We start from the raw sequence: 67105 nt of genomic DNA on the forward strand, positions 1-67105 counted from the left end.
CTCACTCATCTGGCATTAAACTTCTGTTTTTAATATCCTGGCATTACCAACCTGGTTTACCCACCTGGCCTTAATTCCTTGGCTTTACTTACCTGGACTTATTAAACTCTTGGCCTGAACCTCTTGGGTTCACCCACCCAATGTTATCTATGTGGCTTTATTCACCAGGCCTTATCACACTGGCTGTAACCTTCTGGCCTTACTCATTTGTCCTTACCCAATTAGCTTATCCAGCTGGTCTTACTCACCTAGCCTTAACCTTTTGGCCTTACTCACCTGATGTTGACTACCTAGCTTTATTCAGCTGGCCTTAATCTCCTGACCTCAGTCTTAACTTCATGTTTTTCTCCACCTGGTCACATTCACCTGATTTTACTCATCTGGAATTAACCTCCTGGCCTTAACTTTTGGTATGTTACCCCCTAACCGCCACCATAACTCTCCTGGCCATATCCCCCCTGCAAGCTGTATCACCACCTCTCCCCGTCGTGCCCTCCCTGGTGGGTTCAGTGCATGAGTAACCAGAACGACGGGCATGTTGCTGCCTCTGTCTGAGACGATGCTCTGCATTGCTCCTGAGACTAAGCCAGGCCCAGGATTGGATTCCCACCTCATCCGTCCTCTAGCGTTCCTGTGAAATTCGGTCTTCCTGTGCTCCTGCCATGAGCCTGGGCTGCAGTTGCCCCATCAGGGTCCTGGTCCTGATCCTCCTAATTCTGTTCCACCTCATGCCTCCCAGCACTGCAGACGGCTCTGGGCCACTTGTTTCACCTTCTCCTCCTCCTTCTCCTCCTGCTACTGTGGATAGTCCATTTCCAGATTTCACTGTATCCGTCAGAGTTCTCCAGAGAAGCAGAGCCAGTGGGAGATATGTAATGCATGTCAAAGAGATTCATTTCAAGTAATTGGCCTACATGACTGTGAAAGCTGGCAAGTCTGAAATCTGTAGGACAGGCTGGAAACAGGTAGGAATTGATGCTGAAGTCTTGAAGCAGAATTCCTTTATCAGGAAACATCAGTTTTTGCTCTTAGAGTCTTCAGCTGGTTAGATGAGGCTCACTCACTATCAAGAGTAATCTCCTTTACTTACTTAAAGTCAGCTAACTATAGGTATTAACCTCATCTACAAAAGAGCTCCGTAGCCACTCCAAGACTAATGTTTAGTTGAATAATTAGGTAATAGAGCCTCATCAAATTGACACATAAAACTGACCACCATATACTTTGAGATTCAAAAAGCTCCTTGTTCCCCAGAAAAATGCACCAAACCTAATATTTCGCATCCACAGACACCCCAGGGACAAGAGCCCATGATGTAGAGTTTTAGACAGTAAATTTCCCCATGGGTCATTTTAGTTGTGGTAGTCATTTGGGTTGCTTCTGATTTTTTTTTTACTAGTATAAAATGCTGGTATAAATATTTACATACACATTTGTGTGTGGGCATGTTTGTTTGTTGCTTTGGGGCAGATACTTAGGTTTGGAATTGCCGGGTCATACAGCCAACATCAGTGACTGTACAATTTCACATTCCTATCCAGCAACATATGAGAGTTCTAGTTGCTCCACATTTTCACCAATGCTTGGTATTGTCAGTTTTTTAGATTTTCTTCCTTTCTGTGCCTCAATTGTTCCCTTTCTCTTACTCATATAACTTCTGTGGCCCTGCAGTATTGATAGGATTCTGTGCAGATTGCTTTGCCTATCATTGAAGTTCCTGCCTGGCCCACTCCCACATCCCCCATTCCAGGGTGATCTCCTTGTCCCATGCTACCTTCTCCGACCTGCTCAGAGTGCTCTCCCATCCTTCCTGATAGGTCTATTCCTTCCTATCCCTTGGCCCCATGTCCCCAAGGACACCAGCCTTGGAGACCACAGCTGGAAGTGTGCTCATCTTTCTCTGATCTCAGTGGTATCTCTCTGTCAGCACTTAATGATACTTAAAAATAATACATGCTCGCTGAAAAACAATCCGAACTGTACCTAAGAATACAAATAGAAGTATGGACACGGCCGGGCGCGGTGGCTCAAGCCTGTAATCCCAGCACTTTGGGAGGCTGAGGCGGGCGGATCACAAGGTCAGGAAATCGAAACCATCCTGGCTAACACGGTGAAACCCCGTTTCTACTAAAAACACAAAAAACTAGCCGGGCGAGGTGGCGGGCGCCTGTAGTCCCAGCTACTCAGAAGGCTGAGGCAGGAGAATGGCGTAAACCCAGGAGGCGGAGCTTGCAGTGAGCCGAGATCGCACCACTGCACTCCAGCCTGGGCTACAGAGCAAGACTCCGTCTCAAGAAAAAAAACAAAACAAACAAACAAACAAAAAAGAAGTATGGACACTTATTTTAATGTGAATTCAGTATTTTGGTGAACTTTTTTCTAACATAAGTGCGTGTACGTGTAATGTGCTTGTGACATGCAATAACCACTTCCCTAATGTATGGTGACTTCAGTTTTCCAGTCGTTGGGGTCCTTCCTGTCCTAGTTTTTAATGGCTATATGATGTTATTTACTACCTTTTGTTATTTGACATGTGTCTGTAGATCTCTAATTTCTCTTGGTTGATTATTAATATAAATCTGTCTTTTTCCCGGAAAGCTCTAAGGCACCCAGGCCGGGGGTTGTGAGTTGTGTAGTGTGGGTTGCCCAGTCTGCTAGAGGGCAGAGCTTGGGTGCATTCTGCGGTTCTCCACTAACTCTAGGAGGGCCCTGCACATGTGGGCACTTGATTTTATTTTCTCCATGCGCTATTGATTTAACCCAGAATCGTTTCCTATGTCGTTCTCATCTAACTTATGAAAGAGCATCCTCCTTTGTTATGTTTTTATTTTCCTTCTGCTTCACCTTCAGAATAGGATTCTAAGGAAAAAGAGAGGAAAATTTAGCAATGATGTATCATAGAAAACTTAGTGTTGTTTACATAATTCTTGACATGTGGTAACTGCTCCTTGTGAACTGCACCCTCCCAAACACACATATACACACACAGCCTGGGCAACATAGTGAGACATCATCACTACACAAAATTTTTCAAAAAAGTAGCCAGGCAAAGTGGCGTGCACCTGAATTTGATTGAGAATTACCTATGAAGTCCATTTCTCCTAAGTCTCCTAATGGCTGTATGATGCTATTTGCTACCTTTTGTTTTTGGACATCTTTTTCCGAGCAGCTGAAATTGCCTTTGCAAAAACTATCATAGCAAGGGAAATCTGACACTCCCAGCTACTCAGGAGGCTGAGGTTGAGTTTTAACCAGGAGTTTGAGCCTGCGGTGAGCTGTGATTGCACCACTGCACTCCAGCCTGGGTGACAGAGCAAGACCCTGTCTCAAAAAAATGAACAAAACAAAACACACACCTCATGGATTGTGGGTGAATTCAATCTGGCCTTTCTGCAACAGTTAGGAAGAGGCACCCCTGTTGCAGGAGGAAGGGGCATAACTTTTGGTTGACCCCTTCAAGTGGCTAACCACCTAGGGAACTTTCAGGTGTGGCCATTAACTTTTTCTCTCTTCCTATCCTTCTGTTTTTAACCTTAAATCTTTTAAAAATTCAGTGTAGTTTTTAGCTGAGTAATGACATTTATGTAGCTGTAAACCTTGTTCCTAGGCATGACATGATGACTCTTTGATGAAATGCTGTTCCAAGGAGGTAAAGGGCTGCAAACAGAGCTCTGCAGAGTTCACCTGCAGAGGTTTGTGGAAGTGGCCCGAGATGTGCTGTGAACTTGGATAAGCACATGGAGGTTCTCAGGAGGATAGCCTACCAGTGGAGCCCAGCTGCACCTGGGCACAGTGGAGATCTGGTTTATGCAGTTGAATTCTGATGCTGCCAGGGGACAGCTATTAGATCACGATCGCCTCAGCTTGAATTCAATTGAGAATTATCTGTGAAGCCCATTTTTTCGTAAGTCTAAGCAGCTGAAATCACCTTTGCAAAAACTATAGTAGTAAGGTAAATCTGACATAACTGACTCCATCTTGCTGCTAGCAGGCTAAATTGCTTTTGCTCATTCTTGCACAGAGGCCATACTAGTACTTTCCTTGAATGGATCCCTTCCTTGTTCAAAAATTGAAACCATATTTGTAAAGACTAACAGAAGGTCACAAGGTTAGAATTATGGGAGGGGCCCGAACTTCACTAAAATATAGGCATAAACAATAACCTGCCATGGCTTCACTTACTTTTCTATAAGTTGCTTACTGCCCTGAGTCAAGTAAGCAGTCACAAGATTTATAACCCCCAATTACTCCTGTAGACAACATTGCTATTGTGAAACCTAAAGAACTAGGGCCAGGCACAGTGGCTTATGCCTGTGATCCCAGCACTTTGGGAGGCTGAGGTAGGAGGATCACTTGAGGCCAAGAGTTTGAGACCAGCCTGGGCAACATAGCAAAACCCCATTGATATGGTTAATACTCGTCCCCACTCAAATCTCATCTTGAATTGTAGCTCCCATGTGTCATGGGAGGGACCCAGCGACAGGTAATTGAATCATGAGGGTGGGTTTTCCTTGTGTTTTCCTCATGATAGTGAATAAGTCTCCTGAGATCTAATGGTTTTATAAAGGAGAACTCCCCTGTACATGCTTACTTGCCTGCTGCCATGTAAGATATGCCTTTGCTTCTCCTTTGCTTTCCACTGTAATTGTGAGGCCTCCCCAGCCATGTGGAACTGTGAGTCAATGCATTAGTCTGTTTTCATGCTGATAAAGACATACACGAGACTGGGTAATTTAAAAAAGAGGTTTATTGGACTTACAGTTCCACGTGGCTGGGGAGGCCTCACAATCATGGTGGAAAGCGAAGAGGAGGAAGTCATGTCTTATATGGATGGAAATAGGCAAAGAGAGAGCTTGTGCAGAGAAACTGCCATTTTTAAAAGTATCAGATCTCATGAGACTTATTCACTATCACAAGAACAGCACAGGAAAGATCTACCCCCATGATTCAATTACCTCCCACTAGGTTCCTCCCAGGACATGTGGGAATTGTGGGAGTTACAATTCGAGATTAGATTTGGGTGGGGACACAGTCAAACCATAGCATTCTGCCCCTGGGCCCTCCCAAATCTCATGTCTTCACATTTCAAAACTGATAATGCCCTCCCAACAGTCCCCCAAAGTCTCAACTTATTTTGGCATTAACTCAAAAGTCCACAGTCCAAAGACTCCTCGGAGACAAGGCAAGTCCCTTCCGCCTATAAGCATGTAAAATCAAAAGCAAGTTAGTTACTTTCTAGATACAATGGGGGTATAGGGGCTGGGTGCGGTGGCTCAAGCCTGTAATCCCAGCACTTTGGGAGGCCGAGACGGGTGGATCACGAGGTCAGGAGATCGAGACCATCCTGGCTAACACAGTGAAACCCCGTCTCTACTAAAAATACAAAAACTTAGCCGGGCGAGGTGGCAGGCGCCTGTAGTCCCAGCTACTCGGGAGGCTGAGGCAGGAGAAAGGCGTGAACCCGGGAGGCGGAGCTTGCAGTGAGCTGAGATCCGGCCAATGCACTCCAGCCTGGGTGACAGAGTGAGACTCCGTCTCAAAAAAAAAAAAAAAAAAAAAAAAAATGGGGGTATAGGCACTGGGCAAATACAGCCATTCCAAATGGGAGAAATGGGCCAAAACAAAGGAGCTACAGGCCCCATGCAAGTCTGAAATCCAGTGGGGCAGTCAAATCTTAAAGCTCCAAAATGATCTCCTTTGACTCCATGTCTCACATCCAGGTCACACTGATGCAAGAGATGGGTTCCCATAGTCTTGGGCAACTACACTTCTGTGGCTTTGCAGGGTACAGCCCCTTCTGGCTGCTTTCATGGGCTGGCATTGAGTGTCTATGACTTTTCCAGGTGCACGGTGCAAGCCGTTAATGGATCTACCATTCTAGGGTCTGGAGGATGGTGGACCTCTTCTCACAGCTGTACTAGGCAGTGGCCCAGTAGGGACTCTGTGTGGGGGTTCCCACCGCGCATTTCCCTTCTGCACTGCCCTAGCAGAGGTTCTCCATGAGAGCCCTGCTCCTGGGCATCCAGGTGTTTCCATATATCCTCTGAAATTTAGGCGGAGGTTCCCAAACCTCAATTCTTGACTTCTGTGCACCTGCAGGCTCAACACCACATGGAAGCTGCCAAGGCTTGGACTTCCACCCTTGAAAGCAACAGCCTGAGTCATACCTTGGCCCCTTTTTGTCAGCTGGAGCAGCTGGGATGCCGGGCACCAAGTCCCTAGATTGTACACAGCAAAGGGACCCTGGGCCTGGCCCACAAAACCATTTTGTTTCTCCTAAACCTCTGGGCCTATCAAGACCTCTGACATGTCTTGGAGACATTTTCCCCGTTGTCTTGGATATTAACATTCAGCTCTTTATTACTTATGTAAATTTCTGCAGCCAGCTTGAATTTCTCCTCAGAAAATGGGATTTTCTTTTCTATCACATTGTCAGGCTGCAAGTTTTCTTAACTTTTATGATTTGTTTCCCTTTCAAAACTGAATGCCTTTAACAGCACCCAAGTCACCTCTTGAATGCTTTACTGCTTAGAAATTTCTTCTGCCAGATACCCTAAATCATCTCTCTCAAATTCAAAGGTCGACAAATCTCTAGGGCAAGGGCAAAATGCCACCAGTTTCTTTCCTAAAACAAGAGTCACCTTTACTCCAGTTCCCAACAAGTTCCTCATTGCCATCTGAGACCACCTCAGCCTGTACTTTATTGTCCATATCACTATCAGCGTTTTGGGCAAAGCCATTCAACAAGTCTCTAGAAAGTTTCAAACTGTCCCACATTTTCCTGTCTTCTTCTGAGTCCTCCAAACTGTTCCCATCTCTTCCTGTTACCCAGTTCCAAAGTTGCTTCCACATTTTTGGGTATCTTTACAGTAATGCCCCACTCTACTGGTACCAATTTACTGTATTCATTTTCATGCTGCTGATAAAGACATACCTGAGACTGGGCAATTTACAAGAGAGAGGTTTACTGGACTCACAGTTCCACACGGTTGGGAAGGCCTCACAATCATGGTGGAAGGCAAGGAGGAGCAAGTCACATTTTACATGGATGGCAGCAGGCAAAGAGAGAGCTTGTGCAGAGAAACTCCCATTTTTAAAAGCATCAGATCTCATGAGACTTATTCACTATCACAAGAGCAGCATGGGAAAGACCTGCCCTCATGATTCAATTACCTCCCCCCAGGTTCCTCCCAGGACATGTGGGAATTGTGGGAGTTACAATTTGAGATGAGATTTGGGTGGGGACACAGCCAAACCATATCAATCAATTAAACCTCTTTTTCTTTATAAATTACTCAGTCTTGGGTATTTCTTCATAGCAGTATGAAAAAGGACTAATACATCTGTCTCTATAAAAAATACAAAAATTAGCTGGCTGTGGTGGTCCTTGCCTGTAGTCCCAGCTACTCGGGAGGCTGAGGTGGGAGGATCACTTGAGCCCAGGAGGTGGAGGTTGCAGTGAGCCAAGACTGTGCCACTGTACTCCAGCCTGGACAATGGGCTATCTCATTTTTTTTTTTTTCTGATGAAATAATAAAATGAAAAGAAGAGCCAGTTTTGAGATGTTTTTCAGATTTAGCATTTTGGCAGACCAAGAGATATCACCTGGTCCTGAGTCCCCCTCCTGGGAACTGAGTCAGCTGCAGAAAGACAATTTCGATACCCCTGTGATTTCATCCCCAGCCAGTCCATTGTTTCAGTTCCCTAGCCTCCTGTCCACCAAAGTACCTTTAAAAACCTAGCTCCCAAATTCTCCTGTCCTTCTTGGCTGACTCTGCGATAATTAAACTTTTCTTTTCTTTTTTTTTTTTTTTTTTTCTGCAACACCTGTGGTTCTCAGTGTATTGGTTTTTTCAGGATGGGGGCAAGAAGAGCCCATTGGGTTGTAACATAGGGTGATGATTAATACTGTCAACTTGATTGGATTAAATAATGCAAAATACTCATCCTGGGTATGTCTGTAAGGGTGCTGCCAACGGAGATTAACATTTGAGTCAGTGGGCTGGGAACAGCAGACCCACCCTTAATCTGGGTGGGTACCCAGCTGATTACAGCTGCTGGCGTGGTCAGAATATAAAGTAGGCAGAAAAACATGAAAAGGCTAGACTGGTTTAGCCTCCCAGCTTATATGTTTCTCCTGTGCTGGATGTTTCCTGCCCTTGAACATCAGACTCCAAGTTCTTTAGCTTTGGGGCTTGGACTGGCTTCCTTGCTCCTCAGCTTGCAGATGGCCTATTGTGGGACCTTGTGATTGTGTGAGTTAATACTACTTAATAAACTACCCTTTATATATCTGTCTATTAGTTCTGTCCCTCTAGAGAACCTAGACTAATAGACATGGTGTTTAGCGAGAGCGTGTTGGAGAGCTTGTCTGTGTCAGGCAAGCATTTTTGCCATGACAGCTCAGGCAGGAGATTCTTCCTCAGTGCTGAGAACTGAGAAGTTCTTTTTTTTTTTTTTTTTTTTTTAATTTTAAAACTTGATTTGTTTTTATTTTATTTATTTATTCTTTTGGGGGGGTTCTGTACTGCCTTATTTTTTTTTATTATTATACTTTAAGTTCTAGGGTACATGTGCACAACGTGCAGGTTTGTTACATATGTGTACATGTGCCATGTTGGTGTGCTGCACCCATTAACTCATCATTTATATTAGGGGTATCTCCTAATGCTATCCTCCCCTCTCCCCCCACCCCACAACAGGCTCCGGTGTGTGATGCTCCCCTTCCTGTGTCCAAGTGTTCTCATTGTTCAATTCCCACCTATGAGTGAGAACATGCGGTGTTTGGTTTTCTGTCCTTGTGATAGTTTGCTGAGAATGATGGTTTGCAGCTGCATCCATGTCCCTACAAAGGACATGAACTCGTCCTTTTTTATGGCTGCATAGTATATCATGGTGTACATGTGCCACATTTTCTTAATCCAGTCTGTCACTGATGGACATTTGGGTTGGTTCCAAGTCTTTGCTATTGTGAATAGTGCCTCAATAAACATAGGTGTGCCTGCGTCTTTATAGCAGCATGACTTATAATCCTTTGGGTATATACCCAGTAATGGGATGGTTGGGTCAAATGGTATTTCTAGTTCTAGATCCTTGAGGAATCACCACACTGTCTTCCACAATGGTTGAACTAGTTTCCAGTCCCACCAACAGTGTAAAATTGTTCCTATTTCTCCACATTCTCTCCAGCACCTGTTGTTTCCTGACTTTTTAATGATCGCCATTCTAACTGGTGTGAGATGGTGTCTCATTGTGGTTTTGATTTGCGCTTATCTGATGGCAAGTGATGATGAGCATTTTTTCATGTGTCTGTTAGCTGCATAAATGTCTTCTTTAGAGAACTGTCTGTCCATATACTTTGCCCACTTTTTGATGGGGTTGTTTTTTTCTTGAGTTCTTTGTAGGTTCTAGATATTAGCCCTTTGTCAGATGAGTAGATTGCAAAAATTTTCTCCCATTCTGTAGGTTGCCTGTTCACTCTGATGGTAGTTTCTTTTGCTGCACAGAAGCTCTTTAGTTTAGTTAGATCCCATTTGTCAATTTTGGCTTTTGTTGCCATTGCTTTTGGTATTTTAGACATGAAGTCCTTGCCCATGCCTATGTCCTGAATGGTATTGCCTAGGTTTTCTTCTAGGGATTTTATGGTTTTAGGTCTAACATTTAAGTCTCTAATCCATCTTGAATTAATTTTGTATAAGGAATAAGGAAGGGATCCAGTTTCAGCTTTCTTCATATGGCTAGCCAGTTTTCCCAGCACCATTTATTAAATAGGGAATTATTTCCCCATTTCTTGTTTTTGTCAGGTTTGTCAAAGATCAGATGGTTGTAGATGTGTGGTATTATTTCTGAGGGCTCTGTTCTGTTCCATTGGTCTATATCTCTGTTTTGGTGCCAGTACTGTGCTGTTTTGGTTACTGTAGCCTTGTAGTATAGTTTGAAGTCAGGTAGCATGATGCCTCCAGTTTTGTTCTTTTGTCTTAGGATTGTCTTGGCAATGTGGGCTCTTTTTTGGTTCCATATGAGCTTTAAAGCAGTTTTTTCTAATTCTTTGAAGAAAGTCATTGGTAGCTTAATTGGGATGGCATTGAATCTATAAATTACCTTGGGCAGTATGGCCATTTTCACGATATTTATTCTTCCTATCCATGAGCATGGAATGTTCTTCCATTTGTTTGTGCCCTCTTTTATTTCACTGAGCAGTGGTTTGTAGTTGTCCTTGAAGAGGTCCTTCACATCCCTTGTAAGTTGGATTCCTAGGTATTTTGTTCTATTTGAAGCAATTGTGAGTGGGAGTTCACTCATGATTTGGTTCTCTGTTTTTCTGTTATTGGTGTATAAGAATGCTTGTGAGTTTTGCACATTGATTTTGTATCCTGAGACTTTGCTGAAGTTGCTTATCAGCTTAAGGAGATTTTGGGCTGAGAAGATGGGGTTTTCTAAATATATAATCATGTCATCTGCAAACAGGGACAATTTGACTTCCTCTTTTCCTAATTCAATACACTTTATTTCCGTCTCCTGCCTGATTGCCCAGGCCAGAACTTCCAACACTATGTGGAATAGGAATGGTGAGAGAGGGCATCCCTGTCTTGTGCCAGTTTTCAAAGGGGATGCTTCCAGTTTTTGCCCATTCAGTGTGATATTGGCTGTGGGTTTGTCATAAATAGTTCTTATTGTTTTGAGATACATTCCATCAACACCGAATTATTGAGAGTTTTTAGCATGAAGGGCTGCTGAATTTTGTCAAAAGCCTTTTCTGCATCTATTGAGATAATCATGTGGTTTTTGTCTTTGGTTCTGTTTATATGCTGGATTACATTTATTGATTTGTGTATGTTGAACCAGCCTTGCATCCCAGGGATGAAGCCCACTTGATCATGGTGGATAAGCTTTTTGATGTGCTGCCGGATTTGGTTTGCCAGTATTTTATTGAGGATTTTTGCATTGATGTTCATCAGGGATATTGGTCTGAAATTATCTTTTTTTGTTGTGTCTCTGCCAGACTTTGGAATCAGGATGATGTTAGCCTTATCAAATGAGTTAGAGAGGATTCCCACTTTTTCTATTGATTGGAATAGTTTCAGAAGGAATGGTACCAGCTCCTCCTTGTACCTCTGGTAGAATTCAGCTGTGAATTCGTCTGGTCCTGGACTTTTTTTGGTTGGTAGGCTATTAATTATTGCCTCAATTTCAGAGCCTGTTATTGGTCTATTCAGGGATTCAACTTCTTCCTGGTTTAGTCTTGGGAGAATGTATGTGTCCAGGAATTTATCCATTTCTTCTAGGTTTTCTAGTTTATTTGCATAGAGGTGTTTATAGTATTCTCTGATGGTAGTTTGTATTTCTGTGGGGTCGGTGGTGATATCCCCTTTATCATTTTTTATTGCATCTATTTGATTCTTCTCTCTTTTCTTCTTTATTAGTCTTGCTAGTGGTCTATCAATTTTGTTGATCTTTTCAAAAACCAGCTCCTGGATTCACTGATTTTTTTGAAGGGTTTTTTTGTATCTCTATCTTCTTCAGTTCTGCTCTGATCTTAGTTATTTCTTGCCTTCTGCTAACTTTTGAATGTGTTTGCTCTTACTTCTCTAGTTCTTTTAATTGTGATGTTAGGGTGTCAAGTTTAGATCTTTCCTGCTTTCTCTTGTGGGCATTTAATGCTATAAATTTCCCTCTACACACTGCTTTAAATGTGTCCCAGAGATTCTGGTATGTTGTATCTTTGTTCTCATTGGTTTCAAAGAACATCTTTATTTCTGTTTTCTTTTCGTTATTTACCCAGTAGTCATTCAGGAGCAGGTTGTTCAGTTTCCATGTAGCTGAACAGTTTTGAGTGAGTTTCTTAATCCTGAGTTCTAGTTTGCTTGCACTGTGGTCTGAGAGACAGTTTGTTATAATTTCTGTTCTTTTACATTTGCTGAGGAGTGCTTTACTTCCAACTATGTGGTCAGTTTTGGAATAAGTGCAATGTGGTGCTGAGAAGAATGTATGTTCTGTTGATTTGGGGTGGAGAGTTCTGTAGATATCTATTAGGTCCATTTGGTGCAGAACTAAGCTCAATTCCTGGATATCCTTGTTAACTTTCTGTCTCGTTGATCTGTCTAATGTTGACAGTGGGGTGTTAAAGTCTCCCATTATTATTGTATGGAGTCTAACTCTCTTTGTAAGTCTCTAAGGACTTGCTTTATGAACCTGGGTGCTCCTGTATTGGGTGCATATATATTTAGGATAGTTAGCTCTTCTTGTTGAATTGATCCCTTTACCATGTAATGGCCTTCTTTGTCTCTTTTGATCTTTGTTGGTTTAAAGTCTGTTTTATCAGAGACTAGGATTGCAACCCCTGCCTTTTTTTGTTTTCCATTTGCTTGGTAGATCTTCCTCCATCCCTTTATTTTGAGCCTATGTGTGTCTCTGCATGTGAGATGGGTCTCCTGAATACAGCACACTGATGGGTCTTGACTCTTTATCCAATTTGCCAGTCTGTGTCTTTTAATTGGAGCATTTAGCCCATTTACATGTAAGGTTAATATTGTTATGTGTGAATTCAATCCTGTCATTATGATGTTAGCTGGTTATTTTGCTTGTTAGTTGATGCAGTTTCTTCCTACCATCGATGGTCTTTACATTTTGGCATGTTTTTGCAGTGGCTGGTACTGGTTATTCCTTTCCATGTTTAGTGCTTTCTTCAGGAGCTCTTGTAGGGCAGGTCTGGTGGTGACAAAATCTCTCAGCATTTGCTTGTCTGTAAAGGATTTTATTTCTCCTTCACTTATGAAACTTAGTTTGGCTGGATGTGAAATTCTGGTTTGAAACTTCTTTTCTTTAAGAATGTTGAATATTGGCCTTCACTCTTTTCTGGTTTGTAGGGTTTCTGCCAAGAGATCTGCTGTTAATCTGATGGGTTTCCCTTTGTGGATAACCTGACCTTTCTCTCTGGCTGCCCTTACCATTTTTTCCTTCATTTCAACTTTGGTGAATCTGACAATTATGTGTCTTGGAGTTGCTCTTCTCAAGGAGTATCTTTGTGGCATTCTCTGTATTTCCTGAATTTGAATGTTGACCTGCCATGCTAGGTTGGGGAAGTTCTCCTGGATAATATTCTGCAGAATGTTTTCCAATTTGGTTCCATTCTTCCCATCACTTTCAGGTACACCAATCAGATATAGATTTGGTCTTTTCACACAGTCCCATATTTCTTTGAGGCTTTGTTTGTTTCTTTTCACCCTTTTTTCTCTAAACTTCTCTTCTGGCTTCATTTCATTAATTTGATCTTCAATCACTGATACCCTTTCTTCCTGTTGATCGAATTGGTTACTGAAGCTTGTGCATTTGTCACGTAGTTCTTGTGACATGGTTTTCAGCTCTACCAGGTCATTTAAGGACTTCTCTACACTGGTTATTCTAGTTATCCATTCGTCTAATCTTTTTTCAAGATTTTTAGCTTCTTTGCAATGGGTTCCAACTTCCTCCTTTAGCTCAGAGAAGTTTGATCATCTGAAGCCTCCTTCTGTCAACTTGTCAAAGTCATTCTCCGTCCAGCTTTGTTCCATTGCTGGTGAGGAGCTGCGCTCCTTTGGAGGGGGAGAGGTGCTCTGATTTTTAGAATTTTCAGCTTTTCTATCTGATTTTTTCCCCATCTTTGTGGTTTGTTGATGGTGACGTTCAGATGGGGTTTTGGTGTGGATGTCCTTTCTGTTTGTTAGTTTTCCTTCTAACAGTCAGGACCCTCAGCTGCAGGTCTGTTGGAGTTTGCTGGAGGTCCACTCCAGATCCTGTTTGCCTGGGTATCAGCAGCGGAGGCTGCAGAAGAGTGAATATTGCTGAACAGCAAATGTTGCTGCCTGATCATTCCTCTGGAAGCTTCGTCTCAGAGGGGTACCTGGCAGTGGGAGGTGTCAGTCTGCCCCTACTGGGGGATGCCTCCCAATTAGGCTACTCGGGGGTCAGGGACCCACTTGAGGAGTCAGTCTGTCCATTCTCAGATCTCAAACTCCGTGCTAGGAGAAGCACTACTCTCTTCAAAGCTGTCAGACAGGGACATTTACATCTGCAGAGGTTTCTGCTGCCTTTTGTTTGGCTATGCTCTGTCCCCAGAGGTAGAGTCTACAGAGGCAGGCAGGCCTCCTTGAGCTGCGGTGGACTCCACCCAGTTCCAGCTTCCTGCACTCTTTGTTTACCTACTAAAGCCTCAGCCATGGCAAGCACCCCTCCCCCAGCCTCGCTGCCACCTTGCAGTTAGATCTCAGACTGCTGTGCTAGCAATGAGGGAGGCTCTGTGGGCTTGGGACCCTCGGAACCAGGTGTGGGATATAATCTCCCGGTGTGCCGTTTGCTAAGACCCTTGGAAAAGCACCATATTAGGGTGGGATTGACCCGATTTTCCAGGTGCTGTGTGTCACAGTTTCCCTTGGCTAGGAAAGGGAATTCCCTTACCCCTTGCACTTCCCAGGTGAGGCGATGCCTCGCCCTGCTTCAGCTCTTGCTCGGTGGGCTGTACTCACTGTCCTGCAACCACTATCTGACACGCCCCAGTGAGATGAACCTGGTATCTCAGTTGGAAATGCAGAAATCACCAGTCTTCTGTGTCGCTCACGCTGGGAGCTGTAGCCTGGAGCTGTTCCTATTCGGCCATCTTGGAACCCGAGAAGTTCTGTTTTAGCTGTTCTAGTGTCCACCAATGCCACCTGCAGGGCAGAACTGTAAAGGCACAGGTTTGCAACATGGTTACATTCTAGTGATTCTTTTAGTCATATTAACAAACAAAATATTTCTAGCACGATGGGCAAAATAATAATTCTTGAAACATTAGGTGTTGAAAATGTAAACATGTTTAGTTAAAATTACTTTTGAGACAACCCTAGATGTTATGCTTTCATAATTTAAAATATATCTTAAAATGTATATATATTAATGGTGTGTGATTAGACACATCATTAATATGTATAAAAATGTGAATGTAATATTGTTAGAATCCTTTTTTCTGTCAATGAATTGTAGCAATTTAGACCAAATATATTCTTTTTTTTTTTTTTTTTTTTTTTGAGATGGAGTCTCGCTCTTTTGCCCAGGCTGGAGTGCAGTGGCATGATCTCAGCTCACTGCAAGCTCTGCCTCCTGGGTTCATGCCATCCTCCTACCTCAGCCTCCTGAGTGACTGGGACTACAGATGCCCACCATCATGCCCGGCTAATTTTTTGTATTTTTAGTAGAGATGGAGTTTCACCGTGTTAGCCAGGATGGTCTCGATCCCCTGACCTCGTGATCTGCCCACCTTGGCCTCTCAAAGTGCTGGGATTACAGGCATGAGCCACTGCACCTGGCAGACCAAATATATTCTTAACTAATTTGCTTGCCAGAAAGGAATTCCCTATTCATAACATTGTATTTGAAAATATTTTGTTATATAGTTTATTTGAAAAGGCTTTGCAGTACAGTTTACAGTTTAAACAATATTATTTCTAGTGAATGGGTATCTAGGCCATGTCATAACATAACATTTTGTAATAGAAATATTAGTGTTTCTTCCCAACATGAAAAGATTGTATGTGGTAAACTTTTTATCAGGAAAATATGTTAAGCATTCAAAATTTATATTGCTGGATTAAAACAAAAATGAAATACCATTTTACCCTAAGCTTGGCAAAAAGTGACTAGTCTTTCTAAGTCAACAGGTGGCAGAGACCAGGTGGTAGGACAATCCTGGCTGCTGCTGGTGTGTTTGGACTGGAACAAGCACTGAGGTCCCATGGCGAATCCTGGGACAGAAGGCATCCAGGATCCCAAGATTTCCCTTGGCAGTTCGTGCCTGAGAGAAACCTGCACATGAGCAGTTCAGAAGTAAAACACAGCATTTCATTTAACATCTATATTTATATAATCATTTCATTATAATTGAATAACACAATAGCATTAAAGGAAATTAACTAGACAAGTCTCAGAGACAATCCAAGCAAAACTGCAGAACACAGGCCGGGCATGGTGCTTCATGCTTGTAAACCCAATACTTTGGGGGGCCGAGGCAGAAGCATTGCTTGAGCCCAGGAATTTGAGACAAGCCTGGACAACATAGTGAGATCTCTGTCTATGAAACATAAAGATTAAAACATTTAGCTGGATGTGGTGGCACAAGCCTGTAGTCCCAGCTACTCGGGATACTGAGGCAGGAGGATCACTTGAGCCCAGGACGTTGAGGCTGCAGTAAACTGTGATTGTACCACTCTCTCTCTCTTACTCTGTTCCTCTCTGGGCAACAGAGAAAGACCTTGTCTCAAAAAAGAAAAACAAAATTGCAGAACGTATAAAATGTATGTATTTTTTCTAAATTTTAAAGGCACAAAAACAATCCTTATATTGTTCTTGGGTTCATATTCATGCCTGGAAAAATATTTAAAATGGACTAAGCATGTCCATCAGGGCCCTGATCATTGCAGGGGATGCAGAGTGGAAGACAGGGGTAGGGCTGGGCCTGAGGATGTTGGGGAACTGTACTTTTAGCTCTAGTCCTTGTTTTTTTTTTTTCTTTAGGAAAATTGAAGCAAATATGATATAATGATAATAATTAATTTTGGGTGTACTGGAATAAGACTGTCTGTAATGTTATTCTTTGTATTTCTTCTCACTCAGTAGAAACAAAAGGCTCACCAAGCACCCAGTACCTAGAAGTCAGCAGCCCATCCTAACCTGCACTCCTGGGGTATGGCCTGAGGTGCCCTGTGTCCAAAGGAGAAAGGGGCATAGCTATAATCTGGTGGGTAGGCTGGTGTGCCCTGGGAGCTTCCCATCTGAAATGCTAGTGAGAGGTTTGCACCCTGAAAGAGACTGGGTTTCGTTCTCCTGTTTGTCACTAATGCACATACCCTCTGTCTTGTGCAAATGCCCCACCCTATGTCTTGTGCGGAGTTTGTATGGTCGGTCACACAGTGACATTTCTGGATTGTGCTGGATTGGATTTTGGCATAGTGCTCAGAGGTCTTTGTTCTCATCTAGCCTTAGAGGGCCACTCTGTGCTCGGCAGGTCCTCAGTGGTTGAAAAACTCATTACCTACAGCTAATTTGGGGCTTGTCTAGGTGGCTGGTGGAGACAGGTGGGGAAGCTTAGGGAACCTTGTAATTTCTGTGGGGATTGACTCATCTGCCCTGAGTACCATGGATAGACCTTTTCCTTCTGCTTTTTTTCTCTCTCTTTTCTAGCTGGGAAAACCCTTGGAAATACATTCTCGAGCCTCATTGTGTTGGGCTCAGAGGCCAGAAGGGAGAGACCCAGGATGGAATGACAGGTGGCTTAGAGGCCAACTGGTCAGCCTGTGGGCAGAGCAGATGGGAAGACAGCCAGTCCTGTCTGGGGGTCTCAACTCCACTTCTGTCTCACAGATCTGCCAGTCACCTGGCGCCTCCAGTTCTCCTCACTCCTGCTGCTGGGGCAGAAAATGAGAACCCCAGATTGGGACTCCAGGTGCATTATTTTGTACCTGTGGCTCTGGGGTGCTGCTGCTGTTGTCCTGTGTGGTGGGTGGCTATTGCGGCTGCCCTACAGGTCAAGCCATACAGGCTGTTGCCTGGTTCCTGTGGATCAAGATGTTCTGACTTCCGAGTACTTGACATAGAAAATAAGCTTTAAAGCCTGGGCAATGTGGAGAAACCTCACCTCTGAACCAAAACAAACAAACAAACAAACAAAAAACAAAAATTAGCCAGGCATGGTGGCACACATCTGTAGTCCCAACTACTCAGGAGGCCGTAGTGGGAGGATCGCTTGAGCCTGGGAAATTGAAGCTGCAGTGAGATGAGATCATGTCCAGCCTGTGTGACAGAGCCAGAATCTGTCTCAAAACAACAACGACAACAAAAATAAGCTTTGAAATATGACCGTGTCATGGTAAGAACTGCCTGAGCTGCTGATGGTGACAGTGATGACTCCCTCCACAAGCTTCTGTGAACTCAAAGGGTTCTGTTTCCTTCTTCAAATTCATTGAAATGAAGAAATCATTTGCAAATTGAAAAAAAAGGTTATATTTCTTTTTTATTAATCAGTTTAGTATTGTTGAAAACTTACTATTTACTCACTGTACATGAATCTGAATGTGAAGTCTATTTGACTAACTGTATTTTAAATTGCTCACTGCAAAGTAACTTTATTTTTGTTTTTGAAAATGGCTTTCACTAGTAATCATTATGTCAGGGGCTTTCAAACCAGAGCGACTCCATTTTGAGTGAGGGCTAGGAAAACGAGGCTGAGACTGGCTGGGCTGCATTCCCAGAAAATCAGGCATTCCTAGCCTCTTGATGTTTACAGTAAAGGGAACAGATTAATAATGTTTACTAAAACAGACCCAGACTTGGGAGTGTCCAGATATCCTGATATCTGGAGAACAAAGGCATTCCTAATTTTACTTTAAAGATAATATTGATCCTTGCAAAAGATAGTAATTATGAAAATTAATGCTTTATCACAAACCCTTGTAGCAGAGCACATCTCCCCGAGATCTATTTTTATCCTATATATATAGCAGCATTGTACATAGGGTGCATGCGTTCTTCTTCTTACTTTCAGGAAGGCCCTACTCTGTCTATGGAGTAGCTGTCCTTTCACCATTTTACTTTCTCATTAAACTTGCTTTTACTTTGCACTGTGGACTTGCCCTAAATTCTTTGTTGCTTGAGATTCAAGAATTCTCTCTTGGGGTCTGGATCCGGACCCCTGTACTGTAACAATTATACAATATATATGTTTAAACATATATCATCATGTTGTATACCTTAAATATATACAATCTTTGTCAATTAAATGTTCTAAAATCAAAAAGTCTTTCACATGTACAACAATTAAAAAGTAAACACTTGTTTTTTTAAAGATACAGATCTTTATTTTTTTGGAAGAAAATAAAAATCCGAAAGCAGATAATCTTATTTTAGTTATAGAAAATAATCCTATTTTAGTGACAGAAAATAATTTAAATATGTTTTGGTATTCAATGGTAAAAATATTGGTATTTACTTAGTTGAATTAAAAAGTGAATATCTTTCTAGGAACTTGCCATCTGTCTTGGTCAACTGAGGTTATTATTTTTTTTTTTCTGAAAATATGTCAGGTGCATACGACTGAGGTTATTATGAGAAATTATTCAGTGTTTCTGTGTAGAAACAAAATTCATTCATTAATGCATTTTAAAGAAGCCTATTGCTTAAAAATGCATAAAAAGCAATAGACTTCTTTAAAATGCATGAGTTGTAAAGGACCCTAATAGGAAAGTTCAGACTGATCTAAATTGAAGGTATTTGAATGTCTTATTATTTGGAAGTTACTGTGATGGAATTGGTGGAAACGAAGGAAAATATTGTCCTGGTGTTAACCTTTGTGGGAGGAAGCTGTGAGCCCCATCCTCCCCCACAGCAACAGGTGGGCAGTCCTGGAAAAGGATTGTGTGTGTGTGTGTGTGTGTGTGTGTGTGTGTGTGTTTTGTTTTGAGATGGAATTTCGCTCTTGTTGCCCAGGCTGAAGTGCAATGGTGCCGTCAGCTCACTGCAACCTCCACCTCTCCAGTTCAAGTGATTCTCTTGCCTCAGCCTCCGAAAGTAGCTGGAATCACAGGTGCCTGCTACCACGCCCAGCTGATTTTTGTATTTTTAGTAGAGATGTGATTTTACCATGTTGGCCAGGCTGGTCTCAAACTCCTGACCTCAGGTGATCCACCCTCCTTGGCCTCCCAAAGTGCTGGGATTACAGGCGTGAGTCACTGCACCAGGCCAGGGCTGGTTTTTTGTAGGGAGATCAGAGTGGTTCGGAGCTTGACAGGAACAGAGATTTCTCCTTTCCTGCAGTTGTAATGACCTGAAAATCTATCTTGTTCTTCAGTCTATCTTGTTCTTCACTCAAGGGTGTCGGGCATTTCCCAGCTTCACTGGCCTCCCAGGCTGTGCCCGCTGCTCCACTCCCTCTGGGTTCCACCCACAGATCCCCTTCCAGGGCTTTTCCCAACCACCCTGCCTCCTGCTTCGTTTTCCACAGCGCCACAACCTATTTTACAGATTTCCTTGTTTATTTTCTCTCTACCCTCTAATGCCATTGAAAAATTTTTATCATTTCTACTTCATTTTATTATTTATTATGTAAAATAAAATATTTCCAGATTTTGATTCATTGTTTTCTCCCAAGGGCCAAGAATGGCGCCGGGTACACAGAACACTCTTAGCATCCTTCCATTTGTGGAAGGAATAAATATTTGTGTGTCTATGTAGATCTGTTTTCCCACTTGCTTTGTGATCTGTGTATTTAAAGAGGTGGCAGCTTCTTCACAAGGCATTCTTTCTGGAAACAGAAATGCAATTCTTCTTCTTAAGGAAAAGTGGATCATTAAGATTCTGAACTAGTTTTGCAACTATATAGAGAAATGTTGGGATAAAAGTTAATTCCAATGTTAAAATTCTATTCTGTAATTATCATAGAAACATAGACTTTTAAGAGCTGTTATTTCTGGATCACACAGGTCCACCAGCACTCTCCCTAGTAGACAACCTCAGAGGGGCTCAGAGCAGTTGGCAATATGCCGGGGACGCCCGAGTCCCAGCCAGGAAGTGCCCAGGGAGGAATGAACAAAACCTATGGGAAGGAACAAGTGAGTCCTGCCAATGCAGCCCCTACCATCCCTTTTTAAAAAATGACAATTAAGCTTAATGAAGGTATTTGCAATTGAACCATGGATCTAAAAAGGTAAAAGTGGGGGAAAGTTAAGAGTTTCTAATTATAAGCATCATCTTCCTGAAACTCTCACTTTTGCCCCTAATTCAGAAAAGAAACGTGGCTCTTAACCTCCTGTGTTCTTGTGTTGCAGGTGGTGTCTTTGGTGGCTGTTCACCCTTCCACAGTAAACACGCTTGGGAAGCAACTTTGCCAAAAGCCTTCGGACAGTACAGCGTCAACACTGCAAGCCAAGGGGTAAGGCCCGCAGGGTCAGAACCGTCGCACCCTGGTGGCGAATCTGGGATGGATGAATTTGTTGCTGTTGGGGACGGCGGTGTTCGCAGGAGGCTTGGATTTGCTCGGGTTGGAAAGTGAGATGTTCCATTCCGCCCAAGGAGCCCATGTAGACAGGGCTAGATGTACCTTCTGCAGCCTCTGCAGCAACTTGAGGCGCGTCGCTGCTAGAGGGTCCTGGTGCCCTCAGGGTGCGTAAGGTTTGTTTTCCAGGGTGCTGTGAGTTCCTCCCCACACCCCGTACGATCCTCCCCGTAACTGGGCAGTGGATTCGGTGGGCACTGGAAGAACCCGAGGCAGGTGATGGGATGCAGCGCTTCCAGGTGGTGACCCCGGCTGGACGTGCGTGGGTGCGAACCGCCACCCGGGCTGGGGCCAGCTTGCTGCGCCGGGGACTCTCCGGGCTGGAGCCTCCCAGCCCGGAGCTGAGTCTGACGAGGATTTCTTACGCGTTCAAGCGAGTGTGGAGCGGCGAGGCAGTGCACTTTCCCGTAGCTCCCGTGCTGGGAAACCCGGAGGGGAGGGGCTTCTTTTTTATTTACTATTAAAGCAGAAGAGTAAGTCTGGTGTCACTTTACACATCCTTGGGGCAGGGGGTGTGGTTGGGTCTTCTGTCACTAGGAGCATGGAACCCCCAGAAAGATGACCTGCTGTCAAACCTGGACAAGATTACCTTGAGGAAAAAGATAAAATAGACTTAATTTTCCAGACAGATAAGGATAAAAATTTTTCCAACTGGCAACAAGATTACCAATGGACACTTCCCTCAGAAACTATGTAAGGAAAACAAATTAGAGAAACAAATGTGCTACTCATCTGTCCAAAAATATGTTGCACTCTGTACAAACCTTACCATGGAGCAAATCAAGTGTGTGAAAGCCTGCAGTGCCAGCAAATCTGAGAAAGGAGGGCCCTGGGGCCCAGACATGTCTCAGCTATAATTTTTAAAGAAACCATGTAGTTTTTTTTTCTGATCAATAAACTCTGAACGTTTTTTATGACATAGCTTTCCCCCCTTTAACAGTTTTATTGAGATGTAATTCACATACCATACATTTTAAAATATACAACTCAATGGTTTTTAGCATCCATCACAAAATCAACTTCAGAACATTTTCACCCCCAGCCTTCAAATTTCTGTGTCCTTTAGCTATCACCCACAACACTCCCAGGCCTAGATAATCAGTAATCTCCTTGCCGCTTTCATATATTTGCCTATTCTGGACATCCCACATAAAGGGAATTACACAATATGTGGCCTTTCACGTCTGGCTTTTTTCACTTAGGATGATATTTTCAGGGTTCAGCCATGTTGTAGCATGGATCAACACTTTGTTCCTTTTCATGGCTGGATAATATTTCACTGTAGAGTGTGAGGAGTTGAATTTTGTCCCCTAGAAATTCATATGTTGATGTCCTAACCTCCAGCACCTCAAAATGTGGCCTTATTTGATGACGGGATCTTTCAAGATAATCGTGGTAAAATGAGGTAAGTAGGGCAGGTCCTAATCCAGTGACTGGTGTCCTTATAGAGAAGGAAAATTTCAACACAGTAGTGCATACAGGGAAAAAGCTGTTCAAACACAAAGACAGAGATTTACAAGCCAAAGAAAGAGGGCTGGAACAGCTCCTTTCTCCATAGCCCTCAGAAGGAACCAACCACCCCAACGCCTTCACCTCAGACTTCCAGCCTCCAGAGCTGTGAGACAACACGTTTCTGTTGTTTAGGTTGTGGTACACTTCATTACAGCAGCTGTAGCAAGCTAGTACATATAGCTACACCACATTTTGTTTCTCTGTCTATCACTTGGACTTTTGGGTCACTTCCATTTTTTTACTATTATGAGTAATGCTGCTCTGAGCATCCACGCACAGGAATTTGTTTTCATTTCTCCTGGGTGTGTACATAGGAGTGGAATGGCCGGGTCAAATGGTAACTCTTCTGAACTTTTTGCAGACTGCCAAACTCTCTTCCAGTGTGGTGCTGCCCTTTCACATTCCCTGCAGGAACGTATGAGGGTTCTCATTTCTCCACATTCTTGTGACACTTGTTATGATCTTTCTTTTTTACTGTAGTCATCTTAGTGGGCGACCGTGGTGTCTCACTGTTATTTTGATTTGTATTTCCCTGAAGTGATATTGAGCATCTTTTCATGTGCTTATTGTCTGTTTGTACATTCTTTGGAGATTAAATTTTTTTAATCCAAAGGTTCTGTGTAATCCAGGCCCTGCACATCTCTGCAGATACATGTTGGCTATGCCACCTTTCCCCTCACTCTGATTCCAGTTATCTGACTTTCTTCAGTCTTTGGAGGCAAGTTCTGTACATTTTCCTACATCAGGACCCTTATACTCTCAAGTCTCTTGGACAAAGACAATTCTTTTTCCCGTATTTGCCCTGTTAACCTCAACTCATTTTTCAGAGTTCAGTTCAACCATCACTGCCTCAGGTAAGCCTCCTTTGGCTCCCCCAGCCAAGGGTCCATCAGCTGGCTGAGCTCACAGAGAGCCCTGCATCAGGTAAATGTGTTCAGGCTAGAAAATGGGGCCTAATCGCCCCACCCAGATAAGTCCTCAGTACAGCTTTATCACCAAATTTTAATCTTTTCACTAGGCTAGGTAATCATACAACTTTAGAACTGAGTTAACTCTTTCAAGTAGGAAGCTGAATATACCTACCTTTCACTTAGATTTTCTGAACTAAAATAAAAATTATACTATAATTTATCTTGGTATGAATCAGTTATTTTCTAAAGTTTCATTTGGGCATTTAACAATCGAACCCATACCTGAGCTAGAATCCTTTGAAGTATCCAGATTAGGGTTGGAGCACTTCAAAGTTTGAGAAAGAAATAACGTTTAAGAGCGGCCAGGCAGAGGGGCTCACGCCTATAATCCGGCCACTTTGGGAGGCTGAGGTGGGTAGATCACCTGAGGTTGGGAGTTCAAGACCAGCCTGACCAACATGGAGAAACCCAGTCTCTACTAAAAGTACAAAGTTAGCTGGGTATGGTGGCACATGCCTGTAATCCCAGCCACTCGGGAGGCTAAGGCAGAAGAATCGCTTGAACCCAGGAGGTGGAGGTTGCAGTGAGCCGAGATCACGCCATTGCACTCCAGTCTGGGCAATAAGAGCAAAACTCCATCTCAAAAAAAAAAAAAAAAAGAAAAGAAAAGAAAAGAAAAAAGAAAGAAAAGAAAAAGAAATAAAGTTTAAGAATATCAGGAATAAAGTAAGGCATTATGTTCATTTTCTTAGAACACCACTAAGCCAATATAAGATAAGCACCCATCTGCTGTAAATTGAATCACATCTCTAGACCCAAGGCAGCCTTCCATGTCAAACACATGCCCAGCTACAAATGACAAAGGGTGCCATGTCCTCAGGGGAAAAAAGATTTAGACCAGTACCAAGAAACCTTTTTTTTTTTTTTTAACGAGACGGAGTCTCACTCTGTCACCAGGCTGGAGTGCAGTGGCGCGATCTTGGCTCACTGCAACCTTTACCTCCCAGGTTCAAGCGATTCTCTTGCCTCAGCCTCCCAAGTAGCTGAGACCACAGGCGTGTGCCATCATGCCCAGCTAATTTTTGTATTTTTAGTAGAGACAGGATTTCACCATGTTGGCCAGGATGGTCTTGATCTGTTGACCTCGTGACCCGTCTGCCTCAGCATCCCAAAGTGCTAGGATTACAGGCATGAGCCACTGTGCCCGGCCTAGACCAAGAAATCTTAAACATTTCACACTAACGGGAGAACAGAAGCCCAACCAATTTTATGATTACATTTGGTTTGCTCTCCTTGTCATCCTTTCATTTTGTGCCAAGGGAACTATATGGTTTCTTTGCTTCATCAGCTTGGCAACATCCTAGAAATTTCTGGGGCAAATAAGTCACTTGACACTGGAAAGGAAAAGGGCACCAGGTTTTAGATTCGTTTTGTAATGAAAAGGCAGATAATGGTGCCTTATTATCCTGGGGAAGGAATTATTGTCCTTCCCCAGTTAATAGTCATGCAGGCAAACAATTGTCAGCTGATTTATTTAATAAAATGACACAAATGATTTGAACATAAGGAGCTGAAGTTGGCCAGAAAATGTGGGATCAAAGCAGAGAAGGCCTTGAATGCAACCAGGAAGAACTGGCATCAGGCAGTGATTCTCTCCCACAAGGAATGAGGTGGAGTCACACAATTACCCAAGAGCTTCAAACTGGAATGGGTCTTGCTGTTTCCCCAGATGTTGGTGGATTTTGGTGAATGTCAATGTTCAGGATAGAAAAGACAGATACTGATACTACTGCAGGGATTCAGATATGAAGCAGTGACAACGTAGGCCGGTGTGGGTGGCCATGGGAATGACGAGGAGAGGGCAGATTTGAAAAATAGGAAGTAGGCTTGAAAAAAAGGTGGACTAGCATAAATAAAGGAGATGAAGGGGGCTTCCAGAAGTTAATGACAATGTTAAATCACGCGAAAACATTTCTATCTAAGGAGGATTGCCTCTCAGTGTAGCATGTCCCTTGTCTATGTTTATGCCACTCCAATTAGATTGCACCAGAGAACAGAGCCTAGCACTCTTCTGTTTTCTTTATATCTGGGGCATCTACCCATAGAATGGGCTGGTGAAAAACAGGGCCTCAATTACTGGTTGACCAATTCCCTTGGGCTTGGGTGGAGACTGTTGTCTCTTCAATTTAATGAACATTGACTTTGTGTTCACTGAGTGATGGGTGCTCTGCAGAAATTAGGAGAAAATCCATGCCATAGAAAACAGCTTATGGGTTAATACAACTGTGAGAACAGGGAGTTTTTGTGTATTAGACAAGTAAGTCACTATAATACAAGACTAATAAGATGAGTGCTTTGCTGGCCTGAGACTGAGACTTAGGCCTCTGAAGGTGAGGGATTCAGCATGAGTTTATGAATTTGGATGAGCTGAAACAAGTCTTGGAGGTTAAAGATGGGAGAGGGGAGAGGCATCTCAGAAACAGAAGCAAAAGCAAAGAAAAGGATGTATTGACTGCAGCTGAGAGGTTCGCGTTAGCACTGGGAGCAGAGAAGCCTACCCAATGTAGCCACACTCTTGACAGGTATGTTACAGCCAAGCATTTAGAACCTTTATTAGGTTTTAATCATGATGCTTTTATTGGGCATGATACCACCATTAAAATTATTTTGTGTTGGAAAAATGAACTAGAAATGGGATAAGAGACTTGCAAAAGTAAGACAGTGGCCCAACCATGAGCTCAATCTGCAGTCAAGTGACACAGGTGAATGCCTAATGTGGCCTTGGAACCATCCTCCAGGACTCTCAGGCATGTAGGGTGGGATAAAGAGCAGCAGGCTGAAACAAATGCGTACAGACACGTTTCTGCGCTTGAATAACAAGTCACCCAGGCCAAAAGAGGACCCTACCCTCAGCAATCGCCACACCAGACCCACACCTAGTTTGTGCCTGTAAAAAAAGAAAAAGTTTTTATTTGTCCCAGCTTCAGGGATAGAAGGATGTGTTGCTATTTTCATTAGATATATAAAATTGACAATAACACTCCAGTGTTAAAGAAAACACCTAGTTATTGTATGCTCAAGATTTATACAACTCAGTTGATGCTTCTCTCATCTTACCATATTGAATTTAAAATAAGGCTAAAAGAACATTAGTCCTAGAGTTGAATTAGATATAAGAACATTTATCTTCTGTTCTCAAGGTTTAAAAAGTTGCGAAGACCCAGATTCTTCACATTTCACTTTTATAGATATTTGTTAAGAATAGTCTTATAGAAAATTGTGAAAAAATGTCATTATCCCATCATTCTAACCTAATGATTATTTCAATACTTTTTTTAAGTCTATGAATGCATGAATGTGACAATCAATTCTAGCCATTAATATAAACAAATGATTTTCTAAAAATGCAAATATATAGTTTAAATTTTGATAATTCAGCTTTACTTAGATTACCACACCTTTTTATTCTAAGGGGCATCATGTGACCATTACTAGAACAGGGACAGAGAAACTGGATTATAAACTGATACTAATTTTGTACAAAAGGATGATGAAAGTCTTCAAAAAGATCATTATGTTATGATAATTTCCCCAAATATTGCAGATGTGAGAGCTTTCTCTCTCTTCAACAGTAGAGAGAAATTGGAAGTAGGAAAAATAGGAGGTAGACTCTGCTCCCCATCATGTCCTGACTTCAAACTGCACAGACAAATAGCATTATTGAGTGTGAACCTGAGCTCCTGTTGCACACACCTGACATGCCCCAGGACCCCTCATAGGCTCACAGCACCATCCTCTCCCTGCCCAGTCAGCCAGCCTCCCTCTGCCAGGTCTCCCGTGTATGCAATCCTAATGTCCTTTTTGTTTTGTTCCCCGCCCACTGCCATCTTTCTTGAGGTGTGATTAACAAATGCAAATTTTACATATTTAAGGTGTGCAACGTGATGATTTGGTACACTGCAATCACAGTAATCAACATATCCATCTCCTCATGTAGTCACCCTTTGTGTGCGTGCGAGGACACTTAAGATCTACTCTCTTCTCAAATTTTAAATGTCTGATTCAGTATGATTAACTATAGTCGCCATGCTGTACATTAGATCCCAGCATGTATTCATCTAGTAACTGAAGGTTTGTACCCTTTGACCAACATCTTTGATTTCCCCTGTGCTTCCCAATCACTGCTAACTACTATTCTATTCTCTGTTTCTGTGCGGTCTACATTTTTAGATGCCACAGATAAGAGAGATCATGCAGATTTTTCTTTCTCCATCTGGCTTATTTTACTAAGAGTAATATCCTCCAGGTTCATCCATGTCACAAATGACAGGATTCCTTTTTTTTTTTTTTTTTTTTTTGAGACTGTGTCTTGCTCTGTCACTCAGGCTAGAGTGCAGGGGCTCCATCTTGGCTCACTGCAACCTCCTTCTCCTGGGTTCAAGCGATTCTCCTGCCTCAGCCTCCCAAGTAGCTGAGATTACAGGCATGTACCACCACACCTGGCTAGTTTTTGTATTTTTAATGGAGATGGGATTTGGCCAGGCTGGTCTCGAACTCCTGACTTCAGGTGATCCGTCCACCTCAGTCCCCAAAGTGCTGGGATTACAGGCATGAGCCACCACATCCAGCCAGGATTCCTTCGTAAGGCTAAATAATATTCCTCTGTGCATGTACACACATCACATTTTCTTTACCCATTTACCCACAATGGGCACTAGGTTGACTCTGCTATCTTGGCTATTGTGAATAATGCTGCAATAACATAAGAGTGCAGACAGCTCTTTGAAATGCTGATTCATTTACTTTGGTGCTTATTTTGCTGAGCATAATGTCCTCCAGGTTCATCCATGTTGTCACAAATGACAGGATTACAGGCTTGCACCACCACGCCCAGCTAATTACAGGCTTGCACCACCACGGACAGCTAATTTTTTGTATTTTTAGTAGAGATGGGGTTTCAGTGTGTTGGCTAGGCTGATCTCGAATGCCTGACCTCAGGCGATCCGCCCGCCTCAGTCTCCCAAAGTGCTGGAATTACAGGCATGAGCCATTGTGCCCAGCCAGTATTCCTTCTTAAGGCTAAATAGTATTCCTCAGGGTATGTGTGCGCGCGTGCCCACGCGCATGCACGCGCAGTGTGAGGCAGCGTGAGGAGTGGGAGTAGGAGGGTGTGCTAATGTGATTCCAGATCACATCAATCGCAGGAGCCAGTAGATGGAGCAGGCCGAGGGAGGTAAGGTGGGATGTGGAGAGAGAACGTGGAAACCATGAAGGACTTTTTCATCTACAATGTACAGGGGTTCCCCTTCTCCCTTTGCTAGATCTAGACTGTTAGAGAACAGCCATTCTAACAGGTGGGCCTACATCCCATTCTGCATTGGCCTCTAGCCCTTCCATCCGGTCCCCTCAGAATCACTCCCCTTCTCCAGTTCTTGTCACTGTACTTTTCTGGCTTCTTGCCTCAGCTAGAACACGCCTGAGAAATGAACAGCTTGAAGAGCTCCCATTCAAATAAAACACCCTTCCTGTGACCTTACACTCCATGCTCACTCTTGCCTGAACTCTCACTGCCTGTCTCACTCAAGAACTCCTGATTGGGCACAGTTGCTCCTTCCTGTAATTCCCTCATTTTGGGAGGCTGAGGCAAGAGGATCGCTTGAACCCAGGAGGCTGAGGTTGCAGTTACCTGTGATCACACCACGGCACTCCAACCTGGGCAGCAAAGCAAAACCCTGTCTCAGGAAAAAATAAAGAGCTCCTGGTCTTCATTTCTTCACTCCCCGTTTCCTCTTTAACACAGAGCCACCTGGCTTCTGCCCTGCATGTTACCAAAACCTCTTTAGCTGAAGCTCATGACTTTGGCCAGTGACTCCTGCACAACAGACCTTGAGCCCCCCTTTCAGTACTTAGTGACAGCGCTCTCAGATGACACAGTTGACAGGGCCCTCCATGGTTTCCACATCCCCTCTCTCCCCATCCCACCTCTCCTCCCTCAGCCTGTTCCATCTCCTGGCTCCTGGGATTGATGTGACCCAGAATCACGTTGGCACATCCTCCTCTTCCCACTCCTCATACTACCTTAGCAGTCACCTCAAGCCAAGATATTAGATCAAAATCTTTACCTCCTTCCCCGGCCTGTCCTCTGAGTTCTAGATGCCTGTTCTAGATGCCTGGGGACCAGAACCTGGATGTCACACGAGAATTTTACATTAAATATGATCAGCCCTTAACTAATCACTGCTTTCCCATTCCACAAACACCTGCTCTTCCTGACCTGTCTTTACAAAGAATCACACGCTGGATCCCCTGACTGGACCCTCCTGGTCATCTCAGCACCTGCTTCCTCTTCCCCATCCAGCAACCAATCCAGACCCTCCTCCTGGACATCTCTCAAGTCTGTCCTCTGCTCAACACATACTCTGCTTTGGGCTCAGTTCAGGTCTCTCAGTGGCTCTCACCTGGCTGGTTTAGAAGCTCAATGACTGTCCCTGCCTGCAGACCTACCCTCTCAGCTCACCTCTCATGTGGCCATCCATGCCTCTGGTCCCATCTTTGCTAATATCCTCCCGTGGATTCTCACTGCTTCCAGGTAAAGTAGTGTTTCCTGGACATGACACCCAAGGACCTCCCGACCTGTTGCCTTATCTCCCACCCTGTGTGCTCCCCAAAAAGCTTCAGTGTCTCCAACATACCCTGTATCATACCACACAGACACACACCACACAGACATGCCCCACCCCTCCCCACGGCACTCTGCCTGAAACATCCTCCCTCTGCCTCCTTCCCCAGGGCCACTGCCTGTGGTCTTGCAGGTCATGCATCTTGGCTCTGGGTGCACTATGGGCATGTAGTATGATGTTGGGGTACCCTGAACTTTCATGTGCATGACCTCGAAAACTATGTGACAGCCCACACTCCCCTTGTTGCCCAAACTTCTGGTCATCCTTCAAGAATAATACTTCTCAAGGGTGGTCTGAGGACCCCAGCAAAAGAACTATGTAAGGTGCCTTCTAAAAACAGTGCTTCCTGCCAGGCACAGTGGCTCACACCTGTAATCTCAGCACTTTGGGAGGCCAAGATGGGAGGGTTGCTTGAGCCCAGGAGTTCAAGACCAGCCTCGGCAACATACCCAGTCTCTACAAAAAACAAAAACAAAAACAAAACAAACCAGTGTTTCTGGACCCACAGGATCAGAATAGTTGAGGAATGAATGAAAAGGCAGGAAGAAAACAACAATGATGTTGTTTGTGATTATGGGTGCTGAAAATCTCCATGTCCTCGTGTAATCATTACAAGAAGTCAATGAAGGCCCTTTAACAAATGCAGAGACTGAGGCTCAGAAAGGTTAATTACCTTTCTTCAAAGTCAAACAGCTAGTAAAATAGAAAATGCAGCATTTGATTCTAGGCCATTAAAACTTTAAAGTCCAACTACCTGCCTATACCCTGCTGTAATGGTTAATTTTAGGTGTCAACTTGACTGAACTAAGGAATACCTAGAGGGATGGTGAAGCACCACTTCTGAGTGTGGCTGTGAGGGGGTTTCCAGAGGAGACTGGTGTCTGAGTTTGGTTTGATCTTCTGCACCCTAGGAGTAGATCCATTACGTTTATGACATTATGCTGCTTGGACCTTTATGAGCATGAAGTAGCAACTACTATGGACTTGTTGGTAAGTAATTTGCATGTCAGAGGGTGGAAAATAAATCCAATCAAAATTTAAGGGCCTTCTACCTCTGAAATTTCTAGGAGTCCAGTGGTATGGAGCCTGTTGATATATCCCTTGTAAGGTGAAAGTTAAGTTGTTGCACCTGGTCTCTTCTACAGCCAAGAAAAAGGCACACTGCCTAGTGGGCCTACTTGGATTTTGGAGTCAACATATTCCTCATTTGGGTGTGTTACTCAGGCTCATCCACCAAGTGACTAAAAAAGCCGCTAGTTTTGAGTAGAACCCAGAATGGGAGAAGGCTCTGCAACAGGCCCAGGCTGCTGTGCCAGTTGTTCTGCCACTTGGGGCCATACGATCCAGCACATCCAATGGTGCTTGAGGGGTCAGTGGCAGATAGGGAGGCTATAGGAGAATCACAGCAGAGGCTCTTAGGATTTTGGAGCAAGGCCCTGCCATCATTTACAGATAAGTACTCTCCTTTTGACAGATAGCTCTTGGCCTTGGTAAAAACTGAATGCTTGACCATGGGCCACCAAGTTACCACACAACCTGATCTGGCTATCATGAACTGGGTGTTATCTGATCTACCAACCCATAAAGTTGGGTGTGCACAGCAGTGTTCCATCTTTAAATAGAAGTAGTATATACATGATCAGGCCCAAGCAGGCCCTGCAGACACAAGTAAGTTACATGAAGTGGCCCAAATGCCCATGGTTTCTCTCTCTCCGCCTGCACCCGTGGCCTCATGGGAAGTACCCTATGATCCGCTGAAGAGGAAGAGGAGGCCAGGTCCTGATTCACAGATGGTTCTGCACAATATGCAGGCACCATCTGAAAGTGGACAGCTGCAGCACTATGGCCCCTTCCTGGGACATCCCTGAAGGACACGGGCGAAGGGAAATCTTCTCAGTGGGCAGAACTTCAGGCAGCGCACCTGGCCATGCACTTTGCATAGAAGGAGAATGGCCAGACGTGTGATTATATACTAATCCATGGGCTGTATCCCACGGTTTGACTGGATCGTCAGAGATTTGGAAGGCACATAATTGCAAAATTTGTGACAAATCCTGGAAGAGGTATGTGGGTAGACCTCTCGTGTGGACAAAGGATGTGAAGATATTTTTGGCCCATGCAAATGCTCACCAAAATGATCTCTGCAGAGGAAGCCTTTAATAATCAGGTGGTTAGGACGACTTGTTCTGTGGATATTGTCAGCCTTTTTCCCCAGACACCCCTGACATGGTCCAATGTGCTCATGAACAAGGTGGCCATGGTGGCAGGAACGGAGGTTATACATGGACTCAGCGACATGGACTTCCACTCACCAAAGTCAACCTGATTACAGTCACCCACTGAAAACCCAATCTGCTAGCATCAGAGACCAAAGATGACCCCCAATAGGGCACTATTTTCTGAGTGATCAGTCAGCTATTTGGGGGCAACTTGACTACATTGGGCCTCTTCCATCATAGAAAGGGTAGCATTTCGTCTTTACTGGAATAGACACTTACTGAGTACTACAATACTGACACTGACTGGAATAGACACAAGGATATGGATTTGCCTTTCCTGCATGCAATGCTTCTGCCAGAACTACCATCTGTGGACTTATAGACGCCTTATCCATCATCATGATATTCCACACAGCATTGATTCTGACCAGGAAACTCACTTTGTAGGCAAAGACGTGACAATGGGCTCATGCTTATTGAACTCACTGGTCTTACCATCTTCCCCATTATCCTGAATCAGCTGGCTTTATAGAACAATGGAATGGCTTTTTGACATTGCAGTTACAGCACCAGCTAAGTGACAGCATTTTGTAGGGCTGAGGCAAGGTTCTCCAGAAGGCTGTATATGCTCTGAATCAGTGTCTAGCATATGGTCTTGTTTCTCCCATAACCAGGATTCGTGGACTCAGGAATCAAGGGGTGAAAATGGGAGTGACACCACTCGTCATTATCCCTGGTGATCCACTAGTAAAATTTTTGTTTCCCATTTGCACAACTTTATGCTCTGCTGGCCTGAAGTTCTTAGTTACAGAGGGAGGAATGCTTCCACCAGGAGACACAACAATGATTCCATTGAACTGGGAGTTCAGACTGCCACTTGGCCACTTTGAGCTCCTTATGCCCTGAGTTGACAGGCTAAGAAGGGAGTTATGGTACAGGCTGGGGTGATTAACCAGACTTCCAAAAGGAAATTGGGCTACTACTCCGCAATGCAGGTAAGGAAGAGTGTGTCTGGAATACAGGAGATCCCTTGGGGCATCTCTCAGCATTAGCATACCCTGTGATTAAGGTCAATGGGAAATTGCAACCCAATGCAGGCAGAACTGACTACAAATGGCCCAGACCCTTCAGGAATGAAAGCGTGGGTCACCCCACATTGAAAAGTGCCATGACCAGCTGAGGTGCTTGCAAAGGGAATACAGAATGGGTAGTGGAAGGAGGTAGTTACAAATACCAGCTATGACCACACAACCAGTTACAGAAATGAGGACCATAATTGTCATGAGTGTTTCCTCCCCTTTGTTAAAAATACATTTGTATGTATATATACATATATTAAGCAAATATCTTTGTGTTCACTCCTCTCTCTTATGTAGCATAAGATATTGACTTTATATCAGTATTGAAGTATTGTTAATTTTACATCATAGTATTTAAGTTATGGGATCTCACGGGAGGAGTAAATATCAATCAAGGACTTGACCTCCTTTCTGGGGCAGGGGTTAATGCATTTTTGGTTGAATGCAGGATAGCTGTATCACACTGGGTGAACTATTAACTTGTTATTGTCTTTATTTGGAGACCAAGTATGGCTTAAGGAGATGGGTATGGGTGCCAAGTTGACAAGGGGTGGGTTTGTGATGGTTAATTTTAGGTCTTGACTTGACAGGATTAAAGCATAGCTAGAGAACTGGTAAAACATCATCTCTGGGTGTATTTGTTTCCACAGGAGTCTGATGTGTCAGTCAGACTGAATGGGGAAGATCTGTCCTCAATGTGGGTGGGCACCATCCAGTTGGCTGGGGGCCCAGATAGAACACAAAAAGGCAGGGGAAAGGCAAACTTGTGTCTCTCTTCTTGGAGCTGGGACACCCTCCTCCTCCTGCCCTTGGAAATCAGAACTCCAGGCTCTCTGACTCTTGGACTCCAGGACTTAGACTGATGTTCCCTCTGGGTTCTTAGGTCTTCAGCCTTGGACTGAGGATTATCCCATGGGCTTTCCTGGTTCCGAAGCCTTCAGATTTGGACTGAGTCATGCTACTGGAATCCCAACTTGCAGACAACCTGTTGTGGGACTTTTCAGCCTCATAGATATATTTATGATGTCTCATATGTATTATTTATTTTCATCTTGTAAACTTTAACCCATAATATAGTTTACTCTACAACTAGAAACTGTGATACACACACATATCTTATTGGTTTTGTGTTTCTGGAGAACCTTGACAAATACAGTTGGATTATGGTGATTTGGAGGCCATCAACTAAGCCTGGCCTGTAGCTGCACAGTTTCTAGTTCTTGGGTAAACTATATTGTGGATTAAAGTTTTCAATGTGAAAAGAAATCATTTTCTCTTCCACTTACTTCTTCAGAATTTTAGAAATGGTGATGTGTAATACATTTCTGGTTTCATTTATAGGACTTGAACCTCGAACATGATTGGAATAAGGGCTGGTAGCAGGGGGCAGGCAGGAATTTTAATTGGGAAGACAGAAGGATGGATTTTTGCTGAGACTGAAATTCTTGAAAACACTGAGCAGAGTTACAGGATGGCCTAGATGGAGCCAGGGGTGGCTGGGAGAGCCAGTGAACAGATGAACTGACCCAGCCTGGAGCTGCTTTGGAATCTCAAAGTCTGGATTCAAATCTTAGTTCTTCTAGTTTGAGCAGAGAACTTTACCTCCCTGAAATTCAATTTTCTCATTTGTAAAATAGGGACATTACAGAATTTCCCTGAAATTTAGTTTTCTCATTTGTAAAATAGGGACATTCTAAGATTTTATGAAGGGTATGAGGATGAAGTCAACCCATACAGGCAAGACGATTTCCACAGTGCCCAGGCCCTACTGTTAGGACTTGTTTCCCTTCAGACCCTGATCAAGCCCAGGTGCCATATGAGACAGGTAAACCTTCTCTGACTTCTCAGGTCTAGAAATCTGCTTTAAAATATGGAATTTTTATCAAGGGCAGTGGCTCACACCTATAATCCCAGCACTTTGGGAGGCCGAGGTGGGCGGATCACTTGAGCCCAGGAGTTTGAGACCAGCCTAGGCAACATGACAAAACCCTGTCTCTGCAAAAAATACCAAAGTTAGTTGGGTGTAGTGATGTGCACCTGTAGAATCACCTGAGTCTGGCAATGGAGGCTGCAGTGAGATGAGATGGGGCCACTGCACTCTAGCCTGGGTGATACGAGTAAGACCCTGTCTCAAAAAACAATCAAACAAACAAAAAAACCCATGGATTTTTGATGCAGTTTGCATTTTAGTTTATTTCATTTCTACTGCTCCCTCTCTCTCTGAATCAAATGCCTTATCTCTTTAGGACTGGTAGATGGGGTTTTATTAGTAGGTACAAAACTGACTGTTAAGCAAAGGATACACTACATTTTAAAAAGAACATCAGCAACTCCCTAGTGGTCTCGTGGTTAGACAAAATAAGTAAACACATAAATATAACAGCAATGACAATGCAACAGAAAACCTCAGTTATCCTGGGAAAAACTCTTCCAGACACTGGAAATGAACACTTTTTTAGTGGTTAGTTTCATTTACTAAAGAGGGTTCACTCTTCAGGGAGACAGCAGAACTAAAGGGAGAAGCAATGTGAAAACACTTCAAGGCTATAAACTTACATAAAGGTAAATCTTATCAATAATAAGTACAGAAGATTACACGTTTGATAAGTGCGAGTGTAGCAAGCAGACAAATCTTCCTCTCCTGCCCTTCTTTGCTCTGGTAGGTTCTGGGGCAGAGCTAGGCTCAGCTCACTTTCTGCTCATCCTTGCTGATTTAATTCAATGAGTCGACCTGCAAACACGGCTAGGGTTCCGATGATGCAGACGAGCATGAAGACTCCGAGGAGAATGTGGTCCATCACCATTGCAACATACTTCCACTCCTCCGCTGCCTGGGAGAGAGGAAAATGTTAGACAGAGTCTCCCTAAGGTGGTTTGCATCATCTAAGGGCCCTTTAATTTGTAGATCTCTAAGTCCTGCCATCCCTTGGCTGACATTATCTTTATTTTTTGAATAGATTATTTACAAAGTGATAACTTACTAAGGTGGTCTAGAGGTGGTCACCAGGGTTCATCTCAGGTCAGTAGCTGCCTGTTGTATGCCACCTACTTGTCAAGTCAACTCACCATCTGTGCTTATGCATTTGACCATTTAAACCCAGAGGCGTGGATTTCAAGCCACAAAGCTTACATTGTTAGACTCCTGGTCTGACTTCATGGTCTCTGCGATGTACTTGATACCCTCGATGGCACTTTTCACCTCGGGGTGTTTGATCAGGGGAGAGTGGAAGCCCATGGGTGGAGGCCCTGGCTTTCCAGAAATGTCGGAGATATCGATGTCTTCTGTAAAAATCTTTTTGTCTTGCTTTTCTCTAGATGGTCTTTTCATTGTGGAGAAAAACATGATATTTGGGATAGTGTCGATAAAAACCTAATACAGAAAAGAAATCCATGCATGAGAATTATTGTCCACAAGGAAAGCATAAAACTCTGTCTTTGAACTATCAGTGTGATTTGGGGCAGGTCATTCAGTTTTTCTGGGCTTCAGTCTTCTTGTCCTTAAAACAAAAGAACTATACTAGATTTTTTCAAAGATCCCTCTGTATCCTTCCTGTGAAATGGCTATGGTTAACAGCGATGATTCTGTAATGTGAGAAGTTCGCCACCGGAGGGAGCCCATGTGCAGTCATCGACCTGGGGCCACCAATGAGCTTAAAAGCTTCAGGATCCCTTACAGGTATGGAAACTGCCTTGGCAATGTGTCACCCGGATCAAATGGTTAAAGAAGGGGCGCCTCCACTTCCAATATATCCCACAAAACAGCTAGACTGTTTTCTTCTGTTTCCTGTTCCTGAAGAAACTGCAGTACAGGTATTGCCAGGAGCCGTCTAACAGCCTTTACAGAAACAGGGACTCTTAACTCTCTTCTTAAAAGAGTACATTGTGAGCAGTAGCTGCTTTTGTCAATTCCTGACAAATATTTTACATTCTGCACAAAAGATCCTGGACTTCAGTGTCTCTGTTAAGTTTTGTCAAAGAAAGACATATTTGAAATGTTAAATTTTAAAATTCAGTAACGTAAATATTTGAGAGCAAGTCCTTCACTAAAAGTCACCTTTTGACCCTCTCTTATGAGGAACCCCGCATCTCTAGCCCTCATTCTATTCTCAACAGATGATTTCACCAGCAAAAAGTCAGCCAGTCTGTTCAGAAATTGGAAAACATACAAAAGAAATCTCGAGAATTTCACGGCATTTCAATAAAAAGAGCTGTTTGTTGATCTTCTCTAATTAAAGAGATTCTTTAAACTTGAATTTGAAATGAGCTTTGTTAATTCTGTTTTTCTTTTCTCTCTGGGAAGGCTACAGGAGTTATTTATTCCTAAAAAGAGGCCAAAGAAAGTTCCTTCCAAAAATTCTAAAGCCCAGAAAGAACTCAGTTCCAGCCGGGCGCGGTGGCTCAAGCCTGTAATCCCAGCACCTTGGGAGGACGAGGTGGGCGGATCACAAGGTCAGGAGATCAAGACCATCCTGGCCAACACGGTGAAACCCCATCTCTACTAAAAATACAAAAATTAGCTGGGCCTAGTGGTGAACGCCTATAGTCCCAGCTACTCAGGAGGCTGAGGCAGGAGAATGGCGTGAACCCAGGAGGCAGAGCTTGCAGTGAGTCAAGATCGTGCCACTGCACTCCAGCCTGGGCGACAGAGCGAGACTCCGTCTCAAAAAAAAAAAAAAAAAAAGAACTCAGTTCCTAAATAGCCCCAAGTATTAGCTAGAAACCCATTGGTTCCTCGAAGGGGAGGCCTGTAGATGTGCCCCCACGTGGAGTCTGCAAGGGCCTCCCCACTCACCTTCCGCACCCAGTCGGGCATGACATGGGTGCTGGGTGAGCGGTGGTGTGTGTTGATGACGATGACGGTGATGATGATGGAGGCAATGACGAACACCATGGTGAACAGCATGTATTTTCCAATCAAGGGTACAGCACTGGACGTGGAGGGGATCAGCTCCACGATGACCAGAAGGAACACAGTCAAAGACAGTAAGACAGAGATGCTCAGAGTCATCTTCTCCCCTGGAAAGACAAAAAAAAAAAAAAAAATCCCACAACCACCTATCTGGGTTGGGCTGCAATGTTCCTCCCACCCCACCATTTCTATGTGGAAGTCCTGAGTCCTGGGACCTCAGAACGTGACTCTATTTGAAGACAGGGACTTTAAGGAGGTAATTAAATGAAAATGAGGTGATATGGGGTAGTGAGTAATCAAGTATGACCGGTGTCCTTATTAGGAGAGGAATTAGGACACAGATGCGTGGACGGAAGGCCATGGGACGCAGGAAGAAGATGGCCATTACAAACTAAGGAGAGAGGCCTCACAAGAAACCAACTCTGCTGGCACCTTGATCTTGGAATTCTAGTCTCCAGAACTGTGAGAAATTACATTTCTGTTATCTAAGCCTCCCAGTCTGTGGTGTTTTTTGTGGCAGCCCAAGCAAACTCATTCACTGAAACCCAAGGGTAAGAGGAATGTTCTCAAAGCATTATTCTGGGAAATCTCAAAGCATTTTTTTCTGCAGAATTTCCTGTGTAACCTCCATACCTTAACTTTTCTGACAGCAGCCAGTGGCAAGCATTTCCATTAGAGGCTGCCAAGCAGAAAACGGAACAATATTTCATCTCATGTTCCAGATTTCTGATCCTTGGTGGAACCCAGGAAACTGATAGGAGTTCTGGGTGGACAAGCTGGACTCGGTGTGGCATTTCCCATCTGCAGCAGGATGCATTAAACCTCATAAAACTGAATCACCCCTGGCCTACTTATTACCCAGCAGATGAATGGGCAGCCTGGAAGTACATGTTTCTTTCTGTTATTAAGGGAGCAAGCTGTAACACCAAAACCCAAGAAAAGGACAAAATCCGAAAGGCTAAGGAGTTCTCCTTGGCATCCTGAGTGATCTTCTGATACGGTGGTTTCACACCACTCACTGTCTCATTTTCATGTAAGAGGAAGTTTGTCTTCTCACTTATTTCTTGTTTTGTTTGTTTTGTTTTGCATACTAATGGAGCAGGGATTTCCGCAGCCCCCACCTCTTTTCTGCAGACCCTTTGATCTCAGGAGGGTTTTGGCTGGGCAAACTTGGCAGCAGGAAGGTCAGGGGCTGAATGGCACTGAGGTATTTTTGTGAGGCTTGACCTCACCAATGAATATTTGTTGAACAAATATTCATTGAGTAAATGAAAAATCTTTTACTAGATGCAGCAGAGAAGCTCTGGGAGGGACTTTCCCTGGGCTGGCCTTGCTGTTGGTGCTGCTGGAAACCCTTGTGTTACCCTGCTTTCAATGATGAAGCTTTCCCCTACTGGCTGCTTCCGGATTCTAGAATATGTATAGAATGTGTGTGTATGTATAGGATACAGCGCGGATGCTAACAACAGATTGTCAGTTCTACCTGGTGGGTAGGAACACCTTTCCAAGTGAAAAAGAAGACAACTACAAATACAAAATATTTGTCCGCTTATATAAAATTTCTTGATTTATAATAATAATAGCCAACATTTATCATCAAGCATAATCTTTGTCCTAAGTGCTTTTCTTCCTTCTTTCTTTCCTTCCTTCGTTCCTTCCTTCCTTCCTTCCTTCTTTCTTTCCTTCCTTCCTTCCTTCCTTCCTTCCTTCCTTCCTTCCTTCCTTCCTTCCTCCTTTCCTTCCTTCCTTCCTTCCTTCCTTCCTTCCTTCCTTCCTTCCTTCCTTCCTTCCTTCCTTCTTTCTTTCTTTCTTTTCTTTTCTTTCTTTCTTTCTTTCTTTTTTTTTGTGACGGAGTCTCACTCTGTTGCCCAGGCTGGAGTTCAGTGGTGCCATCTCGGCTCACTGCAACCTCCGCCTCCAGGGTTCAAGCGATTCTCCTGCCTCAAACTCCCAAGTAACTGGGATTACAGGCATGTGCCACCACACCTGGCTAATTTTTTGTATTTTTAATAGAGATGGGGTTTCACCATGTTGGCCAGGCTGGTCTCAAACTCCTGACCTCAAGTGATCCATCCGCCTCGGCCTCCCAAAGTGCTGGGATTACAGGCATGAGCCACTGCATCTGGCCCCTAAGTGCTTTTCAAGTGCAAATCATTTAAGGTTTATAGAGACTCTTGTTAGTTCCTATAATGCCCCGACAGTGTTTTTATTTTTAAAAGTTTCATTTGAGGGCCTGGTGCAGTAGCTCATGCTTGTAATCCTAACACCTTGGGAGGCCAAGGCAGGGGGGATCACTTGAGGCCAGGAGTTTGAGACTAGCCTGGGCAACATAGCAAGACTCCATCTCTATTTATTTATTTTTTTAATGTAAAAAGTTGCATTTGATTAGAAGATTGAAAAAATTGTGTTTGCAATAATTTATTTAAAAACGAGTGCAGGGGCCGGGAGCGGTGGCTCAAGCCTGTAATCCCAGCACTTTGGGAGGCCGAGACGGGCAGATCACGAGGTCAGGAGATCGAGACCATCCTGGCTAACACGGTGAAACTCCGTCTCTACTAAAAAATACAAAAAACTAGCCGGGCGAAGTGGCGGGCACCTGTGGTCCCAGCTACTCGGGAGGCTGAGGCAGGAGAATGGCGTGAACCCGGGAGGCGGAGCTTGCAGTGAGCTGAGATCCGGCCACCGCACTCCAGCCTGGGCGACAGAGCCAGACTCAGTCTCAAAAAAAAAAAAAAAAAAAAAAAAAAACCAAAAAAAAAAAAACGAGTGCAGGGCAGGCACAGTGGCTCACACCCATAATCCCAGCACTTTGGGAGGCCGAGGTGGGCGGATCATTTAAGCCCAGGAGTTTGAGACTGGCCTTGGCAACATGGTGCAACGCCATTTCTACAAAAAATACAAAAATGAGCCAAGTGTGGTGGCACATGCCTGTAGTCCCAGCAACTCAGGAGGCTGAGGTGAAAGGATCACTTGAGCTTAGGAGGTTGAGGCTGCAGTGAGCCGTGATCACGCCACTGTACTCCAGCCTGGGCAACAGAGTGAGACCCAGTCTCAAAAACAAAAACAAAACCCTGAATGCAGTCACTGGACCATGCACTCTGTGGGGTGAGGCACTTTCTGTCTTATTCTCTACGGTCTATCTGCCACATAATATTTGTTCAGCAAATATTCATTGAGTAAATGAATAATGTTTTTTCCTAGTTGGCAAGTTGGATTTAAAGTTTCGTGGGTGTTTTTTTAAGTCATTTTGATAAAAATTGCTACCTGTCATAAACTTGAGGTCTGTCTGTAGCATCTTTCTTTTTTCCAAACTTGTCTGCCGTAAATTGTTTATGAATAGTGACTTGCGGGCAGGCAGATGGGTACCCTTTCCTCCTTTCTAGTAGATTGTTGTTGTTTGATAAAATTATGTCACAGATATGATTACTCAGTAGGAGGTGAGTAAGTTGTCTAGGCTGATATGTGAGAAAGAATAGCCGCTTGGGAAGTAAGGTCTTGTGTGTGAAGATGCCGCCGTCTGGAAATAGATTCTGCATATCTCTATATGCAGAATATCTCTATATGCAGAATAATCTATTTTCAAGTGGTGAGCAGCGGGTAAAGGAGCAAGACCAGGATTAGTCAGTATATAGAAGGTGACTTCATCGTGGAAGTGGCATGAGAAGTGTCTGGGATCACACACCTTACCCAGCACATTTCTGGGCACACAGTTGGTATTCAGCAAATAGGTATTGGTGGTTAATGTACTTTAACCAGCCTGAGCTACAACGTGCATCTTGAGGGTCATGTTCAACTCCCTGCCGCTCTGGATGTCCGCCCCAGCTGTGAACTCCACTCACGGTGACTCTCACCACTGCACACGCCCACTCAGCAAATACACCCTCCTAATGATGATGGTTCGGGTCGATCTGCCTGTTTGTTAGCACATGATTATTTCTGGCTTTCCCCAAAATAGCAGCACGAGACCCATCAGCGTCAGCAGCAGCCGTCATGGCAACCGCACCCACCTGAGTCTGTGGGCAGGTAGAATACCAGGCCAGTTAAGAAGGAGAAGAGCAGGCAGGGGATGATGACATTCACGATGAAGTAGAGGGGCAGGCGCTGCATGACGAAGTGGTAGGTGATGTCCAGGTAGGGGGTGTTGGGGCAGCAGGAATAGAACACCCAGTGCTTCCAGCCTCGGGACTCCTTGATCACCCACTCTCCGCTCTCCATGAAGTTGCTCAGGTCTGGCTGGTCGCTTTCCTGAGAAAGGAAATGAGGTTTCGAAATCCCAGGCAGGTCACCCTGATGAGGGGCAGCGTTTTGTAATCAGCAGTGACAAGGCCACAGATTCCAGCTCTGTGGGTCACACACCCAGGAGGGACTCTGGGGCACTACTTCTTTGGGGTCTTAGATTCCTTTCCTATAACATAATGGGGTTTGGACTAGTAGCATTCTCCATTTTGGCTACACATTCAAGTCACCTGGGAGCTTTAATACATATTGATGCCCTACTGCCACCCAGGCCCATTACATCAAAATTTTTGAGACTGAGCCTGGGCGTAACAAATTAATTTAAGCTCCCATTTTGTTCTCCCTTGCCAAACAACTCGAACCATCAACCTGGATGATTCCTGAGTTCTAACTGGTACTGACAGCCTATGATTTTCCAAGGAAAAGTTGGAGACCCGAATCACACTTTTCCTGAAACCACCCTTATCATATGTGGCCACCACCTACCGGGTTGATGGCCACGACAGAGCCGTCATAGGTCCAGGTACCCAGCTTCATGCTGCAGTTCTGTTCATCAAAGGGGAAGTGGGTGACGATGATCTCACAGTAGCTTTTAAAGATGGCTGGAGGTGTCCATGTGATGTGGCCAGTGTGGTCCAGGAGCACTTTGGTGAACTTGACAATAGCAAAGTCACCATCTGCACTACAATTGGGATAAAAGAGGAAAATGGCTCCAAGTGACAGATGAGCATTCCATTCCGCTTGGGAATGTTAACAGGAGACAGCTGTTAATTATTCAGGTGCTAATTATAGAAGCCCTCTTTTGGGCAGTGTCACTTCTTATCTATTACAATGTTTCCCAAACTTGATAATAAGAATCACTGGAGTGCTTGTTAAAAATACCGAGTCCTGCACACCCTCTAAGTAAACCCTGAATCTGAGTATCTGGGAAAGAATGTAGGAACCCACAGGTTTAAAGAAATAACAGGTAACGTGGGTCCACTGCATCCCAGATTATTTTTCCAGCCCTCAGGAGTATTTGTAATGTTAATCTTCATCTATTGCCTCCTTGATGTACTGTGTTGGGGGAAAAAAAAACAGGAATTTTACATAAAAGCACCTCCAGGGGCTCGTTACTGTGACAAGCAGGTTAGGGAAGGGGCCTCCTACTACTTTTGTTGTTGTTGTTGTTGTTGTTGAGACAGAATCTCGCTTTGTTGCCCAGGCTGGAGTGCAATGGTGCAATCTTGGCTCACGGCAACCTCCACCTCCTGGGTTCAAGCAATTCTCCTGCCTCAGCCTCCCAGGTAGCTGAGATTATAGGCGCCCGCCACTACACCTGGCTAATTTTTTGTATTTTTAATAGACACTGGGTTTCACCATGTTGACCAGGCTGGCCCTGAATACCTGACCTCAAGTGATCCGCCTGCCTTGGCCTCTGAAACTGCTAGGATTACAGGAGTGAGCCACCGTGCCTGACTGGCCTACTGCTTTTTAAAGAACGATTTAGAACTCTCTGGAGTGGAGTCACAAACTCAGATACCTCCAGGGCCAGACAGGTGAGGAATGAGTGCAGGGTGACACTGCTGAACAGACTGCCCCTCTCTCCTGTCAGGAAGGTGCCACCTTGCAGTGTTCCCTGATGTGCTCGTGTGGGAATGAAGGCCCAATCTTGCCAGATTTGGATTCTTCCTCAGAAGCTGGAAACCTAGATTTTTTTTTTTTTTTTTTTTTTTTTTTTTTTTTTTGAGACAGAGTCTCGCTCTGTCACCCAGGCTGGAGTGCAGTGGCGTGATCTCGGCTCACTGAAAGCTCTGCCTCCTGGGTTCCCGCCATTCTCCTGCCTCAGCCCCTCAGAGTTTAAGGTTACAATGAGCTATGATCACACCACAACACTCCAGCCTGAGGAACTGAGGAGAGACCTTGTCTCAAAAAAAATTCTGGAAGTTTCAATGTTGGATTTTTCTAGAGAGGCTAAAAAACAGATTTTAATGTGATATTTCTTGGTTTTCAACTGTTGGCAATGATTTATTATTTTTAAAAATACAGACACCATGGGAGGTTCTAAAAAAACAAAATAAGCCACTTCTGCTGGCCTTATTCAGTGGACAACTTACTCTTTCCATAAACAACAGTCTGTGTTCAAGGGATTTAGCAGAGGGCAGGGTGTTAGAATAGGTGTTGAATGGGCAGGATGGGGTCTGTCTCAGTGGGATTTCAGGCACATCATAGCATATGTTGGTCCCTCATGTCATAAATCAAGAGGTTTTCTTCCCGTTGGTTTTTCCTTGGGACTGAAGTGGGCTCTGTACCTGGAAAACTGTGTGGCACTGGACCCACCCAAAGCAGCCCGAAGGGCAGAGTCATAGGATTGTCTCAGTCTCTCCCAGTAAGCAAGTAAAACAGAGTTCTCTCCTCACCAGGGTGTTCCTCAGTGAGTTTGGCAAAAGAACCAAAGGATTTTAATTGCTCTTCTCAGATTCCTACTGGAAGAGGAACTGAAAGATACTTTATCAGCCCATTTGTCCAAAAAGGTTACACAAATGATCGAAAAATTTGGCTCAAACTTGAACCCCAGGTATAATTGGACAACATGTGGCAGAAAATCGAAGCTTGAAAGGGCCTGCCTTAAAGGGTATGGTTTTCATCCACTAGCCCTGTCACCTTCCCTGAGTCTGCTAGAACACACAGCTTGTAGACCCCCAACACATGTTGTATAATGTCAGACCATAAATCCTCCGGGCCAGTGTCGCATGCTTCTGCCGGGGAAGGATGCTTTTTGAAAATGAGCATTTCCTGACAAATGAAGGGCGTATGCTAATGAATGTGTCATTAGACTAGCACGTCTTGAATAATATTATAATTTCACAACATGCAGTCTGTCGTGGGGCCCAGTGGATGGGCAGTGAAGGCATCCCAGGCCAACAGCAGCAGTGGGTGTCAGGAAGGCGTTCAGGATGTGATGAGTAACAACCCCAGTAGGCTCAGAAATATTTGGTAGGGAGGACACTGGATTCCAAGGAACTCAGCGATAGGGCATTTGGGTGCCTTGGAAAGTTGCCACACGTGCTTCAGGGGCTCTCAGGGATCAAATGTCCCCCACGCTCAGCCTGGATTCAATTTGGCTGCAGTAATCCTTTCTCTTTAAGTCATGAGACACCGTATGGCATCCCTAGCCCATCAACTTGGCTCTTGGTTTAGAGTGATTTATTTTTTTAATTTTCTAGAGACGTTGTCTTGCTACGTTGCCCAGGCTGATCTCAAACTCCTGGCCTCAAGCAATCCTCCCACCTTGGCCTCCCAAAGTGCTGAGTTTATAGGTGTAAGCCACCATCCTGGGTGATTTAATATTAGCAGTGGTGAGAAGCATTCCGAGCGCGCAGCCCTTCCATTAGGGCACTTTACTCCACCTGCCCCAGGAGCGCCCTCCACCACCCATGCAGTTTGCTCACTTGTTATAGAGAACAAAGTCTGGGCGCCAGATCTTTTCTGAAGGAATGTGAATTTTTTTCACACCGCCATAGTCATCTGGATTCCATTTTAGGTTGTAATCCACCCATTGCTAGAAACAAAGACATACAGCTAATTAAAAAGTCAAAAACAGGAGATTATTAGATTTATTTTTAAAATCTAAGATTATCAAGAGCCCTGATGTGCATGGGAATTCAGTATTGACAGAAATTGTGCTTCCATAAGAAAAGTTGGATTCAGAATTCAGCTTTCACTTCAGTAAATAAGAACAGCAAACAGCACTGATGATGTGCTCACACTGTTTCAACCACCTTACCTATATTAACTCATTTAGTCCTCACAACAGTCCCATGAGGGAGGGTGATTACTGACCTCATTCTACAGATGAGAAAACAAAGGAACCCCCCAAGTCACGCAGCTGGGAGGTGGCAGATCTACCATGTCACCCTGTCCACCCCCAGGAAAGGAGAAAGATCCTAGTGTGAACATTTTCCTCAAGCAGGCAGCATCATTTTTAAAAAGTACCATATATTTTTCTACATTATAAAAGTAATGGCTGGGCGTGGTGGCTCATGCCTGTAATCCCAGCACTTTGGGAGGCTGAGGCGGGTGGATCACCTGAGGTCAGGAATTCGAGACCAGCCTGGCCAACATGGTGAAACCTCATCTCTACTAAAAATACAAAAATTGGCCAGACGTGATGGTGCACACCTGTAATCCCATCTACTTGGGAGGCTAAGGCAGGAGAATTGCTTGAACCTGGGAGGCGGAGGTTGCGATGAGCCGAGATCGTGCCATTATACTCTGGCCTGGGCGACAGAGTGAGACTCTGTCTCAAAAGAAAAGTAATACAGGTTGAGGATCCCAAATCTGCAATCTGAAATGCTCCAAAATCCAAAACTTTTTGAGCACCAACGTGACACTCAAGGAAATGTTCATTGCAGAATTTTGAATTTCAGATTTTCAGATTTGGGATGTTTAACTGGTGAGTATATGCAAATATTTCAAAATTAAAAAAAAATCCAAAATCTGAAACACTTCTGGTCCCAAGCATTTTGGGAAAGGGGTACTCCACCTCTATGTGCCCATTGCAGCAAAACTGGAAAGCACAATGCTATGGGTTCAGTTGTGTCCCCCTAAAATTCACGCTGAAGCCCTAACTCCCAGTATTTCAGAATGTGACCTAATTTGGAGATAGGTTCTTTAGAGAGGTAATTATGTTAAAATGAAGTCATTAAAATAGACTCTCATTCAATATGACTGGTGTCTTCATAGAAAGGGGGAATTTAAAGATATATACATGTATTTAAATATACATATATATCATACGTATATGTACTACATACACAAGAAGAACGCCATCTGAACATGAAGACAGTCATCTACAAGCTGAGGAGAGAGGCCTAGGACAGATTCTTCCCCACAGCCCTCAGAAGGGACCAACCCTGCCAATACCTAGACTTTGGACTTCTATCTTCCAGAACTGTGAGATGATAAATTTCTGTTGTTTAAGCCACCCAGTTATGGCAGCCCTAGCAAACTAACACACACAGAAAAAGCCCTAAAGTTTAAAAAAAGAAAAAAAAAGCAAAACTGAAACCAAACAGGATCCATGCTTTCACCATCTCAAAATATCTACTTTCAACATTTTGGTATATATCCCTGTTACCCAGATTGATTTCCTCTGGGCCCGGGTTTAATTTCAGGTGAATAAAAGTGACATATATGCGATTATCTGGCTAAGTTACCTGTTTCAGACGCACATTGGTTGTCACGATCTGATTTACTTCATCCTGGAAAAAAAAATAAGGCATCATTTTTTGGGGGGAGAGAGGGGACCCAGGGGAGGAAACCCAGGGGTGAGAGGTCCGGGTGTGTGGGCAGCCCCCAGTGCTCTTGTCTCACCACATTGATGAGCTGTATCAGCTGCAGGCCCACGGTGACCTCCACGACCTGGTGGTGGTCTTCCACTGGCCGCACCACGCTGCTGTAGTCTTTAAATAGCTTTGCCACCAGACGGGTCTCATGTTCGGAGCCCAGGACGAGGCCAGCTGAGACAGCAGATGACACCCACACTATCAGATTCTGCTCCCCACCCTCCAAACACATGAACATGAGGAACTGAGGCATGAGCCTCAGTTCCTTCTAATGGAAGGCACACAGCCCTCCTTGTTGAAAGGCTCCCAAATGCAGCCGTTATTGCCTTAAGTTGTTTTCCAATTACAGTTACTGGTGCAGTCCCTTACCCGGTGACAGTGGGGTATGCCAGATAATCACAACACTTGTACTTTGGACAGGTGACATTCCTAAATACAGCATGGCTGAATCAAGTTTGCCAGGTACACACACACACACACACACACAGGCACACACACACACATGAAAAAAAAGCCCACAAAAAAGGCAATCTTGGTGTTTCAGAGCAGTGTAATGAAATCTTGTACTGGCTGCGTCAGATCTCATGATGCCATGAACAGCCAAAACTGATGCTGGTTCAAACCCTCTAGAGTGGCCATAATTAACAAGTGGAAAATAACAAGGGTTGGGAAGGCTGCAGAGAAACTGGAACCTCATATGTTGCTGGTGGGAATGTAAAATGGCAGTTCCTCAACAAGTTAAACACAGTTACCATACGATCCAGCAATTCCACTCCTAGGTCCACACCCAAAAGAAGAGCAGCATTATTTACCATAGCCAAAGGGTGAAAACAACTCAAGTGTCCATCAACAGGTAAATGGATGGACAAATTATGGTATACATATGAACTATTATTCAGACAAGTAAAAGGAATAAAGGAATGATGTACTGACACATGCTACAACATGGATGGAGCTTGGAAACATTTTGCTAAGTGAAAGAAGCCAGACATAATGGGGCAAATATTGTATGATTTCATCTACATGAAGTATCCAGAATAGGTAAATCCATACAGAGAGAAAGCAGAGCAGGAGTTACCAGGGACTGGGGGGAGAGAGGGATGGGGTGAGACTCCTTAATATGCATGATGTTTCCCTTTGGGGTGATGAAAACGTTCTGGAAATAGATAGTGGTGATGGTCATATAACATGTGAAGGTACTTAATGCCACTGAATTGTATACTTTAAAGTAGTTAAAATGGTAAATTTTATGAAATGGGTATTTGACCACGATTTTTAAAAAATACCACTGCTGGCAGGTACACGTCCTAGTTAACTTGTTAAAGTAGAGTGAAAACTGTGCTTTGTTGACCTGGGTTTGGGGCTCCTACTTGGAACACGAGCGATTCCAAGGAATCTTTACTACATTTCCTTCAGGATAGAGAGCAATATCATCTAATACTCTCAGAACCCACGGCCCCCTTTTCTATCTACAGCTCTTTTCAATCTTCATCAGCCTCAGATGAAGCAGGCGGGCAGATATCCTCACCTGAGATTCAGGGAGGTTGGACCACTTGTCCAAGGTCATGTGACCAGTAAGGGCAAAGCTCGGTTTAGAATCCTGTCATTCTGCGCTGAGCTCCTGCACTAACTCTTGATACTAACAGTGTGTTGTGAGCTGTCCTGGAAACTCACAACTGCAAGTGCCACTATTCCTAGGAGAAAATGTGTTCCAAATCCCAAGTGTCTTATGAAGGATCTTTGTAACTCAAGCCTTCCGTGCATTGGGGACTGTGTGTTCAGAGCTGGGAGAGGAAGTAGACACATGATGCATTTGCCTTCATTCACGTAACCAGATCTCCCCTTTCCACAGGTTATTGCTGAGGCTGCAGTGCAGTAGCACAATCACAGCTCACTGCCGCCTCGACCTCCCAGGCTCAAGCAATCCTCCCACCTCAGCCTCCCCCAACCAAGCAGCTGGGACCCCATCTCTATAAAAAAATACAAAAATTACCTGGGTGCGCACCACCACACCCATCTAATTTTTGTATTTTTTATAGAGACGGGGTTTTGCCACGTTGTTCAGGCTGGTCTCAAACTCCTGAGCTCAAGCCATCCACCTACCTTGTCCTCCCAAAGTGCTGGGATTACAGGCAAGAGCCACCTCACATGGCTAGTTTCACAAATTTTCTGAACCCAAAATGTTCCAAGGGCACTCAGTGCCCAACCATGCAGAGATTTCACATGACATTTCCCCAAAACCATCTGCATCTGAGGACTCTTGAAGGGAATATGTTGTTTGAAGATCCAGTTTTTGCAACCACCCCATTGAGCCCCTGGGACTTGATAATCCTTCTGTCCTCCATGCATTTTCTATCCTGGGCCTCATCCCTCCCACGGTGGGGTTGCAGACTGGAATGGATTACTGAGCGCCTTGGCCACTGAATTTGAAGCTGTTGCTTTGGCCTTGCCTTGGGCTGCTTATTTTTAAATGACTGTTCACTCCAGTTTGACAGGAAGAACATATTAGAAAGCAGAGGACAGAGCAGATGGTCAGCATTATGTAGCAGGAGGACTACGCAGAGCAACCCTATGGCCCACTAAGAGGAAGGGGAGGATGACAGAAGCAGGCATAATCAGCATTTCAGCGACAGTCACCTCCTCCTCTCCCACCCTAGCCAATAACAAGGTGTCTGTTCCTTCCTTAAGGAATTTGTAAGGAAGGAGGGCTTCATTTCTTAGATTGGTTCACTGGTATTCTTTTCTTTTTTCCTCCCCAAAGCAGGGTAGAGTGATAGAAAACTCACAGGACTCAAAGTCAGAACTCTATGATTCCCTTCCCAACTCCAATATGGCCTGGAGAGTTGGATTAGTTCTTCACGGATTCAGTGAATCACAGTAAATACTTTTGTAAAAAGGTAGGGCATAAATAAACAAATATGCAGATAAAATATTAAATAATGTAAAATCTCCCTTTTTAGCAAGATTATATTTGTAATCTTTAGTCAGATGATGGTAACATTAATTTATTCATGAACTATTTATTGAGCGTTTACTGTAAGCAAGGCATTGTTCTGGGACCTCTGAGATATTCAAAAGTGAATCCTTCTTCCTACCCTCATGGAGATTGACATTTGTCATTTACGTAAATAACTGTGAACAAGTTGGAAAGTGATATGCCATAAGAAAGATGGCAATGAGGTGCTTGGGATTCCAGAGGCAAAGAGAAGAAAAAGTTAAAGTGAAAAGTGCTGTATAAATAGAACAGAGATCACGCTGTGTTAAGCTAACACAAGAAAAAGGTCCCTGATATAAATGACAATTTTGTCCACAAAGGACTGATTCTAAGAAGGGAAACTCAACCACAATTTCAAAGTGTTCCTTTTGTACCACACTGGTTCAGTTTGTATTTGTCTGTAGGAAATAGCTCCCCGGGCTGGTCAAAACAAAGTTTGAACTGTTACTAGTCCTTATTAGATCATTATTATCTTAGATCATTATTATCTTAACCTGATCCTGTATCTCTTGCTACCTTTGGCTAGTTCAGGCTGTGTTTTCTGACTGTGAATGTAATAAACCGAGTCTCCAACTGACCACATTCCAAAATGTATAAATTAAGTGACCTTGGGCATCAGCTTTAGCTTCCTGGTAATAAAAAATTGAGGATGTTGGACTGCCTGATCTAGCTCTAAATTTCTGTAAAACACCCATGGAAATCAATGCCAGCAAACTCGAGATTTGCCCTAAATACATATCACATACTTCTTTAACAAGCTAATCATGCATTTTTGGTTAGCAATAACCAAAATCCTAAGAGCTCTCTTAAGGATTTTTACATTAAAGCATATCATTTAAGAATTTTTCAGTGAGTGTCGTTTTGCACACACACACACACACACACCAAGTCAGCTTTGATTGGACAGAGTCCAAATCCCACAGGATATAATTTATCTGAGTTTAGGCTCTTTCACTCAACTCTGCTATTTGAAAAAATTAATAATAAAGCTTTTTGCCTCTTGCCCAGAAGGCCTGTGTTTTTCAGAGCAATATTGGAAATGAAAAATCACAGGATGTCAGCCACCTTGTTTCTCAGTTGGGATGATATCACCAGTAAACTTTTATGTGAAGCAATCAGCAAACATCTCCTGTTTCCCTCTAGCGGAAGTCTGGGATTCAGGATGGTGTTTCAGCTGCTGTGTTAGGACACATTCCAGAGTAGAATGCAGGTCAAATGCCGTGCAAGGTTTTATAGTTTCAATTCAAACCCAAACCTATATATAGTAACATCCTTTAAAAAAAAAAAAAAAAAGTAGATAGGAATGCATTCATATGGAATTTCTTTTTTATTTCACAAATTCAAAAAAATTACAAAATACTTCTGTCTCTGTGGAGAGAGTTTAGTTACGATTATTAACTGGTTTCTATCTCCAGCACATGTAGCTGTCAATCAGTCCTCTTTATTATTAGAATTCTCCTGGGGCAGTAAAAGGACTTGTTATTTCCATTGTTTGTGATTATAAGGCACTGTTCTAAGTCTCTGTCGTTGTTTAAATATGAACCCCAGGACACTACCATGGTCCACAAGTGGTCCAGGTCCTACAAGTGGTGCAGAGTGTTCAGAGGGATGAGTTGGCTGCCAGGCATGATGGAGGGAGAGACGTGTGTGTGTACCTTGAAGTCTTTGATCAGGCAGTTTCTATTTTAATTAGATAACGCAAACTAAAAATCTTTATCCAAAAACTCAATCAAGCTAACATCAGGAAGAAATTGACAGAGCAGCCTCTGGTTGGGGAGGATCTGCCGTTTTGTGGTCTCATCAAAGAAGCAAGACTTTGATTGGGGGCCTCCAGGACTTTAGCCTCAAAGGAGAGCCCTCCCCGATCCCCTGACCCCAGCACTTACCTGAGCAAAGGCTAAAGAGCAGGAGGAGAGGCCAGGGCTCCATGGGCCACCGGAGCTGGTGTGGACCAGGGCAGAGTGGTGGCCTGTACTTCTCACTGGCACTCTGACTGGGCGCTTGGCTGCTGGAGGGTTTGGAAAGCAAGTCGGCTCACTAGAGCTATTGTTTTACACCACCTGTTTGCGGGAGCGACAGCTGGGCTGCCCTCAGCCCTGGAGCCCAGGGAGTTACTGGCACTGTACACCATTACAAATGTGCCTCGCTTTACACAATTGCTTACCCTTGACAAGCTGAGTATGAACTGCGTTATATTTTAAATGCACCAGGAGTCAGATCTTAATGAAAAAAAAAATGTATAGAAAGGAAGGAATTATTTTGAATGGTGAGCAAACCGCCTCCCTTTTGTGTAAACCAGAACCTCGTCTCTGTGGGTTGATTTGATTAGGGACATTTGGTCTGAGTAGATAGTCAGCTGTTTGTCCTAAACCACAAAAATCCACATTCTGCAAACATGGCTTCAGTTTCATTTCCTCTGCCTCAGTGTTAGGCTGAGGGTGCCGGGGGGCTTTTGTGACTGCCTTCAGAAGAGTGTAGCTGGTGTTGAGTCCGCTGCTGAAGAGCCCCCATGCTGATTGGGTTTGGTTTTTAACAAAGACAGCTTCTTCCATAAAACTGACTTTACTGGCCCCCAGAGTGGTTGTTCCAACCCCTGCCTCTGTATCAGGCAATACCTATCCCACAGGAACCATTAGCTGGAGCAAATTGCCCACGTCCTGTGCACTGTGATTCAAGTGAAGAGTAATTACCGGGAAAAAGTGTCCCACCGCATCAGCAGTTGTTCCGGGTCCCTGCCTCCTTCCATCCGTTCCTCTGCCCACTCTCTCACTCAGGGAAGCAGAGAGCAGAGTGGTTCCGCTTTTCAATTCTTTTGCTTGAAAAACATCCTGAAAACCAGCAGTTAGTAATTTCTCAGTCTGAGAAGTATTGTTACCCGAGCTGCGCTTCTTTGCAGGGCGTGAGGTGGGTTCACAGAAGGAGACAGTTATTTAAAAGTATCCTGCCTGTCCTTCCAGGCCTCCTTCCCACATGGAACTAGGTGAGAAAGGTCCTCTCACCTCAAGCCCACGACAACATCCTGACAGATCCTCTCATTCCAGTGGATTCGAACAAATCATTAGAGAAGGGGCTCGGAGGGCAGAGGAGAGAGCTGCAAGCTCATACTATTTATATTTTTTGTTTAAACTGTGGGAGATCAGTTAACTGTTTGCTAAAACAAATTTAGTTCTCTCCCTTCCACGGAATAGCCCTGTGGGAGAAATACAACCCCCACCCTCTGACCAGCCCCTTCCATCTAAATGCAGCCATGAGACTGACCTCTGGCCAGTGGCATGAGTGGAAAAATGTTCTCAGACTCAGCCCTGCCCTTCCAGCTTTCTGACCGGCTAGAATGGACATGGTCCCCGGGGCAACCTTAGAAACCATGTTCTGAAGGTGTGTGTTGCTTTTGATATTCTAAATCCTTGAATGACTGCATGGAGGGGGAACCCCCTACCCACCTGGTCACCACCCAGCACTATTTCAGTGAAAACAAAACATGTATTGTGTTGAGCCATCAAAATCCTTGGGTTTATTTGTACAGCAGCTAGTGTTCCATAATTAATAAAAAGTTTAGCCCTTTGCACTAGTATCCTGAGGTTAAAAATAAATTCTAAGGCCGGGCTCGGTGGCTCAAGCCTGTAATCCCAGCACTTTGGGAGGCCGAGACGGGCGGATCACAAGGTCAGGAGATCGAGACCATCCTGGCTAACATGGTGAAACCCCGTCTCTACTAAAAATACAAAAAACTAGCCGGGCGAGGTGGCGGGCGCCTGTAGTCCCAGCTACTCCGGAGGCTGAGGCAGGAGAATGGCGTGAACCCAGGAGGCGGAGCTTGCAGTGAGCTGAGACCCGGCCACTGCACTCCAGCCTGGGCGACAGAGCGAGACTCCGTCTCAAAAAAAAAAAAAAAATAAATAAATAAATAAATAAATTCTAAAATATGTAGCACTGCAGCAGAAGGCAAGAAAATTGATATTGGAGGCTGAAAAGATGAAGACCCATGTTATATAGTACCAAATAATTTCATAAACTGTTGTCCTCAATTACTTGGTGAACAACGTGTCTACTGAGCCCGTAACTCCCGGAGAAGAGGTTGGTAAACCCAAAGTTAGTGCACGATAGCTCTTTCTGGCTTTGTTTAGCAAGTCAGTACAAGGAAGAGCTGAGCTGAGGCAAAAATGTGCTGGTTCAAGAGCAGAAATGAAAAGAAATAGAATGAGTCCAGAAATGTGGAGTCTTCTGTTTTGAACTTCAAAGAGTAAGTGAAAACATGGAATAAAGGCTTTGAGCAACCAAAGCCCTTTAAGATTTGTGTTTAAACAGGCAGCTTCATCACAACAGCAAAGATCACTTTAAGGATGCTTTCTTCATAGCCTAGCTTATTTTTTTCAGATGGCTTCACGATGGCTGCTATTAAGTTGAAGGAGAGAGGTATAGTGGTTAGGATGCAAATAAATACATCCGATTGGAAAGGTGTGTCCAGGAAAGAAGCCCATGTGTGTATATAGGCACGTGGGAATGTTGGAAACAAATATTGCAGAAGCTTACTCAGTATTTGAAGGAATTATATTGCCAAAGAATTCACTAACCCAGGCTACAAAAGTTTTGGTTGTTCAAGGTTTAAAGCAGTCCTTGAGTTCCCAAACACGCACAGCCTGAAAGCAGGCTCCAAGATCTGCACAGTCTTCCAAAAAGGGTGCTCTCTCCATCCCCTCCTTCAAATGTGGCAGTGAGTGAGGGAAAGTGGGCAAGGAAGAACCTCCCAGGGGCATAGCCAGGAACCTCAGACAGCAACGGACACGGGAGTCCCACCCACACAGCAGAACTGGGTCGAACTGAGGAATCTGTTGAGAACTTTTCTGTGCCCACCCAGGTGCCTCTGGCTTTCTGCTTACTGCCAATGCCTGCAACCTTGTAACTGAGGGATTTTTTTTTTTTCTTTTTTTTTTTTTGGCGATGGGAACACATGAAACAAGCCTGAGATGCAGAAGTGTTACTGCCTACAGAAACAGGCCTCAACCAATGTTGGAGTATAAATATCCCCTCTCCCTCACCCCTTGGACTGGGTCACCCCCAAGTGTGCCCTACGATGTCTCTCTGTGGGAGTGAGTCCCTGTTGCCCATGACAGACATGCCTCAATAACCCTCCCTGTATTAGCTTCCTCTCCTTCTCTGTCTCTTCTCTCCAATCTGCCACCTCTCAAGTCAACTCCCTACAGGGTCAGGGGAACCTCAACTCAGGACAGAATTTCTCCCACTGCCTGGCATGGGGTCTTCACAGTATCATTGGAGGCTTCCCCCCTCATTGCCACTAGCTTACCAAATTTCTTCTAAAGGTGAACAGTTGAAACCGTAGACTAAAATAAATTACTAAAACTGCTATTAATATTATCCTCAGGAGTAACCTATTTTTTATTTAAAAGTTTATTATTCAAGTAATTTGAATTTATTATAGAGAAATTAGAGAACAGATGAATGAAAATACCTGCTCTCCTTCTACCCAGAATATTTATTTTAATGTTTTAGTTTGTGTCTGTTCAGACCCATTTTCCATACATTCCATTCATTCACTCACTAAAAATTTTTTCACTGGGTTTTGCTATGTGCCAAGCAGTGTTCTAGGCGTTTGGAATACATCAATAAACCCAGCAGACAAAGATTCCTGGTGCTCAGGAAAAACACATTCTAATTGGAGGAGATGGAAAATTAAAAAATATATATATATTTTACAATTTATTTATATATTATATGTTATATAATATACAAATAAGATATATATCCTTTAAACAATTTTATATATCATGTTATATAATATATGGCTATATATTATATATCACATATGTTTATATATGTTTACATATATTATGTAATATATGTTTATATATTTATGTATATATGTTTATATATGTTTACATATTATGATATTATGTAATATATGTAAGCATATATAATATATGTATATTATGTAATATGTAAGCATATATAATATATAAATGGTAAAAAATATGTATATATCTTTTTTATTTATATATAAATATATATCTTTATATATCTTTTTCTTATATGTTACATAAATAACATATATGTAATTTATATAAGTAAATTGTTATAACTAGAAAGTAAATTGTTTAATGTGTCATCAGGTAAGAAATGCTACAGGAAAAAGAAAAAGCAGAGCGGGATAAAAGGGGACCAGGACAGCTGGAAGAGGATGGCTATTTTAAACACAGCAGGTAGGGTGGGCTTCACTGAGGAGGTGGCATTTGAAGGAAATGCAGACAGGTATCTGTGGCAGGAGCATTGCAGGCAGAGTGAGCAGCAACACAGTCCCTGAGGGGAATGGGACTGGCGTGCTCCGGCATAGCCAGGAAGCTGGCAGGCTGGAGCAGGGTGAGAGTGGGGAAACTGCTAGGAGATGAGGTCAGGGAGCAGCCCAGGGAAGGGGGACACAACATGCATCCTCGACTTTCATTCTCTGTGAGATGAGGAGCCTCTGCAGCGTTTTGAGCCAAGGGGTGACACCATCTGACATATGCTGTCAAAGGTCGACTCTGGCTGCTTTGAGGACACCAGGCTGTCGGGGTGTAAATTAGGAGCTACTACTGCAGTAATCCCTGAGGTAGATGGTGATGAACTGGACCAGAGTGGTTGCAGTGAAGGTGGTAAGAAGTCGTTAGATTTGGGAAATGTATTTTGACATGAGGGTTAATGGGATTTCCTGAAGGATTTGATCTAGGATGCAAGAAAACGGCAGGTGTTTAAGATGATTTGCAGGGTTTTGGCTTGAGCATAAGGAAGGATTTAAATGCCAACAAGTGGATTTAGGAAGACCGTGGATGAGCAGGTTTAAAGGGGGGGAAATTGAAGGGTTCTGCCTGGGACGTGATCAATCGGAGGTGCCCATTAGAAATGTGAGCAGGCAGGGCCGGGCGCGGTGGCTCAAGCCTGTAATCCCAGCACTTTGGGAGGCCGAGACGGGCGGATCACGAGGTCAGGAGATCGAGACCAACCAATGAAACCCCGTCTCCACTAAAAATACAAAAAAATTAGCCGGGCGTGGTGGCGGCGCCTGTAGTCCCAGCTACTCGGGAGGCTGAGGCAGGAGAATGGCGGGAACCCGGGAGGCGGAGCTTGCAGTGAGCTGAGATCGTGCCACTGCACTCCAGCCTGGGCGACAGAGCGAGACTCCGCCTCAGAAAAAAAAAAAAAAAAAAAAAAAAAAAGAAATGTGAGCAGGCAGTTGGATTTCTGAGTCAGTAGTTTGGGAGATCTAGAGTAGATGTTGCTTAAAGCCACAACAGGATAAGGTCAAAGCAGTCAGTATAGGCAGAGAAGAGAAGAAAACTAACATTAAAAAGTTGGAGGACGGGCGTGGTGGCTCATGCCTGTAATCCCAGCACTTTGGGAGGCTGAGGTGGGCGAATCACCTGATGTCAGGAGTTCAAGACCAGCCTGGTCAACATGGTGAAGCCCCGTCTCTACAAAAATACAATAGTTAGCCAGGCATGATGGTGGGCCCCTGTAATCCCAGCTACTCAGGAGGCTGAGGCGGGAGAATCGCTTGAACCCGGGAGGTGGAGGTTGCAGTGAGCCAAGATCATACCATTGCACTCCAGCCTGGGCAACAGAGTGAGACGCCATCTCAAAAAAAACAAAAAAACAAAAAAACAAAAAACAGTTGGTAAGTAACTTGGGAGGCTGAGGCAGGGGGATCACTTGAGGCCAGGAGTTTGAGACCAACCTAGGCAACATAGTGAGACTTCATCTCTATGAAAAATAATAAAAAAATTAGTCGGGCACTGTGGTGTGTGCCTGTGGTCCCAGCTACTTGAGAGGCTGAGGTGGGAGGAGCCCTTGAGCTCAAGAGGTTGAGGCTTCAGTGAGCCATGATCACACCACTGCACTCCAGCCTGAGCAACAGAGTGAGACTCTGTCATTAAAAAAAAAAAAGTTGAGAAGAAGAGGAGAGTGCAGCGAAGAAGACTGAGAAGGAGGACACAGTGAGGCAGGAGGAGGTCCACAAGAGGGTAGAGTTCTGGAAGCCTGGTGAAGGCCAGTGCAGGAGGTGGGGGTGGGGGTGAGCCCATGAGATGAGGACAGAAACGGCTATGGGGCTTAGCACGATGGAGGCCACTGGCAACCTCCTGTGTGTGAAACCTGACTGAAATCGGCTTAAGGGGGCAAAATTGGAGGTTTTACTGCAAAAGGTAACAAAGAAATTAGGTGGGAGCTGGTGGGAGCAGAGTGAAAAGAATTTTGTTGTTGTTGTTGTTTTGTGCCTTTTTCTGAGTAGAAAAAATAACAGCATACAGCATATTTACATGATGAATGTAATGAGCTAACAATAATATTCAACAATAATAAATATATAATGTTTTGATCCAATCAACAACATTACAAATGTTCCAGAGAGGGCTGGGCCCAGTGGCTCATGCCTATAATCCCAGTGCTTTGGGAGGCCGAGGAAGAAGGATCACTTAAGGCCAGGAGTTGGAAGTTACAGTGAACTGTGATAGCACCAGTGCATTCCAGCCTGGGCAACAGAGTGAGACTCTGTCTCGAAAAAAAAACAGTTTCAAATGGGATTTACTATATATGCTTTTCTTTTCTTTTTCTTTTTTCTTTTTTTTAAATTGAGGCAGGGTCTTGCTCTGTCACCCAGGTTGGAGTGCAGCAGTGTGATCTCAGCTCACTGCAACCTCTGCCTCCCAGGCTCAAGCAATTCTCCTGCCTCACCCTCCCGAGTAGCTGGGATTACAAGCATGAGCCACCATGCCTGGCTAATTTTTTGTATTTTCAGTAAAGATGAGGTTTCACCATGTTGGCCAGACTTATCTCGAACTCCTAACCTCAGGTGATCTGCCCACCTCAGCCTCCCAAAGTGCTGAGATTACAGGCGTAAACCACTGTGCCCTCCCCATTTTCATTTTTAATGCCTGAGAATGTTCTGTTTTTTGAATGTATCATAATTTGTTTAGCCAATTTCTTATTGGATGTTTTCATTTTTTATTTTTAATTTTTGCTTTTATAAATAATCATGCAGTGGACATCCTTATACATATAAATCAGCCCAATTTCCTAACTATTGCCTTAGGATGAGCTTCTAAGAGTAGAAGTGCTGGGTCAGAAAATGAAAACATGTTAAATAATTTTAACGCATATCATCAAATAGCTAAATCTCCATTTTAGAATCAACCAAAGTCACTTAGACCTGCTCTTCTCACAGTTATATTTTTCTATTATACCTGTCATGGGTGCATATGTTACATTTATTTGTGTGATTATCTGATTAACATCTGTTTCTCCCACTAGATTGCAACCCAGTGAGTGCAGAGATGGCACCTGTTTCTGCTCACCGCTGTATCCTTAGCTCTTGGCTGACAGCTTGTCATAGAGTAGGCAGTCAGTAAATAACTGCTGATGAGGGAATGAATGGATGTAAAGCTTAATTCAATGAATAGGGTAGAAGATCACACTACCAATGAATAGGGTAGAAGATCATAATGTCATTTGGGGATAAAATAAAATGTGACTATCAATCACCCCCAGTGCCATGCAGGGTACCTGGCATGTAGCTCCAAAAGTGTTTGCAATTGACTGATTAATGCATGAATGAAGTATATCTCTTTTATAAAATCCACCTTCTTGTGTGGCTTAATGAATGGAATAATTGTGGATCCTCCCAAGGTCACTTCTTTGGAGAAAACACAGTCTGTCTACATTTGGGTGCAGCTCCCTGGGGCCTGGCTAACGCTTAGCCAAACTCCTGTTTCCAGCATGGAGTGCCTTGGTCCAGTGGCCAGCAGGTGGCAACAAATGGTTATTAAAGCAGCAGCTGAGCGCTAGAGGCTCTCTCCGGACGAGGTGTCTCTCCTGCTGTGCCCCCCAGGGCCTGTGTTTTGGAAACTCCAGCAAGCCAGCCCAGCAGGCCGTTTCGAGTGACGAAGGCACCTCAGGAACTGCAGGTGCTCCTCAGAAGAGTCAAGAAAGGGGGGTCAACTTTCAGCCCCTGAAAGAGCCTGACTTTGCATTTCTATTTCACAAGCTTACAGTTCTGAGTAATTGTACTGGAGGGCTGAAGAGTCAAAGGCAATTCATGTGCAAATCTAGGCTTCTTCGGGCGTGAGATTTCATCCGGTTCACACCAGATGACCTGCCTCTGTCATGTCTCAGCCTGTCTGCAATGGTCAGTTTCTTTTGTTTTTTTCAGCCAAGCTCAGTGCCATGCAATCAGGCTGACAGTCTGTAGTAATGATTGGGTTTGTTAGCACTAGATTATACAAAGGCTTCTAACTACATACAAAAAGGTTACTTGGCCGGGCGCGGTGGCTTACGCCTGTAATCCCAGTACTTTGGGAGGCCGAGGCGGGCGGATCACGAGGTCAGGAGATCGAGACCATCCTGGCTAACACAGTGAAACCCCGTCTCTACTAAAAATACAAAAAATTAGCCGGGCGTGGTGGCGGGCGCCTGTAGTCCCAGCTACTCAGGAGGCTGAGGCAGGAGAGTGGCGTGAACCTGGGAGGCAGAGCTTGCAGTGAGCCGAGATCGCGCCACTGCACTCCAGCCTGAGCGACAGAGTGAGACTCCGCCTCAAAAAAAAAAAAAAAAAAAGAGGTTGCTGACCATCATTATGGGTTCCCCCAACTTTGGTGCTGTTTCTTCCAGGGGCAGGAATGGATTTGCCCCCGTCCTGCTTCACACTCTCCCTTTTCCTTTGGGTCTAAGGGTAGAGGGGAAATCACCCTGTACTGCAATCCTATTACCTATCACCTCATTCTCGCAACAGCTCAGCTGTGCACGTGACATATGTCATGTGTCTGAGCTCACTTAGGTACAAGTACCAGGAGGGGAATCTGATATTTCTGACCCCAAACACGATGCTCTCTCCACTACACTCATGGTTCAAATTGTGCTCCAAGAAACTCTTCTGAGGTGGCCTTGAGAGAAGGGAAGGAGGAGAGATAGCAGACGGGGAGGAGTGGCCAAAAGGGTGGTGCTCCCTGCTTCCCACCCTTCCTTCATCTAGAACAGCTGTGCTTTGATTTTTAAAATATACATGTGTGTACATTAAATTATATATGTAATCTTTCTCTTAACTTTCCTTTCAGAAGGAGGAGAAAAATCTGCGCCTCTTCCTCTCAAGGGATAATTTGCCTCTGGGGTACTTTCTGACCCAGTGGACCCCTGGCAGAAGTAAGCGTGGACTGTGGCTACAGTACTGCACAGAGTCAACAGGAACCGAAGCCAGGCCTTCGCCACGGCAGCTCCGGGGTCCAACCACTTGATCAATGCAGGAAATGCTTTGATGAAAGAATTCTTCCGTGGCCAGCTTCTCATATTCTCTGGGACAGACACAAACCAAGAAAAATGAGTGTGGTGCAGAATCCGATGTGTCCTTCCTGTACCCCCTGCTGGTAGCAAAAAGTATGTTTTGAACTTTTCTTTGTTATACACAGTCTGGGTAATAACAGACTGAAGGAAAATTAAGGAAGCCTGGGAGGCTAAGTTCAATGAAAAATGAACTGAGGCAGAGAAAAAAGAGAATTGGAAAGTATCTGGGTGTCTGGAGAGGTTGGGAGAATAGAGAGGGAGGAGATATAATTGGCCAGATAACTTGAGAGTGGGAGAGGAGTGCAAACATTATTTTTGAGGCGCTTTGTTGGATATTTAAAATGCACTCCTACCTTTGGCATTTTCTCAAAAGGCAGGAAAGATTTGTTTTCAATTCTATTTTTCTGCTGGACTGAACCAGTGCCAAGACTGGACCATGTAGGATCCTGGGTTTATTTCAATTACATAAGCAAACGTTACTGTGATTTGGAATAGTCAAAGCCATGAATGTTTCTCAACTTCCATTTTGTCAGCTGCTTGAGTTTCTATTCTGAGAGGTGCTAACTGTTAACATTGTTATTCACTTGTGTTCCCTAAATAAATTTTAATTAGTTTTAATTTGAACCAAGAATGTTCTACTGTTGACACTATGTCAAGAATGATCAAAAATGAAATTAATAAAGAATTCACTTCAGAAAAAAATTTGCACTAATATTACAGTATTTTATAATATCTATCTCAGCAGAGTCACAGATAATTTAGAAATTTTAATTTTGTTTTTAAGTGATTTTCCTCAAAGCAGTAATAGCCTTGGTAAAGAGTTTAGTTAAACATTATTTTTCACCTCTCATGCATTTTGTATAATGAAATTTTTCTATCATCTTCCAGTGGAATTAATTGCATTGGTGCAAAAAATGCAATCAAATCAGCGACTGAATTTAGCTTTTGAAACCTCATGTCTAGCTGGGATAGTTACTATATTCATTACACACTGAAAAATGATAAGCAGTAATCTTTTCTCCTAAAAAACTGCCAAAGATAAGTTTTTCAGGGCTCTCAAAATATCATAAAGCTGACAATACAAGAAATGTTAAAATATTGTTGGAGTTTTTAATGGACTCTTCCCTTTCTTCTTTTCCTGTTCTTTAAGACAATGGTAGTTAGTTGTCCACTAATCGTTAATACATGATTTTCTAACAAAGACTTGCATATCTTTTTGGCTAAAAAGTGGCCAAATATCAAAGAGCTGGAAATTTGGGAGACAGCCTTTAGTCTTTTCCAAAGCATGTAAACCATTTTGAATCCTTTTGGGTAAATGTCTGATGAAGATCAAACAGAATTCATAAAGGGTTTCTGATACACAGTGAAATGTGCCTGTGAGGACTCTACACGTGATAATAATCTAAGCTGCTCTCTTTTAGTCCTAAAATGTGTAGAGTAATGTTACGTGACATTGATAGGAGGCCATTGATTTGGACTGAGCTCCCGCACTAGGCCTAGCCGACCAAACCAAAATGGAGTCACTCAGGCTGAAGTTCACACCCACCAAGCCAAAACTAAGTTGTTTATCTGATCTTCCAAGAAATCAAGAAAGAAACGGAGATAACAGCCCAATCCCCAAACAGGCCAGTTTTAGCTGGCATGACAAGGAAGGCCCCTCTGCTTCAACCTTTACAAGGAAAGTAACTTTGGAACAATCAATCTGCTTTTTGTTCTCCGTTTCTGCTTTCCTCAACCCTTTTCTGACCATAAAACCAACATCCTCTGCTCGGCTCACGGGAACACTCATTCTATTTTGTAGAATGAGGTATTGCCCGATATTCTAGATTTGCAAATACAAGCCAATTAAGATCTTTAAATGAAATCTGTTGTAACTTTGTCTTTTGACACTAATAAATGCACGAACAGGTTTCTTTAGAGAAAGTCCGTGATATGCAGGGTACATTTGACAAGTGCTGTGGTCAAATGTGATATTGTTTACATTCTCATTTTCATAATTTTCTTAAGTACTATGTAATTTGGTCTTGGGAATGCTTCCCTAATTACGGGTGAGGAGGATGGGCCTTGTATGTGACAGAATGATTTAGTGTTCTGCAGTTCAGTGGAAAGAGTGTAGATGTGTTCAATATTTATGACGTTTTACCTTCTCTCTTTGTTACAGAGGCCTTACAACAAATTAAAACATGTGTGTCAGCTCCCTAATTATCTAGCTAGACTTTTAAAGATTGGCTAGTTAAGGCTGAATTTTATTCAAACACTACTTCATCTGTCATACTATTTTAAGTACATTAGCCTTGTTAGCCTATTATATGGCCATGATCAGTACTATTTAAACTGCCAACTTCTACGAGTTCCTTCTGTGTGTTCTGGCTCAGTCAATGCATTAGTGGCACTAGCTTAGTTTTGTCACAATTCTGGGCACATTGGCAGTCCCTGGGTGGGAGGCCTGGAGCTCCTGGGTAAACATAGTGCATCTGTCCGGAGCTTCAATTTTACTTGAGGATTTGGAAAAATATAAATTAATCGATTTAACCATTTATATAATATGCTCCAATTCTTTATTTAATTTGCTGCAAAGCAAACAAAATTATTGCATTAGCTATCTTATGACTAAAACCCAAATGTTGTTGAATACTTTCAGGGATAGAATAACAACTTGTAAACCCAGAAGTATGGCTGCTTAGCTGTTGGAGTTCCAGCCAGAAACCGGCTGAGAAAAAAATGTGCTGACACTCATCCTGAGAAGTGTTGGGACAGAGCCCCACCTGGCTTCCGGGTGAGGCAGTCCAAAGCCTATTCCTATCTCATGTCAAAGTCCCCTGTCATTGCACAGGAACTCCAGGGACTGTTCAAGAAGGAACAGGAAGCCTCCAACCCAAGGGAACGGGACTCATCCTGTTGTCAGGTGAGATCCCGAGAAGCATGGGTGAGCTCAGCATGGGCAGGGCCATTGAGGAAGTTCCTCCTTCCTCAGCTAAGCCACACTGGCCAGGAGGTCCCCGAGTCCTGAGAGCATCCTCCCAGAGCTGTCCTCGTTACTCTCCAGACCTGGCCGTGGCACCTCCCAGCTCCTGGTGCCTGAGTCCCTGCCTTTGACTGGGATTACCATTTATCACCCCCTACTGCACGCTTTGCCCCTCCCTGCCCACTGTGGTGACACAGTCTTGCTTAGGTCCAGTCCTAGTCCTGTGAGAGAGTTTCTGCCCTTGACCTTGGTCCAGATTTCCAGTTCCTGTCTTTATGTGGTCCATTGCCAGGACTATAGATGAGTTCAACCAATGAACAATATAAAGTTTGATTTTTCTGTGAAAATAAATATGAATGCAAAATGCACATGAATGCTTAAAATACCAGACCTCAAAAATGAGTGCTGTCTGTCTGTGGCCCCTTTGAGCAATCCCTGCGCCCCTGGGGGATGCATTCATCCGCTGCTGTTACAGCGCCACCGACAGTCACTTTTGAGGAGTGCAGCTCCAAGGGACGACGGTACAAGGGAAATAATTCCGCCAATGTGAGATGTCCTCCAGCAAAATCAGAGACAGTGTCCTTCAGAGGGCAAGTGTCCTGCTGGAATCAGGGGAAATTCCATACGGTTCCGGATATTCAGCCTCCTAACTGAACTCTATGCAATGCCTTTATCCCCTCCTCCCAATCTGTGCAACATATCAAAGGAATAAAACCTGTTTTCTTTCTTAGTGGTTGCGCCAATTTTGTGCAGTCTGGTTCTTTTCTGTTTTTCCATAAAATTGTTTTCAGAAGTACTTAAAGTTGTTTTGGTGAAAGTTGACTTTATGATGCTTGTTTTTCGTTTCAAAAACAACAAAGGCAACTTTGGCTGGTGTTGAGAACCTGAGCTAAGAGAGCAGGAGATAGGATTCTGGGGACTTTTAGCCTTGGCTCTATCCTCTTGCCACCCTGCACCTCCTTTCTTAGAAACATGGGGAGCCCAGGCAGGCATGAGAAACCTTTCTGAGCATGAGACTCTCACTGAACTGAAGGCTCAGAGGATGACTGGGCCCCCCTTGTCCTGGACGAACAGCTGCTGTCCTGATGTTTTCCCCCTTGCTCCTAGGATGGGGGCTTTCAGGATACATTCTGGGTGGGAAGAAATGCACCACAAGGCATCCCTAATTTGAGATGGGACTGTGACGGTCTTTGTTTTAGCCAGGCCAGTTCCAGACCTGATGCAGTTAAACCTGCATTAAGGTCGAAGCTGCTGACCCCTCTCAGAGGGCCCCTCAAGTTCTGCCTCTTAAAAATATAAATATCAGTCCCGGAGACTGATCTTTGGCTCATGTTTCCTAGAGAAAAGTACTTGAAAAATTTGTAGGCATGTACTTCTGTGCTCATTTCTATTCCGAAGGTGAATTGGCATGGTGCTGGTTAAGGAGGACCGTGTCATTGATTAGAATGGTCACCTTAAGAACTTGTTCCTAGTGCCTGACTCTGTGACAAGCATCCCCAGCCTGCCAGTGACACAGCATTTGTGTATCCCTTTTTGTCCTAAACCAGAGCTTATTCTTGTACCATATGTATAAAGACCGATACTTTGCAGATGGAAATTCCTCCCTGAGACAGAGACAGATCATCTGCCCCCTCCCATATGGCTTAGGAAGGGCACAGAAAGAGCCAGAGGAAGCAAGCTTAGAAAGTGAGAACAAGGGAATAGGGAGAGAACAATTCAAAGACAGAACTGGGAAGCAGGTTTTAGAAATAGGAGATTGTTGTCAGAGACCCAAGGGAGACATTGCAGGGAGCTTCCTGGGAGTTTATGTGGCCTGAATCTTTACCCTGGACCTGGTATCTGGGAGAAAGAGCCGTGCCTTCAGGGACGAGAGGCTGAAGGAAAAAAACTGGCTGCCTGCT

General features: G+C 43.9%; 1 protein-coding gene across 1 annotated transcript; it reads right to left on the minus strand.

Moving 5' to 3' along the window:
* Positions 1–35622: 35622 nt before the first annotated feature.
* On the minus strand, positions 35623–52918 carry CHRNA1 (cholinergic receptor nicotinic alpha 1 subunit). The gene is made up of 9 exons (XM_015432377.3): positions 52810–52918; positions 47957–48102; positions 47800–47844; positions 46033–46142; positions 43088–43283; positions 42373–42610; positions 38249–38472; positions 36587–36826; positions 35623–36287 (listed from the first exon to the last, which is right to left on the minus strand). The coding sequence occupies exons 1-9, from the start codon at positions 52850–52852 to the stop codon at positions 36156–36158; spliced, it is 1374 nt and encodes a 457-aa protein (XP_015287863.1). The 5' UTR covers positions 52853–52918; the 3' UTR covers positions 35623–36155.
* Positions 52919–67105: the final 14187 nt, after the last annotated feature.

Source organism: Macaca fascicularis, chromosome 12, assembly GCF_037993035.2.
Source record: "Macaca fascicularis isolate 582-1 chromosome 12, T2T-MFA8v1.1".
NCBI classification, from domain to species: domain Eukaryota; kingdom Metazoa; phylum Chordata; class Mammalia; order Primates; family Cercopithecidae; genus Macaca; species Macaca fascicularis.

Bases quoted from the DNA above. Each gene is read 5' to 3' on its own strand.
- CHRNA1 (XM_015432377.3), bottom strand. From the start codon at position 52,852: ATGGAGCCCTGGCCTCTCCTCCTGCTCTTTAGCCTTTGCTCAG. The intron at 48,103-52,809 runs GTAAGTGCTGGG...CTGCTGTCTCAG, and splicing joins GCTCTTTAGCCTTTGCTCAG to CTGGCCTCGTCCTGGGCTCC. The intron at 46,143-47,799 runs GTAACTTAGCCA...CTTTGTTTCTAG, and splicing joins CCAATGTGCGTCTGAAACAG to CAATGGGTGGATTACAACCT.